Source organism: Hyla sarda, chromosome 1 (genome assembly GCF_029499605.1).
Source record: "Hyla sarda isolate aHylSar1 chromosome 1, aHylSar1.hap1, whole genome shotgun sequence".
Taxonomy (NCBI): Eukaryota; Metazoa; Chordata; class Amphibia; order Anura; family Hylidae; genus Hyla; species Hyla sarda.
This window is the reverse complement of record NC_079189.1, coordinates 46,825,083-46,897,171: the sequence shown is the minus strand read 5'-3', so window position 1 is coordinate 46,897,171 and position 72,089 is coordinate 46,825,083. Positions and strand designations below refer to the sequence as shown.

Here is a 72,089-nt window from a genome sequence, read left to right as displayed (position 1 = left end):
AGTACAGTATAAAGAAAACACTATTAAAAAAACCATGACATTGATCAGTTGTAGTGTCCTGGTAACACTACTACATCACTGTAACTTTTTTTGTGCATAAAATTACTGCAGTTTTTTTCATTTTGAATTACAATTTTTCTTTTAATGGACTGTGTATACTTGATCGGAATGCAATGCGCCATATTAGTAGATCTGGTAAAAAAAAAAAAACTGTTAGATAGTATCCAAAGAGGGGGGAAAAACTACAACAATAAATAAATCATAAATATAGAAATAATAAATCTGTGCCAGTTTTTTTGTTTTTGTTTCACATTTTTCACATTACAAATCTTGCAATACATAGATGATGTGATTCAAGGATTTCTCTTTAATCATACGATTTACAATACTATGTTTGCATGCTACATTTTGAAGAAGAAAAAAAAATGCCAAAATTTGTTTACAGTGCATTTTATATTTTAATTTTGACTTCCAAATAACATCGGCTTTCTAGGAAAATCGGGAGAGTGTTTGGCTGTAGTCATTATGGAAGGTTGGCTGTGTTTATACACTACAGTCGTGTTTTGTGATGATTGCGAAGCAGCATTTATACTATTGCTTTCTTTATTGACCACTCATATGTGTTTTTACGGGGGTCACTAAGTGGGTTTAGGTCAGGCTGCCACCTTTTTGCAGTATGACATCTCGATCTCTGCGCCTAACTTTTACTCCCAAGTTTTATTGCCCTTAAAAAACATTTTTTGTATAAAACACCATTATTTAAAAAAAATCTGTAGTGATACCAAACATATGTTTGCTTGTTTTTTTTGAAAAATTGGAAAAGCAGTGTGATTTTTATTTTTATTAGGGGAGGGGCTTTTTTATATTTTGAAAGAAAAAAATACTTTTTAATTTTTTACTTACACTTTTTAAGCCCCATAGGGGACTTGTATATGCAATACTAAATAATGCTGTGCTATTGCATAGCATTACTCAATGTTATCAGCTATAAACTCAGAGTCTGTCTAGGTAAGATTAAGCTTGCTATGGACATTTGCTAAGTCCTATAATCAAGCATGGATTTTGTAAGGGTGAAAGTGGGCATTTCATCCTGCTTCCTGAGCCATTCCAGATTTTTCAGACAAGCCCAGGGCAGCACAGAATGATATGGGCTCAATTGCCCACATGCCTCTTGACAAAGCCACTTAGGTGGTGAAACGTTGAGGGGGTTATTGTTCACTGGTTTTAAATTGCTGTGTGCTCTAACCTATTACAGTGGATCAGGAGCATAGTTACTAAGATGCTCCCCGCTATCTGACTATCTCTAATGGAGCCATCAGAGCCCATATCATTCTGAAATCAGAAGGTTAATTGCACACAGTGTTTTTAAATGTGTGTGTGTGTGTTTTTCATCTTTATTTTTGGACACTAAGTGCACCAGTTATTATTATTATTTCATTTGGACCAGATGATTAAAGTCCTGTAAATAATTTATTAATTGGTGGTTGAGACCTTCAGGGTATTATTGGACAACCTTTGGTGGTTTATTGTTATTTTTCTGTGTATTTACCCTCCAACCATTGGTCTCTCTAAAAAGGTTCCCAGTTAGATGCACGAGGGGAAAAAAGTAGGTTTTCCAGCTTCCATAAAAATAATAAGTTTATTTCAATCCATTAAAAAAAAGTGCAAAAAACGTAAATGTAGTGTGCAGATAAAAGCCCAATGAAACTCTGACGCGTTTCGGTTTATTAATAAACCTTATTCATAGGGTTAAGTATAGATTGCAACATATTCCTTCACATATACCTGTAAAAGAAGAGGTAACAGAATATGGAATCCACCCAAATGAGGTGTGGAAACACACGAGTACACACCTATAATGCAGACCAGGTATATATGTAAGAACAAAAGAAAAACATATAAGTAATATCATGGCAGCATATACTAGGTAATGTCAATATATATATATTTCAGATCATTTTTGTAATTCAATCCGTGGGGGAATCTGGTATCCAGACAGTGGATCCAAAATGCCTCCCGCCTGAATACCAGTTTACCCCAATCTCCGCCACTGTTAGTAGGTTTAACATTTTCAATGCCCTGTATGCTTAGGCTGGACATATCTCCTGCATGCTTCTCCATGAAGTGTTTTGTCAATCTAACATGGAACGTTGGATCCTATTCAGATCCTGCAGCATATGTAAATGTTCTGCAATTCTGATTTTTTGTTTACGAGTAGTGTTGAGCAGCATAGGCCATATTCGAATTTGCGAATATTCGTGAATATATGGACGAATATTCGTAATATATTCGCGAATATTCGCATATTCGTAATATCCTCGTTTTATTGTCGCATGCGCAAAAAAATCGCGTATGCGAAAATTTGCTTAGAAATTAGCATAAACGAAAATTTGCATATGCGAAAATTAGCATATGCTACAAAGGCTTCAAAGTTCAGCAGCAATTTTCCAATTTTTCACAAAATTTTCAAACTCACTATTTTTCAGGGACCAGTTCAGATTTGAAGAGGATTTGAAGGGTCTACATATTAGAAATACCCCATAAATGACCCCATTATAAAAACTGCACCCCCAAAGTATTCAAAATGACATTTAGTAAATGTTTTAACCCTTTAGGTGTTTCACAGGAAAAGCAGCAAAGTGAAGGAGAAAATTCAAAATCTTCATTTTTTTACACTAGCATGTTCTTGTAGACCCAATTTTTGAATTTTTACAAGGGGTAAAAGGAGAAAATGTATACTTGTATGTGTAGACCAATTTCTCTTGAATAAGCACATACCTCATATGTTTATGTAAAGTGTTCGGCGTGCGCAGTAGAGGGCTCAGAAGCGAAGGAGCGACAAGGGGATTTTGGAGAGTACGTTTTTCTGAAATGGTTTTGGGGGGGCATGTTGCATTTAGGAAGCCCCTATGGTGCCAGAACAGGAGAAAAAAAAAAAAAACACATGGCATACCATTTTGGAAACTACACCCCTTGAGGAACATAACAAGGAATAAAGTGAGCCTTAATACCCCACAGGTGTTTCACCACTTTTGCATTTGTAAAAAAAAAAATTTTTTCCACTAAAATGTTGGCTTTTTGAGAGCAAATTTTGCTCGGGGGGCATGTTGCATTTAGGAAGCCCCTATGGTGCCAGGACAGCAAAAAAAACACATGGCATACCATATTGGAAACTAGACCCTTTGAGGAACGTAACAAGGAATAAAGTGAGCCTTAATACCCCACAGGTGTTTCACGACTTTTGCATATGTAAAAAGAAATATATTTTTTTCACTAAAATGTGGGTTTCCCCCAAATTTCACATTTTTTCAAGGGTTAATAGCAAAAAAGACCCCCCAAAATTTGTAACCCCATCTCTTCTGAGTATGGAGGTACCCCATAAATGGACCTGAAGTGCACTGGGGGCGAACTACAATGCTCATAAGAGAAGGCGTCATATTTGGCTTTTTGAGAGCAAATTTTGCTCGGGGGCATGTCGCATTTAGGAAGCCCCTATGGTGCCAGGACAGCAAAAAAAAAAAAAAACACGTGGTATACCATTTTGGAAACTAGACCCCTCACAGAATGTAATGAGGGGTACAGTGAGCATTTACCCCACACTGGTGTCTGACAGATCTTTGGAACAGTGGGCTGTGCAAAATTTTTCATTTCACGGACCACTGTTCGAAAGATCCGTCAGACACCTGTGGGGTGTAAATTCTCACTGCACCCCTTATTACATTTCGTGAGGGGTGTATTTTCCAAAATGGGGTCACATGTGGGTGTTTTTTTTTTTGCGTTTGTCAGAACCGCTGTAACAATCAGCCACCCCTGTGCAAATCACCTCAAATGTACATGGCGCACTCTCCCTTCTGGGCCTTGTTGTGCGCCCCCAGAGCACTTTGCGCCCACATATGGGGTATCTCTGTACTCGGGAGAAATTGCGTTACAAATTTTGGGGGGCATTTTTCCCTTTTACCTCTTGTGAAAATGAAAAGTATAGGGCAACACCAGCATGTTAGTGTAAAAATGTTTATTTTTTTACACTAACATGCTGGTGTAGACCCCAACTGTTCCTTTTCATAAGGGGTAAAAGGAGAAAAAGCCCCCCAAAATTTGTTAGGCAATTTCTCCCGAGTACGGCGATACCACATATGTGGCCCTATTCTGTTGCCTTGAAATACAACGGGGCTCCAAAGTGAGAGCGCCATGCGCATTTGAGGCCTGAATTAGGGACTTGCATAGGGGTGGACATAGGGGTATTCTATGCCAGTGATTCCCAAACAGGGTGCCTCCAGCTGTTGTAAAACTCCCAGCATGCTTGGACAGTCAATTGCTGTCCAGAAATGCTGGGAGTTTTTGTTTTGCAACAGCTGGAGGCTCCATCTTAGAAACAATGCCGTACAATACGTTTTTCATTTTTATTGGGGAAGGGGGGTGGTAGGGGGGGCAGTGTACGTGTGTTTATGTAGTGTTTTACTCTTTATTATATGTTAGTGTAGTGTAGTGTTTTTAGGTTACATTCACACTGGAGGCAGATTACACTGAGTCTCCCGCTAGGAGTTTGAGCTGCGGTGGAAAATTTGCCGCAGCTCAAATTTGTAGCGGGGAACTCACTGTAATCTGCCGCCAGTTTGAATGTGAATATGACCTAACTCAGTATTTTCCAACCAGTGCGCCTCCAGCTGTTGCAAAACTACAACTCCCAGCATGCACTTATTGCGGAAGGGCATGCTGGGAGATGTAGTTATGCAATGGCTGGAGGCTCCCAGCATGCCAAAACAGCCTTATGCTGTTCCTGAATGCTGGGAGTTGTAGTTTTGCAAGATTTAGAGGGGTTCAGGTTTTGCAAGATTTAGAGGGGTTCAGGTTGTGTCCGGTGGTCTCAAAACTGTGGCCCTCCAGATGTTGCAAAACTACAACTCTCAGCATGCCCAGACAGCAAACTGCTGTCTGGGCATGCTGAGAGTTGTAGTTTTGCAACATCTGGAGGGCTACAGTTTGAGACCACTTAGTGATCTACAACCTGAACCCCTCTAAATATTGCAAAACTACAAGTCCCAGCATGCTCACACAGCAAACAGCTGTCTGGGCATGCTGGGAGTTGTAGTTTTGCAACATCTGGAGGGCAACGGTTTAGAGACCACTGTAAACTGTGGCCCTCCGGATGTTTCTAGGCAACAACTCACCTAGCAGGATCCGGATGTATTGCTGCCGCCGCCGCACGTGGGGGATCCCCGCATGGAGGATCGCGCTCCGGGATCCAGGTAAGGGACCTTCGGCACCGACCTTCCCTGGACACTTCACCCGTTTTGCCCGGACACCGATAGGTGGGCAAAGTGGGGGAACTGAACTTTAACCCCCTCTCCCCCGGTCTACTATCGGTCGGTCGCTCGGCAGACCAATAGCAGGGATAGGAGGGGTGGCACCCCTGCCACCAAACTCCTATCCCTTCAGGGGGATCGAGGGTGTCTCGGACACCCCCGATCCCTCTTATTTTCTGGGTCACCATGACCCGGAATCGCGCAGGTCGCAGGTCTGAATTGACCTGCGATTTGCGCCCATCGCGGTCATGGGGGGGGGTCTCAGGACCCCCTCGGCGATGTGCCGGGATGCCTGCTGTTAGATAACAGCAGTCATCCCGGCCCAACCACCGCTACCGGTGACGCGGCGCTCCCGGAACCCTGCGATGTACATGTACGTCGCCGCGCGCCAAGTGACACTTCGCGGCGCTGTACATGTACGTCGCTCGTCGTGAAGGGGTTAAAAAGATGAGAGAGGCCTGTCATTTTCATCATAGATATACCTCAACTATGAGAAACATAATGAGAAAAAAAATCCATATAATCACGTTGTCTGATTTTTTAAGAATTTATTTGCAAATGATGGTGGAAAATAAGTATTTGGTCAATAGCAAAACTTAATCTCAATACTTTGTTATATACCCTTTGTTGGCAATGACAGAGGTCAAACGTTTTCTGTAAGTCTTCATAAGGTTTTCAAACACTGTTCCTGGTATTTTGGCCCATTCCTCCATGCAGATCTCCTCTAGAGCAGTGATGTTTTGGGGCTGTCGCTGGGAAACTCAGACTTTCAACTCCTTCCAAAGGTTTTCTATGGGGTTGAAATCTGGAAACTGGCTAGGCCAGTTTCGGAACTTGAAATGCTTCTTATGGAGCCAGTCCTTCATTGCCCCGGCAGTGTGTTTGGGAACATTGTCATACTGAAAGACCCAGCCACGTTTCCTCTTCAATGACCTTGCTGATGGAAGGAGGTTTTCACTCAAAATCTCACGATACATGGCCCCATTCATTCTTTCCTTTACATGGATCAGTCGTCCTGGTCCCATGGCAGAAGGATAGCCCCAAAGCATGATGTTTCCACCCCCATGCTTCACAGCAGGTATGGTGTTCTTTGGATTCAACACCGCATACTTTCTCCTCCAAACACGACGAGTTGAGTTTTTACCAAAAAGTTCTACTTTGGTTTTATCTGACCATATGACATTCTCCCAATACTCTTCTGGATCATCCAAATGCTCTCTAGCAAACTTCAGATGGGCCCGGACATGTACTGGCTTAAGCAGGGGGACACATCTGGCACTGCATGATTTGAGTCCCTGGTGGTGTAATGTGTTACTGATGGTAGCCTTTGTTACTTTGGTCCCAGCTTTCTGGTCATTCACTAGCTCCCCCCCCATTTGGTTCTGGGATTTTTGCTCACCGTTCTTGTGATTGTTTTGACACCATGGGGTGATATCTTGCATGGAGCCCTAGATCAAGGGAGGTTATCAATGGTCTTGTATGTCTTCCATTTTCTAATAATTGCTCCCACAGTTGATTTCTTCACACCAAGTTGCTTGCCTATTGCAGATTGTCTTCCCAGTCTGGTGCAGGTCTACAATTTTGTATCTGGTGTCCTTCGACAGCTCTTTGGTCTTGGTCATAGTGGAGTATGGAGTGTGACTCTTTAAGGTTGTGGACAGGTGTCTTTTATACTGATAACAAGTTCAAACAGGTGACATTAATACAGGTAATGAGTGGGGGACAGAGGAGACTCTTAACCACTTAAGGACCAATGACGTTCTGGGACGTCATGGCACCCTGGGCCTTAAGGACCAATGACGTCCCAGGACGTCCTGGCGTTTTCCGGTCCCTGCCGCTCGCCGGGCAGAGATCGGAAGCGGATGCCTGCTGAAATGCTTCAGCAGGCATCCAGGGCAAACGCCGAGGGGGGCCATGTAGGCATTTTTGCATGATCCCGGTTGTCACAGACAGCCAGGACCATGCTAAAGTATAGGAGCGAGGTGACAAGCCTGCCACCTCCTCCTATCCGCTGCGATCCGTCGGTAAGCTAACCGACCAATCGCAGGGGGGGGCGGTTACTTCCTCCCGCTCTGCCCGGCCCCTGGAAGTCCGGAGAGGACGAGAGGAAGACCGGAGGACGCAGCAGGGGACGGAGGAGTGCTGGGGCCCGGCCCCGATACTTACCTCGTCCCTGAATACCCGGATCCCGGCGATGAAGACAGCAGCGGCTGCGACAGGTGAGTTCCTCTTCAGCCGCGGTCGGGCCCTTTACAGCAGTGCACGTCGCCGTAAAGCGACATTCATTGCTGTATTGGGACCCTGTATACTACAACTCCCAGCATGCCCAGACAGCCCTTGGCGTCTGGGCATGCTGGGAGTTGTAGTTTTTCAACATCTGGAGGTCCACAGTTTTGGGACCACTGTGCCCTTCCAGATGTTGCAAAACTACACATCCTCAGCATGCCCTTACTGTCCAGGCATGCTGGGAGTTGTAGTTCTGTAACATCTGGCCCTTCAGATGTTGCAGAACTACAACTCCCAGCATGCCTGGACAGTTTTGGCATACTGGGAGTTGTAGTTTTGCAACATCTGTAAGGGCACAGATTGGGAACCACTGTATTAGTGGTCTGCAAACTGTAGTTCTCCAGATGTTGAAAAACTACAACTCCAAGCATGCTGGGAGTTGTAGTTCGGAAACATCTGGCTCTAAAGATGTTGCCGAACTACTACTTCCAGCATGCCTGAGAATGTTTGGGAGTTGTGGTTTTGAAACAACTGGAGGCACACTGGTTGGGAAACATTGTCTGTTTCCTAACTCAGTGTTTCCCAACCCGTGTGCCTCCAGCTGTTGCAAAACTATAACTACCAGCATGCACTGATAGACTGTGCATGCTGGGAGTTGTAGTTTTGCAACAGCTGGAGATTCCCCCTCCTGTGAATGTACAGGGTACATTCACATGGGCAGAGGCTTTCAGTGAGTATCAGGCTGCAAGTTTGCAATGCAGCAAATTTTGCGCGGCAGCTCAAACTCGCAGCGGGAAACTCGCTGTAATCCCCCGCCCGTGTGACTGTACCCTAAAAACACTACACTACACTAACACTAATGCAAAATAAAATACAAAATGGAGCCTCCAGCTGTTGCAAAACAACAACTCCCAGTATTGCCAGACAGCCGTTGACTGTCCAGACATGCTGGGAGTTTTGCAACAGCTGGAGGCACCCTGTTTGGGAATCACTGGCGTAGAATACCCCTATGCAAATCCATAATTCAGGCCTCAAATGCGCATGGCGCTCTCACTTCGGAGCCCTGTCGTATTTCAAGGCAACAGTTTAGGGTCACATATGGGGTATCGCCGTACTCGGGAGAAATTGCCTAACAAATTTTGGGGGGCTTTATCTCCTTTCACCCCTTATGAAAAGGTGAAGTTGGGGTCTACACCAGCATGTTAGTGTAAAAAAAAAAAATTTTACACTAACATGCTGGTGTTGCCCTATACTTTTCATTTAGACATGAGGTAAAAGGGAAAAAAGCCCCCCAAAATTTGTAATGCAATTTCTCCCGACTACAGAGATACCCCATATGTGGGCGCAAAGTGCTCTGGGGGCGCACAACAAGGCCTAGAAGAGAGAGTGCACCATGTACATTTGAGGTGATTTGCATAGGGGTGGCTGATTGTTACAGCGGTTTTGACAAACGCAAAAAAAAAAAACCACATGTGACCCCATTTCGGAAACTACACCCCTCACGGAATGTAATGAGGGGTGCAGTGAGAATTTACCCCCCACTGGTGTCTGACAGATCTTTGGAACAGTGGGCTGTGCAAATTAAAAATTTTGTACAGCCCACTGTTCCAAAGTTCTGACAGACACCAGTGGGGGGTAAATGCTCACTGTACCCCTTGTTACGTTTCTCAAGGGGTCGTGAAACCCCTGTGGGGTATTAAGGCTCACTTTATTCCTTGTTACGTTCCTCAAGGGGTCTAGTTTCCAAAATGGTATGCCATGTGGGTATTTTTTGCTGTCCTGGCACCATAGAGGCTTCCTAAATGCGACATGCCCCCGAGCAAAATTTGCTCTCAAAAAGCCAAATATGACTCCTCTTCTGAGCATTGTAGTTCGCCCGAAGTGCACTTCAGGTCAACTTATGGGGTACCTCCATACTCAGAAGAGATGGGGTTACAAATTTTGGGGGGTATTTTCTGCTATTAACCCTTGCATAAATGTGAAATTTGGGGGGAAACACACATTTTAGTGACATTTTTTTTTAATTTTTTTACATATGCAAAAGTCGTGAAACACCTGTGGGGTATTAAGGCTCACTTTATTCCTTGTTACGTTCCTCAAGGGGTCTAGTTTCCAAAATGGTATGCCATGTGTTTTTTTCTGTTCAGGGACCATAGGGGCTTCCTAAATGCAACATGCCCCCCAAAAACCATTTCAGAAAAACGTACTCTCCAAAATCCCCTTGTCGCTCCTTCGCTTCTGAGCCCTCTACTGCGCCCACCGAACACTTTACATAGACATATGAGGTATGTGCTTACTCGAGAGAAATTGGGCTACAAATAGAAGTATACATTTTCTCCTTTTACCCCTTGTAAAAATTAAAAAATTGGGTCTACAAGAACATGCAAGTGTAAAAAATTAAGATTGTGAATTTTCTCCTTCACTTTCCTGCTATTCCTGTGAAACACCTAAAGGGTTAAAATGCTGAATGAATGTCATTTTGAATACTTTGGGGGGTGCAGTTTTTATAATGGGGTCATTTGTGGGGTATTTATAAGATGAAGACCCTTCAAATCCACTTCAAACCTGAACTGGTCCCTGAAAAATTGTGATTTTGGAAATTTTGTGAAAAATTGGAAAATTGCTGATGAACTTTGAAGCCCTCTGGTGTCTTTCAAAAGTAAAAACACGGCAATTTTATGATGCAAACATAAAGTAGACATATTGTATATGTGAAAAAAAAATATCAATTTTCCTTACAAGCAGAGAGCTTCAAAGTTAGAAAAATGCAAAATTTTCAATTTTTTCATCAAATTTTGGAATTTTTCACTAAGAAACGATGCAAGTATCGACAAAATTTTACCAATAACATAAAGTAGAATATGTCACGAAAAAACAATCTCGGAATCAGAATGATAGGTAAAAGCATTCCAGAGTTATTAATGCTTAAAGTGACGGTGGTCAGATGTTCAAAAAACGCTCTGGTCCTAAGGTGTAAAATGGCCTGGTCCTCAAGGGGTTAAAGAAGAAGTTACAGAAATCTTGCTTGTTTGTAGTTGACCAAATACTTATTTTCCACCATAATTTATGGATTTATTTTCTTATTATGTCTCTCATAATTGAGGTATACATATGATGAAAATTATAGGCCTCTCTTATCTTTTTAAGTGGGAGAACTTGCACAATGGGTGGCTGACTAGGTACTTTTTGTCCCACTGTATTAGTAGATAGTGATTAAAAGTGAGAGGAGACAACGTATTTGCAGATGTTTCAACAGGTATGGTTACATCTATAATTTCCCTTGTAATCCAGACAGTTTTTAATTTTTTTGGGTGTAGAGGAAAAGTAACTAGGGGATAATTGATTGTATAAGGATCTACCTAAGGTACATACATTACAGACAAAACATAACAGTAAAGTGATTGGGATTTTAATTTAGGGTGGGTAACCTACCAGCATTATCTTCCTGCTTTATCTACCTATCACCACTACCTATCTGCAGTACTGACACTATGGGGGAGACTTGTGCTGACAACACCTGTGCTGAGGAAAAGTTGCCCATAGCAACCAATCAGATTGCTTCTTTTGCTTTTAGAGGCCTTTTAAAAAATGATACAATCTGATTGGTTGCTATGGGCAACTGGTCCCTCTGCACAAGTTTTGATGAAGTTTTGAGGAAGTTGTGTAGTTCTTTCCAGTCTGACTACAATACTCTCTGCTGCCACCTCTGTTTGTCCAGAGCAGGAGCAAATGCCCATAGAGAACCTCTCCTGCACCTGACATAGACAGAGGTGTCAGCAGAGAGCACTGTGGTCAGACTGAAAAGAACTTCACAACTTCCTCTGGAGCATACAGCAGCTGATAAGCACCGGAAGATTTAGGCTATGTTCACACCTCGGAATTTCTGTGTGGAATTCTGGAATTTTGCACGGAAATTCCGCTGCAGCAGAGTCAGGTTGAATTCAACAGGTTTCTGCTGCACTGTGCACATGGCAGAATTTCCGTGTCAGATATTTCTGGCGCGAAAATTCTGAATTCCGTGTCTGCAGAAAGAGCTAACCTATTCATTCTTTCTGCGAACTCCTCACGGAATGCATTGCCGTCTATGAGACGGCGCATTCCCGTGCAGTCCTACCACCGCCATATTGTGCAAGCACCCGCACAGAAAAACATGCGAGCTGTGGCAAGAAGCTTTGCTGTGTCTGTTAGCGTAGTGTCCAGAGCATGGAGGCGCTACCAGGAGACAGGCCAGTACATCAGGAGACATGGAGGAGGCCGTAGGAGGGAAACAACCCAGCAGCAGGACCGCTATATCCGTCTTTGTGAAAGCAGGAGCAGGAGGAGCACTGCCAGAGCCCTGCAAAATGACCTCCACCAGGCCACAAATGTGCATATGTCCACTCAAACGGTCAGAAACAGACTCCATGAGGGTGGTATGAGGGCCCGACGTCCACAGGTGGGGGTTGTGCTTACAGCCCAACAACGTGCAGGACGTTTGCAATTTGCCATTGAACACCAAGATTGGCAAATTCGCCACTGGCGCCCTGTGCTCTTCACAGATGAAAGCAAGTTCACACTGAGCACATGTGACAGACATGACATAGTCTGGAGATGCCGTGGAGAACGTTCTGCTGCCTGCAACATCCTCCAGCATGACCGGTTTGGCGGTGGGTCAGTAATGGTGTGGGGTGGCATTTCTTTGGGGGGCCGCACAGCCCTCCATGTGCTTGCCAAAGGTAGCCTGACTGCCATTAGGTACCGAGATGAGATCCTCAGACCCCTTGTGAGACCATATGCTGGTGCGGTTGGTCCTGGGTTCCTTCTAATGCAAGACAATGCTAGACCTCATGTGGCTGGAGTGTGTCAGCAGTTCCTGCAAGAGGAAGGCATTGATGCTATGGACTGGCCGCCTGTTCCCCAGATCTGAATCTGATTGAGCGCATCTGGTACATCATGTCTCGCTCCATCCACCAACACCACATTGCACCACAGACTGTCCAGGCCACCTCATCAGGATCATGCCCAGGCATTGTAGGGAGGTCATACGGGCACGTGGAGGCTTCACACACTACTGATCCTCATTTTGACTTGTTTTAAGGACATTACATCAAAGTTGGATCAGCCTGTAGTGGGGTTTTCCACTTTGATTTTGAGTGTGACTCCATATCCAGACCTCCATGGATTGATAGATTTGATTTCCATTGATAATTTATGTGTGATTTTGTTGTCAGCACATTCAACTATGTAAAGACAAAAGTATTTTATACGATTAGTTCATTCATTCAGATCTAGGATGTGTTACAGTGGGGATTAAAAGTTTGGGCACCCCAAGTAAAAATTTGTATTAATGTGCATAAAGAAGCTGGGGAAAGATGGAAAAATCTCCAAAAGACATCAAATTACAGATTAGACATTCTTATAATATGTCAACAAAAGTTAGATTTTATTTCCATCATTTACACTTTCAAAATAACAGAAAACAAAAAAAATGGTGTCTGCAAAAGTTTGGGCACCCTACAGAATTTATAGCATGCACTGCCCCCTGTGCAAAGCTGAGACCTGCCAGTGTCATGGATTGTTCTCAATCACCATCCGGGAAGACCAGGTGATGTCAATCTCAAAGGTTTTTAATGCCCAGACTCCTCTGACCTTGCCCCAACAATCAGCACCATGGGTTCTTCTAAGCAGTTGTCTAGAAATCTGAAACTGAAAATAGTTGATGCTCACAAAGCTGGAGAAGGCTATAAGAAGATAGCAAAACGTTTTCAGATGTCAATATCCTCTGTTCAGAATGTAATTAAGAAATGGCAGTCATCAGGAACAGTGGAAGTTACAGTGGGGATCAAAAGTTTGGGCACCAGGGGTAAAAATTTGTATTAATGTGCATAAAGAAGCCAAGGAAAGATGGAAAAATCTCCAAAAGGTATCAAATTACAGATTAGACATTCTTATAATATGTCAACAAAAGTTAGATTTTATTTCAATCATTTACACTTTCAAAATAACAGAAAACAAAAAAATGGCGTCTGCAAATGTTTGGGCACCCTGTAGAGTTAATATCTTGGACTGCCCCCTTTGGCAAGTATCACAGCTTGTAAGTGCTTTTTGTAGCCAGCCAAGAGTCTTTCAATTCTTGTTTGAGGTATCTTTTCCCATTCTTCCTTAGAAAAGTCTTCCAGTTCTTTGAGATTTCTGGGCTGTCTGTCACGCACTGCTCTTTTAAGGTCTATCCATAGATTTTCAACTATGTTGAGGTCAGGAGATTGTGAAGGCTATGGCAAAACCTTCAGTTAATGCCTCTTGATGTAATTCCCCCATGGATTTTGAGGTATGTTTAGGATCATTATCCATTTGTAGAAGCCATCCTCTCTTTAACTTCAGCTTTTTCACAGATGGCATCAAGTTAGCATCCAAAATTTGCTGAAATTTTATTGAATCCAATTTTCCTTCTGCTTGTGAGATGTTCCCTGTGCCACTGGCTGCAATACAACCCCAAAGCATGATTGATCCACCCCCATGCTTAACAGTTGGACAGAGGTTCTTTTCATTAAATTCTGTTCCCCTTCTTCCCCAAACGTACCTTTGCTCATTCCTGCCAAAAAGTTTAATTTTAACCTCATTGGTCCACAGAACTTGTTTCCAAAATGCATCAGGCTTGTGTTTATGTTCATTTGCAAAGTTCAAATGCTGATTTTTGTGGCGAGGTGTAGAAGAGGTTTTCTTCTGATGACTCTTCCATGAAGACCATACATGTACAAGTATCTCTTTATAGTGGAATAGTGTACCACAACTCCAGTGTCTGCCAGATCTTTCTGGAGGGATTGTGCAGTCAAACGTGGGTTTTGAATTGTTTTTCTCACAATCCTGCGAGCTGTTCTGTCTGATATTTTTCTTGGTTTTCCAGATCTTGCTTTAACTTCCACTGTTCCTGATGACTGCTATTTCTTAATTACATTCCGAACAGAGGATATTGACATCTGAAAACGTTTTGCTATCTTCTTATAGCCTTTTCCAGCTTTGTGAGTGTCAACTATTTTCAGTTTCAGATTTCTAGACAACTGCTTAGAAGAACCCATGGTGCTGATTGTTGGGGCAAGGTCAGATGAGTCTGGGCATTTAAAACCTTTGAGATTGACATCACCTGGTCTTCCCGGATGATGATTGAGAAAAATCCATGACACTGGCAGGTCTCAGCTTTGCACAGGGGGCAGTGCATGCTATAAATTCTGCAGGGTGCCAAAACTTTTGCAGACACCATTTTTTTTGTTTTCTGTTATTTTGAAAGTGTAAATGATGGAAATAAAATCTAACTTTTGTTGACATATTATAAGAAGGTCTAATCTGTAATTTGATGCCTTTTGGAGATTTTTCCATCTTTCCTTGGCTTCTTTATGCACATGAATAATTTTTTTTTACCTGGGGTGCCCAAACTTTTGATCCCCACTGTACTCTGGCCGGCCAGTCACTCATTCTTATTTCCCTCAGAGAGCGGTGATTGGCTGCAACCATCCGGCCAATCACCACTCTGGGCGGAAAATATGAATGAGTGATGTTCTATTCACATCAGTGGCCGGAGTATAGTGCAGAGATGTGAGCGCTGTATAGAGCCGCTCCACATCTCTGCTATATTATGGACGATCGAATCAGGTGTTACGACTGACACCAGAGGCGATATGTCTATTAGTACAGGCACTACTACTCCCATCATGGAACAGTCTATTCCATGCTGGGAGTAGTAGTACTACCTAAAAAACAGAGAAAAAAAGTGAAACACACACACACTTTATTAAAACTTTATTAAAATTTTGTTATAAAAAATATTAATTTCTTTAAATACATATTTTTTCCACCACTACTGCATCCTTTTTTAATTTTTTGGCACCTAAAAAATTTTGGGTACCAAAAAAAAACTGCCAAGGTGCAATTTTCACACAAATGAAAAAACGGCAGAAAAAAACCTGTAGAAACCTAGCCTTACGGCTTTATGCCTTGTTCTTTAGTTAGTAATATTTGTTATTTCCTCAAATGTTTCTCTCTTCTACATATAGCAATTGTATGAGTTGCATTGGACAAAACATGTTAGCTAAGCAGACTGTGAGGCTGGTACGGCCAATTTATTATTTAGGATCATACATGTTTATTTTGTCCCACTGATAATGTTCTTGCACTGTTCAAGCATGCTGGGAGTTGTAGTTTTGCATTGAAACAGCTGGAGCAGCAGTGTTTATAAATCACTGTGTTAGAGCAGTGTTGCCTTTAGCTGTAGATGTAGCTGGAGTTGTAGTTAAATGGGCACTGTCACCAACCTTTTTTGAAATGTTGTAGTATTTATGTACTACAACATATCTCTAATATAGTTTAATTTTTTTATTTAATTTTTTTAATAACATTTGATAACCGGCCACTAGGGGTCTCCCTACTAGTGGCCGGCTGCAGCCTGCCGTGACATCACGACTGAATTAGGACCGATGCTGGCCGGGCAATCGGTCCTACTTCAGTCAGCCTGCTCTCGCTCCTTGCCTGTCAATCAGACAGGCGGGAGCGAGCGCTGAGAACACAAAGGATGCGCGCATTGCCTTGCACGCCAGCCCAGCCTCCCTGCATACATGCACCGCTGCTGCTAAGTCCTGCACTCCACTCCTGCACTTGGGAATGTCTTTTTTTTAGGGTGGGTAGCGGTTTGCACAGCTGGGTTCGGGGGAGCTGGGTTTGGGGTAGCGTGTTGCGCGGTCGTAAGAAAAGATATCGTTTTCAACACAGGGTACCTCCAGTTGTTTCACCACTACAACTCCCAGCATGCCCTGATAGCCAATAGATGTTAGGACAAGCTGGGAGTTGTAGTGGTGAAACAGCTGGAGGCACCCTGTATAGATAAGCTAAGGGCGGAAGTCGGCCCCCTGCAGGCAGTGACGTCGCACCTGCTGGGGAAGTCTGCCTGGTAAGTGAGCACACTACCAGGTAGACAAAAAGGTATTTCTAAGATAGTAAAAAAAAAAAAAAAAGGCAGGGAGGGGGTTAAGGATAGATGGGCAATAGGCAGGGACAGGAAAAAAAAAAAAAAGTAACATTAGAAGGCTGTAGTGGTGCAATGGTGATCTCCTATACTGGATACCAACCCACTTTACGGCCGGTATCCAGTATGCTGCAAAATACAGAGTAATCTATCTGCATGAAGACAAGACAGATGACCCCTAGTGGCGGCTATTTTCATTTTAGATTTTTTTTGTAAAAATTTTTTTTTTTTTTAAATAAATGTATAATGAAAAAAGTCATCTTAGTAGTACTATAAAATCTAAAAAGTTTTTCATAATGACAGTGCCTCTTTAAAGGGTTGAACCAAAAATCTAAATTCTGTGTGTGTGGGGGGGGGCGCTTTGGTACTGTTGGATAAGGGGTTAAACCAGTGATCTCGAAACTGTGGACCTCCAGATATTGTACAACTACTACTCCCAGCATGCCCGGACAGCCTTTGTAGTTTCGCATTAGCTGGAGGTCCACAGGAAACCAATGGGTTAAACAGCAAGCAGTGTTACGGTTGACGTCTTCAAGTGAAATGTAAAACGAAGCAGAAACATATTTGCTTTGCGAAATTAAGCATTTTGGTCCCAGATAGGATCCGTCCGAAAGCTGCAGCGGCGTCTCGCTAACATCCCTTTCCTTTTTAGGGAGGTGCTTGATGCTTATGTCGGCCATCTTTAATGAGGGCACGTCACCACGGTGCTACATCAGTTCCGTGTACTTCGTTATTAATCACGTCTTTCACGTTCTCCGGTTACTATGAGGCTTCTTCGCTTCAGTTCGGGCTTCCCGGGAGTTGTCTGTAGCGAGCACCGCTAGTTCTCGCGAGATCTGGCCCTCCGCGGTTTCGCTGCGATCCCGTTTTTTGTTAGCGCCAGAGGGGGCCTTTTTTGAGGTGTCTTCATAAAATGCCTGCTCGGGATGTTTTTTTTTTCTCAAGATGGCGTCGATGAGGGAGAGTGACACCGGCCTGTGGCTTCACAATAAGCTGGGCTCGGCGGACGAGCTGTGGGCTCCCCCCAGTATTGCCTCGCTGCTCACGGCCACCGTCATTGACAATGTCCGCCTGTGTTTCCACAACCTGTCGTCCGCTGTCAAGCTGAAGCTGCTGCTGGGGATCCTGCACCTCCCACGCCGCACCGTGGATGAGGTGAGTGCTCCTCCGCCCCCATCTCCCTCCCTCCTCTAGGCATGAGCACGACGGCTACAGGCTGCCCCGGGGAACTACAAGTGCCAGCCAGGAAGTCTCAGTCGCACATAGGCGCGATTTTGGCTGCGACTTTACATGCGATTTATTGAACTAAAAGCCCTAAAAAACTACTTAGTATTGTGAATGAAACATAAGCACTACAGCATACACCAGTGTTTCCCAGTCAGGGTGCCTCCAGCTGTTGCAAAACTACAACTCCCAACATGCCCGGACAGCCGAAGGCTGTCCGGGCATGCTGGGAGTTGTAGCTTTGCAACAGCTGGAGGCACCCTGGTTGGGAAACATTCGTGTATATGAAGGAAAGAAACTGTAGAAACGTTATTAGAATTGTAAATGGTTTTTGTTGCCTGTAGCAACCAATTGCATTGATAGTTTTAAAAACGGGCCACTGGTTGCTAGGGGCAACGGGAACTTTACTTTAATAAACATGCACTCTGGTTGCCATTGGCAGCAGTTGACTGTTAAGCATAATCTCTGGTTGCTATGGGCAACATGCTGTCTACTGTGCGTTTTGATAAACACTCACTGGTTGTTACTGGCAACAGTTTACTACTTTTTTTTTTAACAAACATGATCTCTGGTTGCTATTGGCAACAGACAGTTCACTGGGATTTTTTTATGGGTTGCTGTGGGCAACAGAGTTCACGGATTTGATCAACGTGAATTATGGTTGATATTGGCAACAGATAGTTTACTGTTTGTATTGAAAAACCTGACCTCTGGTTGCTATTGGCAACAATCTACGTTTTTATTAGGGATCGACCGATATTATTATTATTATTTTTTTTTTTTTTTAACTTATACCGGAATATAAGTATAAGTTACCGGCTAATTGCCGATACAGATAATGCCCAAAATCGTGATTATCAGCCAAACCGATAATCGGTCGATCCATAGTTTTTATGAACATGGGCTGTGATGGTTGCCGTGGGCGACAGTGTACTGTTCAGTTTGATAAACTTGTGCGGAATCGGTGGAATTTCTGTCTGTTTTTGGCTTTGAGAGAATAACAAATCTGATAATCGGACAACATGGCTACAAAGGTTTATGGTGAAACGTTTGTATCCGGTTAAGGATTTAAAAAGTGAAACAATATTGTAGTTTTGCAACATTTGTTGGTTCATAGTTCTGAGATTACTGGCATAGGAGCTCTTTAAACCTTTAACCCCATAAGCACACCACGTTTTTTTTTTTGTTTTTTTTTTGTTTTTTTTGTTTTTTTTAGCACAAAATTTACAGCAAATAATTATTTGTGGTGCTAAGTTGAAAATAAAAGCACACAATTTGGCAACATCTGGGAGACTCTCCTTGTGGTTTTAACATTTATATTTTACGTAGTAGTTTAGACATTTCCACTCACGGTGATGACAAGTGTTTTATTTAAATTTTTTGTTTGTTTTTTAAAATGGTTAAAGGGGATGATTTAAGCTTTTATTTTTTAGGGGAGGGGCTTATTCACCACTTTTTTTTAATAATTATTTAGATTTTTTTTTTATTTTTTTTTTTTTAGTTACGGGGGACTATTACCTGCAATCTTTTGATTGCAATCACTCTTCAATCCTGTAGTGTAGCTTTCATCATTGTTATTGGTGCTCTTCTTGTACAGCCTGGCTAAGGCAGCCTGTACAAGAGGATTACTTAGTGACATGAAGGTAAGCTTGAGACCTCCGGCCACCATCTTGGCTAATCGGCACCCTACGATTGCACTGCCGTGGTCCCCGATCAGACCCTTGAGCTAACCGTTTTATATGTATTTTACAATTAAGATGCTGTAGTCAACTTTGGTTTTGGGATCTAAAGGGTTAATGCCTGCTGTCAGTGTGATCGCCGATGTCCGGCATGAGTGGGGATTCCTGGCTGCTAATGGCAGCCATTACTGACTGGTTTTGAAGAAAGAGCAGCTCCACTGCATGCGTTAAAGTCCTGTAGCGGTGACATCAAATGTTTCCTTAGTAGCGGGTCTCATGCGATTGCACTGGGCATGGCAGTGCGGCCCACTACCCGGGCGCCCGTCAAATCCAGCCTTTTCACGTCATAGCCTTGACAGTTGGGGTGTGAAGTATGTGCTGGCGCACGCTTCACCCGGCTGTGATTCTCTAACAGTGCGTCTCAGAAGACCCGGTGCAATCCCAACATGTCAAATCTTTAATAAACATACTGACAATGATAGCTGGTGGTCTGTGGTGAATCTAGGGACAGTTTTCCTTATTCATATGTCTGTAGGCTGTCAGGACTTTAGTGTCCATGAGACTACATCCCTTGCATTACTGTGCATGTTGGTCATTCAGAACCCTAGAAAAGTAGAGTTGCTATGTGCCTACTAAGTCCTATACTTAAAGGGTACTCCGCCCTAGACATCTTATTGATGTAGATATATAGATGTCTGATCATGGGGGTCCCACAGCTGGGAACCCCTGTCATCTGGTACATGGAGTGAGCTTCGCTCCATGCCTGATGGCTGGCAATGCAGGGACCGGAGAATCGTGATGGCCCGCCCCCTCAATGCAAGTCTATGGGAGGGGCCATGGCAGCTCGCTCCATGCACCGGATGATGGGTGCTGCGGGGGTTCCCAGCAGCGGGACCCCGCGATCAGACATCCCTTGGATAGGGGATAAGATGTCTAGGGACAGAGTACACCTTTAAGGCTGGTAAAATGTTTGTGGGAGAAGCCGTTCTTATTTGCCCTTGGGCCACTAGTATTTGTGTTGGAAACTTGCTTAATGTTGTTGTCTTTGGCAGCTCCTGGGTGGATTGTCATGCGGTAGAACTCTGCTTGCAAACCTGGTACCCACTGTGTACTTACACCTGTCTGTACATGCGCTACATGGACAAAAGTATTGGGTACCTACAGCAGCTTTTAGGACATCCCATTCTACATCCATAGGCATTATTATGGAGTTGATCCTCCTCTTTGCAGTTATAACCACTTCTTCTGGGGAAGACTTTCTACAAAGTAGAGTGGAGTATGTCTGGAAAGAGTTTTTGTTATTTCTCCCAGGATTTGTTAGTCTTCATTCTAGTTAATTTCATGTCAGATGGGGTTGAGGTTAGAGCTCTGTGTAGCCAGTCAAGTTCTTCTGTACCCCTCCCCCACAAATCCATGTCTTTATGGCCTTTGCTGTATTCACTGAGGCACAGTCTTACTGGAGAAGAACGTTTGGAGCATACAGTTGTCCTTAAAGGAAAACTGTCAGATATTTTCTCCCGCACTATCCACAGTACTGGTGGATAGTGCGGGAGATGCTGATTAAAATGAGCCCTACCTTACCCAGATCTGCCCGCCAGTAATTGTGGTTTTTATTCTATGTTTATATCCTGCTGTAACTGGCACGGGCGGGGCTTCTACAGAGACGTCAGCGCCGCTTATGAATATTCATCCCCCCCCCCTCCCCTCCAGCTCTCGCTCTCTTCACCGCTCCTAACTGGAGGGAGGGGTATGAATATTCATAAGCGGCGCTGACGTCTCTGTAGAAGCCCCGCCCGTGCCAGTTACAGCAGGATATACACATAGAATAAAACCACAATTGCGGGCGAACGGCCAGGCCGATGCGGGTAAGGTAGGGCTCGTTTTAATCGGCGTCTCCCACACTATCCACCAGTACTGTGGATAGTGCGGGAGAAAATATCTGACAGTTTTCCTTTTAATGTTTTAGGTTGCTGAAGCATTAAAAGGGTTATTTAGTTATAGATATTATTTTATTTTCACTTCCATTCTGCCCAGGTTGCATCAGGGTACCATTAGGCCAAAAAAAGGCCAGTATTGTGAAAATAATGAGCTCCAACTTTCATGACTCTGTGCCTTTTAGATGTAACTGCTCGGAGCGACAATACGCAGCTACAAGCAGACACGCTGCGATGTACAAGTCGCTGCACGCATGCGCAGTATACTCGCACATCGCGGCTGCTCTCGGCCTAGCTCAGGGAGCAAGGGGAGCGGCAACTAGCACAAAAAAACACCACTTTGTATGACTTTCTCTGCAACTTTTCTGGGCAAAAAGTCATTTTAGTCAAAATCACTTAAGCAAAAAGTCTTTTTGCGCAAGTGTGACAAATCTGTGACCTATTTTACACCAAAAAGCAGTGTAACAAACTTGATGTCCCCCCAAAGCACCTCAGCACTTGGCGACGTTGCTCTCTTACTACATGGTCTCCACTTAATGACTTGGTGGCAGAGCTGACTTGTTGCAGCGGTGGCTCCTATTAGGATGGGTTCACACCACGTTTTTGCAATACAGTTCCCGTATCAGGTTTTAGATGAAAATTTTTTTCCTCAAGACTGGACTAAACTTTATCAAAACTTGTGTACAAATTTTAACCCGTATACGGTTTAAAAAATATGTCTGGTTGATGTCCCAAACCAAAAACCGTGGTAGGCTGGGTACGGAAAAAAAGACAACCATACAGGATGCAAACGGACACAACCTGATGCATATTTTGGCATACGGTTTTCAATGGAGAGTCAGTGCATACGGTTCCATACGGTTTTCAAATTGAAAACGTTTACGTGAATTGTATTGCAAAGACGTGGTGTGAACCCAGTCTTACAGGACCACACCGGTATTGGAGAACTCTGTAGAACAATCCAGTCTCGCAAATGTTTGTAAAGGCAATTGCATTGGTAGAGGCTTGGCGTTATACATGTGCTGCAATAGGACCGAATGAAACAACCATAGGATAAACGTTGGGAGACCAACCAATGGCAGAAATACAAAACCTAACAAAAACCAAAACATATACTCAAGTGATAATCGCCCCAAATATGCTCATAGCTGATGTTCTATCCACCTCACTGCACAACTACTATTCTTGTGTGTTAATTAGGCCATCGTGATATTGCACGTGTAGCAACAGAACATCTCTCCTAGCACCAATGTAATGTTTTGTCTACATTAAAACAGTGCTGGAGGATCCGCTTGGACATGTCATGTGCATGAGTGGCCTTCTGGGGTCCTAAGGTTTACAGAGGTTGAAGACTGTCTCTAATAATGGTAAATGACAGATGGTTGCATCATAGAAATAAATGTGATGTATGGGAAGCTTGTGGTACGGGTGGATTATGGCTTTCTTTATAGTATCTTTATTCATCTAGAGCCTCCTGGTTCAGGAATAGAATGCTAAAACTATATAATGACTTGTGATAAAGGTAGAGCAGTAGGAATTGGGGTTGGCATGAAAGGGGTACTCCGCCCCTAGACATCTTATCCCCTATCTAAAGGATATGGGATAAGATGTCTGATCACAGGGGACCCCCACAATCTAGGCTGCAGCACCCCAGACATCTGGTGCACTGAGCGAACTTCGCTCAGTGCCGGATGACTGGCGATGTGGGGCAGAGCCTCATGGCGTCACGTTCATGCCCCGCTCTTGATGTTACGGCCACGCCCCCTCAATGCAAGTCTATGGGAGCGGGTGTGACCGCGACGTCACGAGCCTCAGGCGCTGCACCTGATGCTCTAAACAAACACCGGGTGCAGCAAGAAGAACGCGGGGGTCCCCAGCAGCGGGACCCCCGCAATAAGACCTCTTATCCCCTATAATAAGATGTCTAGGGGCAGAGTACCCCTTTAATCTTGGCTTATGGGTTATGTACACCTTGTCACTCTTTAGCCCTCCCGCATGCTGCAGGTATCGGGTCTTACACTGGTCACTGTAGGGTTTGAGGAGTAAATTGGAACCCTGCTTTAAACCCCTCACTAAGCAGAAGTAAAAAACAATCGTCCTGTCGTGTTTTCTTATGTTTTCACGCTTGATGTAACCGCAGGAAGCGGTGCCATGCTAGAACAGGTGGCGCAGAGTTTCTATCTGTTAGGAACCTTTCTCTATGATCATGTCTGTAAGTCTACCGACCCGAATGGTGGAAACTGAAAGTCTACGTGTACCACAGCGATAATCCTATTGGTTTCAGTGTCGCAGTTACTACATAAGAATTGTAAAAACTGTAATGCGGCACTTTCCTATTTAAATGTAACTTTTCTTTTTCATCTTCATAAAAAACAGCTACTGGTCAAATAGGGAAAAAAAGAAACTGAGTGATGGCGGCTACAAGCCAGAGGAAGCGGGCAGACCGCGAAACGAGCTTGTAGCCGCCATCACCCTGAGTTTCCTACGTCCTTTTTGTGAGCAGTAGTGCCGTCCCCTCTCTTCTATATGCCTACACTGTTATAAGGCCGGGTTCACACCACGTTTTTGTCATACACTTCCCGTATACGTTCTCAATTTGTAAACCGTACGGAACCGTATTGAAAACCGTATGCATTGACTCTCCATTGGAAACCATATGCCAAAAGATGCATCAGCTGGTGTCCGTTTTGCATCCTGTACGGTTTTGTCAGGTTTTTTTTTTCCTGTACCCAAAACCGTAACCTACCACGTTTTTTTTTTTGAAACATATACTTTTTTTTTTTTTTTTGTAATGGAAACCGTATGTGCGTACGGTCCCATCCGGTTTTTGACTTTGCACAGTTTGCAATTTCAGTCAAACAAGTGAAACTTTATTCATAATGGAATGAAAAGTTAAAAACATACGTTTTTTTTTTTCTTAAAAAAAACTGATTCAACCGGACATCATTTTATTTATTTATTTATTTATTTATTTATTTTTTTCAAAAACGTGATGTGAACCCTAGAATGGTTTATTTTAGCTGCATGTTAAACAGCGCTGATGGTAGGCGACACAGAGAGTTAGTTGGTTATTTATCACTTCCCATCCATGATCATGTGACCCTTCAAAAAACAGTTTAAAAAAAATGATCAGAGCTGACCCTGCTCATACAGAGCTTCCTGGTTCCAATAAAATGCAAAAAAAATTACTGTAAGGTGAGAGAATGGGGAAACGGCAGTTTTGAAGTTTTGGTTTACAATATATCAAGCATGACGTGTTTAGTTTCACATGGAAAAAAAATATGATGGGTGGGGGGTGGGGACTCACTAAAACAGGTTGTCATCTGGCTTTCTTTAGCTTGTTTCTGATTGGAAATTTGTCTGTTGCGCACGACAGTTATCGCTTTATTTACACACATATGAAGGAGACGCAGGAGCTTCTCTGCCCCATCCATATATCTCTATGGGAGAGTCATAGATTGCCGAACAACATATTTTTTTTTTCCGGGGGTTGTGATGCACCGCTTTGGGGGGGGAGCTGGGGCTCGATACAGACACTTGCAGGTGCCTCAGCAGTCGGAGCCCCTTGATCTTAAACTTATCCCCTATTTTATGGATAAGGGGGTAAGGTTTTTTTATTTTTTGTGTTTTTTTTGTTTGGTGTTTTTTTTTTTTTTTGTTTTTTGGTTAGGTTTGTTGTTTGGGTTGGTGTTTTTTTTTTTTGGTTTGGGTTGGTGTTTTTTTTTTTTTTTGGGTTGGTTTTTTGTTTGGGTTGGTGTTTTTAGAAACGCTGAGCATGAGACTTCTCATCTAACTTTAGCTATTATAAATTTCTGCAGTCAGCACAGGCAGTTTTCGAAGTGTGGTTGCAGGTGGCGTGAGTTTGATGTCTAGAGGTAGGGCTGCTCGATATATGGCATTCGCATCATAATTTTTGCGCATTGCGATGTCAATATGGCCCCCCTGGGAAAATTTGCGATTACCTGTGGCCCGAAACCTTTATTACACAAGGTCAAAATTCTAATGCTAAGTAAAGTTTCCCAACCAAGGTGCCTCTAGCTGTTACAAAACTACAATTCCAAGCATGCCTGGACAGCCTTTGGCTGTCCAGACATGCTGGGAGTTGTAGTTTTTCAACAGCTGGAGGCACCCTAATTGGGAAACACTGTCCTAGGTAATAATAGCGACGCAGGTCAAACATAATAAACCTGATGCTCACCTAGCCCCGATCCCCCGTAGGTCTGCCGCGGACCCTGTTCTCCTCCGTGCGGTCCCTGTATATTCTCTATGCTCCTTACAGGCAGCTGGTTCCAGGACCTTTCCCGCTCAGTGGCCGTAGCAGTGTCATGTGTCAAGCCAGTGAATCGCTGAGCAGGAAGGTCCTAGAAGTCCCATAAGACCCTAGGCTGCATGGAGAATGGGATCTGCGGCGGACCTACAGGGAATCGGGGCTATGTAAGCATCAGGTTTTTATATTTCTTTCTCGCCTCGGTTCAACATTAATAGGGGTTGTTTGGGGGGGGGGGGGGGTGAGAAGGTGGGGCAATGTAAAATTGGGGGTTAGAAACAAAATTGTGGGGGAGGGGAAAGAACATGAAATTGTGGTTTCTCTCAATTTCTTGACTTTATCGGAATTACGATTTGGGAAAAATGCACAATTACGATTATAGAGGCAAATATCGTGTCCCTTAGAGGCCGGTTGCATCAACAAATTGCGGCTTTTTGAAAAGTCGCACATAATAAACGCAGAACCACTGCAAAATTCCTGTCCAAACACAACCATAAAGACAACAGCTTTAGATGTCTTCTACATGGTGTCGCACACTTTTGCCTAAGAAAGACTGCGTCCAAGCGTTGCAACAAAAATAGATGAAAAATCCCCTCCAAACATAATGATAGATTCCCTATGTCCCAGCATCTTCTCATTGTGACAGTGTGGATTAAATGGCAAAGGCTTGCAGCAGCTGGAGGCGCCCTGTTTGGGGAACCCTGGTTGATTGTCAACAAGCCTCCTGTTCTCTGTCTGGGTCAGGAATATTGCAGAAATAGGCGAACAAAGTAAAATCTTTCTTGACCAGCCTGATGTCTTCACTGTTGTGCTGCTCTTTAGTAGTGCTGGGCGGTAGAACGGTTCATACCGAATACCGGTGTGTTTTTTTTCTTTTCTTCACGATATGAATACCGCAATACCGTTTCCATAGCAACAAACTCCAATGCGTGATGCGTATAAAAACGCCTGGCCACACAGCGTCTCTGGGAAGTGTAGTCCGAGCCGCACTGAACTGAATGTGAGCCTGGGAGGGGATTAAAACTAACGGCGGACTTCCAGGCGGGTGCGGGAAACTCGAGCAGAACTGCAGAGATATGGAGGAGAGTTACCAGGCGGCCTGACAAAGACCCCCCCAGGTACCATGGTGAGGACTAGAGATGAGCGAGCAGAGGTCCTCACTAGAGATGAGCGAACGTACAGTAAATTCGATTCGTCACGAACTTCTCGGCTCGGCAGTTGATGATTTATCCTGTATAAATTAGTTCAGCTTTCAGGTGCTCCTGTGGGCTGGAAAAGGTGGATACAGTCCTAGGAAAGAGTCTCCTAGGACTGTATCCACTAGGGATGTAAGAAAAAATCGATTCCCGCGATTATCGCGATTTTTCACTTGCTGATACTGAATCGATTCAAAAATATTTTGAATCGATTCAGTATCGGCAAGTGAAAAATCGCTTTAGTGATGTGGAATTTGTATCTCCTGATGCACAGAAAGCATGTCCCGGGCATCAGGAGATACAAGTTCCACATTTTGTCAGCCAGATCTGACACGGCGGCGGCGCTCTGGATGTATGGAGCGGGCTCCGACTCGTGCCCGCTCCATACTCTGCGGCCCCCCGGCTGATTTCAGTATCCGGGGGCCGCTGATGCATCACCGCCGCTAATAGCCAGCATGCGGTGCTCTGCAGTCTGTATGGAGCGGGCTCCGGACTCGTGCCCGCTCCATACTCTGCAGCCCCCCGGCTGTTCTCAGTAGCCGGGGGCCGCCGCTAATAGCCAGCATGCGGCGATCGCCGCAGCTGGCTATTAACCCTTTAGATCGCCGCTGTCAAAGCTGACAGCGGCGTCTAAAGGGAGATGTGTAGGCTCTCCGTGGCTCTGTCATTGATAGAGCCTGGCTGGACCAGGCTCTATCAATGGATCGCAGATAAATGGAGTTCAATAGAACTCTATTCATCTGTCTGAGGAATCTAATGATTCCTAAAAGACTAATAAAGTGTACAAAAAAATAAATAAAATAAAGTTTTAATAAAAGCGTAAAAGACATTGTTTTTTAAACAGAATCGGGATATATCGCGATGTATCGTCACCTAGACGGTATCGGGATATATCGAATCGCCACACTGGTATCGCGAATCGAATCGCCAAATTCTTGGCGATTCACACCCCTAGTATCCACCTTTTTCAGCCCACGGGAGCACCTGAAAGCTGAACTAATTTATGCAGGAAAAGTCATCAACTGCTGAGCCGAGAAGTTCGTGACAAATCGAATTTACTGTAAGTTCGCTCATCTCTAGTGAGGACCTCTGACCACCTGACACTATACTGATTCTCCCAACCCCCCCCCCCCCCCCAGAAGAAAATACAGTGAAACCGCCATAATTTAGGAAAGTACCGTGATATACATTTTTGGTCATACCGCCCAGGACTAGTCTTTAGAGACTTAGGATGATTTACCATTGCACCAGCACATGATGAAATGAGGAGAAACCAAATACCATTTGTGACCCACATGGGGATTCCTCATATGATTTGTTGTTGTTATGAATGATTGTGGAATTTCCATTGTCAGTTCCACTAGTTCCCGTACCTTACCCACTTTGGTTGGCAGATGATGATTATGTAGGGGGGGGGGGGGGAGGGGAGGACGGAGGGAGACACGCAGGAGGAGAGAAGCGGGTGGCGGTCTCTGGCACTGCTAAAGCCCCATTGCCTCCCCCAATCCTGGTTTTATAATTACCTGATCCCGGGGTCCGCGCTACTTCTGCCTCTGGCGGCGTCCTGAGCGGTCACTGTGCGCACTGACGGTGATTTCGCGTTGAGGATCCCTGCTTTAAATCAATGATCTGCAGCGGTGTCGCCCAGGGGGGGGAGCTGATAATTTATACCGGAATATCTGTATGTTATCGGCCTTAACCTCCACAGATTATCAGTATCGGCCCTAACAAGAATCGACATAGGTCGATCTCTAGTACTTATCAACTGCTGTATCCTACAGAGGAAGTTGTGTAGTTCTTTCCAGTCTGACCACAGTGCTCTCTGCTGACACCTCTGTCCATGTCAGGAACTGTCCAGACAGAAAAGAACTGCACAACTTCCTCTGTAGTATACAGCTGATAAGTAATGGAAAGATTAAGATTTTTAAATAGAAGTAATTAACAAATCTGTTTAACTTTCTGTCACCAGTTGATATGTAAAAAATAGTTTTTCACTGGAGTACCCCTTTAAGCACCTGGCCAACTTTCGTTTTTACACTTTAGTTTTTCCTCCTTCCCTTCTAAAAATCATAACACATTCAATTTTGCACCTACAGATCCATATAAGGGCTTGTTTTTTGTGTCACAAATTGTACTTTGTGCAGCGAAACCCCAAAAAAGATTAGTGGGGTGAAATTGAAAGAAAAAAGAAACGCCATTTTGTAAAGTTTGGGGGCTTCAGTTTCTACATAATGCACTTTATCTGTAGTTTTTATCGGTACTATTTTTGTTTTGATGGGCCTTTTTTTATTTATTTTTTTTTAATCGGCGATGCCTGGCAATAACCGTGGGTCCTGGATGCTGATAGCTATCTGGAACCAACGGGTATGAAGTGTTCTCTACTTGTAAGCACACTTTAAACCCTGTTAACTGGACCAGGGCGTACAGGTATGCCCCTGGTCCTGAAGTACCAGGACGCAAGGGTGTACCTAAGTCCTTAAAGGGGTACTCCACTTCTCAGCATTTGGAACAAACTGTTCCGAATGCTAGAGCCGGCATCGGGAGCTTGTGACGTCATAGCCCCGTCCCTCATGTCACGTGACTGTCACGCCCCCTCCCATAGACTTGCATTGAAGGAGTGGGCATGATGTAATGAGGGGGCAGGGCTGTTACATCACGAGCTCCCGGCTCCCGTATTCGGAAAGGTTTGTTCTGAATGAAGGCGTATCCCTTTTGCACTTAGCCTAAAGAGGAAGTCAAATTACCATTTACCTCCATTTGCTCATTCTTTAAAAAATACGGGACTTGACTGGAGACATAAGAACTCCAGGTGGTGCAGGTTTTTTTTTTGTTTTTTGTTTTCTCCACACAACTCCTCTAAAATAATGGATACCAGATGGACCCTATTCAACTTGGCCATAGCTGAACCTGCAGATTTAACTTATCTAATGTTTGTGAGGGTCTCCTGATTTCCCACCCCCACCACTGCAAACTGTCGTGGAAATATTATGTTGTCACATTGCCTTCATATTGTGCGGCATGGCGTAGATTCATGTGTCACCATAGCTGCAGATGTGGTGGTTATTGATGGCACATGGAGGTGTCAAATCTTCTTTAGGCTGAATCATTACCTTGTAACCTAATGCTGACTATGGGCGTGGCTTTGTACTGTATGTGGGAGTGGCTTTGTAAACCCTCCCTTTTGTTAGGTATAAATAAACATAACCCACCCTAGCAAGGGGGGATTCTTCCTGAAGCTGGTGGAAGAACCATGTTGTTGGATCACAATATGTTTGTGCTGTCCGGATGTCGATGAAGACGAGGGTTAAAGGAGTAGTCCGGCGTGCACTTTTCTAATTTTATCCCGTCTGGGCTGCAAAATAAAAGAAAACAAACTTTCTCTTACCTGCCAACTAGCCCCTGGAGCTCCGGTACACTCCAGTACAGGTATTCGGTCCCCGGGCTGTATTCTTCTTACTTCCTGTTAGCCTGGCTCGTCACACGGAGCTTCAGCCTATCACCGGCCGCAGCGATGTCCTGCCTCGGCCAGTGATAGGCTGAAGCTCCGTGTGACGTGCCGGGCTAACAGGAAGTAAGAAGAATATAGCCCGGGGACCGAACACCTGTACCGGAGTGTACTGGTAAGAGTAAGTTTTTTTTTTTTTTTTTTTTTTTTTTGCAGCCCGGACGGGATAAAATGAGAAAAGTGTGCACCGGACTACTCGAAAATCAACAACATATTACAGTCTGTGATCGGGGAGGGGCGTGGGAACAATAGGGGTGGGGTGCGGATCACAGGGTCAAAATACTGGGTCAACGTATGGGGAGGTAGGGGAAGCAGAGGGGCGTTAAGCCCCTCTGCTTCCCCTACCTCCCATACGTTGACCCAGTATTTTGACCCTGTGATCCGCACCCCACCCCTATTGTTCCCACGCCCCTCCCCGATCAGACTGTAATATGTTGTTGATTTTCGACTTTGTTTTTCCGATATAGAGTGATGGAGCGGAGTGTTAGTGTAGCATGTGGTACGGTGTATGGCTTGGGGAACCTGTGCTGTATATTGTACTATCATGCTTTGTGCAATTGTAATTTATTGTATGCTTTGTAATGACAACTGAATGACAAATAAAGCTCTTTCAATATGTTGTTTGTGCTTCTTTAAACTATGGCGAATTCGCTATCCTGGCAGACCGCACTGAGCCTGAATTGTTAAGTCTGGATTCCTACAACAAGACATTAGGTAAAGAGGATCGGGCATGTGGCACTTCGATGAGTCTGGCAGCAGCTTATTTCCTCCTCCTTCCCACTGAAACTTGGTCATGCTCGTCAGTCTGCATATGTATGTATAGAAAGGGGAGGAATAGCTGTTGGCTGGCCTCTATATAAGGTCTATGTACACCTTTAAGAGAACGCCATCGATCTTGCGTCATGAAGTTAAATCCAATTTGATCACCATTGAGAATACAGGAAAGTTCCCTTTTGACCTTAAAGGGGTACTCCGGTGAAAAACTGTTTTTGTAAATCAACTGGTGCCAGAAAGTTCAACAGATTAGTAAATTACTTCTATTTAAAAATCTTAATCCTTCCAGTACTTATCAGCTGCTCTATGCTCCACAGGAAGTTCTTTTCCTAAAATGTCTTTTCTCACTGACCATAGTGCTCTCTGCTGACTCCTCTGTCCATGTCAGGAACTGTCCAGAGCAGGAGGTTTGCTATGGAAATTTGCGTCTACTCTTGATAGTCCCTAAAATGGACAGAGGTGTCAGCAGAGAGCACTGTGATCACTGGAAAGAACTACATAATTTCCTCTGAAGCATACAGCAGCTGATAAGTACTGGAAGGATTAAGATTTTTAAAAAGAAGTAATTTACAAATCTGTTTAATGTACTGGCACCAGTTTATTTAAAATAATTTTTTTTTTTTTTGCTGGAGTACCCCTTTAATCCATGAGATCTTTTGTGATGTCTATTCTGGTCATCCAGAACTTGATTTAGCCCAGTGCTGTACTCTGCAATCATCTAAATTTCCATAAAAAAGTCAGTGAAGCCGTGGCCAAGCGTTCACACTGCAGCTTCATTCACTTGGTGTATTGGAGTACAACTCTCCTTCATTCTCATCATGGGGGGGTAACTACCGGTAGCAGACCCACACCAATCATGTTAGGTAATCCCATTAGGTTAGGTTCCCACTATGGAATTTCTGCCTGCAATTCCACTTGGAAATTGCAGGCAGAAATTCTGCTTGCTAAAATGCATTATGCTAGTGAATGGAAAATCCGCTTTAAAAATTTCCACCTGAAGAATGGCGTTGCTAATTTTTCAGGCAGGAATACTCGCGGAACACATTGCCGTCTATTGGGGACTGCAATGTCCTCGTGGTCCTAGCGCTGGCTGCACGTGGAATCTCTGGGTGGGATAAATATTTTGGCTATGTTCTGTTGCGCCATTCATTCCCTGTAATCCATCTTTGGCAGTACCCGTAGAGGGAGATTTATCAAAACCTCTCTAGAGGAAAAGTTTCCCATAGCAACCAATCAGATCGCTTCTTTCATTTTTGAAAAGGCCTCTGAAAATGAAAGAAGCAATCTGATTGGTTGCTATGGGCAATTCAGCAGTGTTTCCTCTGGACAGGTAGGTTTTAATCTCCCCCATAGTGTTCAGGTATCTTTGTATAGAGAGGAGTACATGTATTCTTCCTCAGCATTATCTGAAGTCGCACAATCTTATAACCAGGAAAGAAAGCGGTCATTGTAAAACTTAGATATTTGGTATTATGGCCTCATCTCTGCTCAGAATTGTGCAAAAGTCCATTGTATTTCATTAAAGGGAACAAACTGTTCCGAACACTGGAATCGGCACCTGGAGCTTGTGACATCATAGCCCCGCCCCCTCATGACATCACACCCCACCCCCTCAATGAAAGTCTATGGGAGGGGGCGCAACAGCTGTCGCACCCCCTCCCATAGACTTTCATTGAGGGGGTGGGGCATCATGATGGGGCGGGGCTATGGCGTCACGAGCTCCAGCATTCGGAACAGTTTGTTCCAAATGCTGAGCAATGGAGTACTTCTTTAATGCATCTTAAAAGGAAAGGAAGCTTGAAGTGCTCCAAAATCTCAGTGTAGACGGAGGCGTTGACCCTGGACTTAATGAAGCACAGTGGACCAACACCAGCAGATGACATGGCTCCCCAAATCATATAATGGAGATTTTAGGTTTTCATGAGCTGTAACCATAATCATCACAATTATGACAAATCATGGCTTGAACTGTCTTGCTTTGCATGTAATGAGTCTCTCATATCAGTTTCACCTTTTTAAGTTACATTACTGAAGGAAATGAACTTTGCCCGATATTCTAATTTTTCGAGCTTCACCTGTATATGGTGCCTCCATGGTCACCCAGTGGAGATGCTGCAGGGATGGCAGTAAGTTTAGTTGGCTGAGCTGCATTGTGGTTTACTGGTAGAGATAAGGTACCCAATCGTCCCGGTTTACAATGTGGAACTCTGATGACACTTTTGACTTTTTGTCTTACAGATGAAGATGGCATTGACAGAAATAATTCAGCTGGCCACACTGGACTCCGACCCCTGGATTCTAATGGTGGCGGACATCTTGAAGTCCTTTCCAGACACTGGCTCACTAAACCTTGACCTGGAGGAACAGAACCCAAATGTGCAGGATATATTGGGAGAGCTCCGAGAAAAGGGTAGGGTGTTCTCTCTGGTTATGGTTTGTTGACTTTTGCTATCACTCTATAGTCTTTTACCTTTGACATCTTTCCTAAACCAGTGAGTGAGTGTGAGGCCTCCGCCATGCTGCCCCTGGAATGCCAGTATCTAAACAAGAATGCCCTTACCATGTTGGCTGGACCACTGACTCCTCCCGTAAAACATTTCCAGTTAAAGCGGAAGCCAAAAAGTGCCACGCTGCGGGCAGAGCTCTTACAGAAGTGTAAGTATGTAACGCTGCACTGGCAAAGAATAGAATAGCCTGAAATGTATTATTGTATTTAGTAGTAGTAGTTGTTTTCTAGTTATCACCAGTCCTGAAAATACGTCATGAATGTTGTGTCTGATTGCCCAGTGATCATGAGTATAAAAGTCCTGTGTACCCCCATTTAAATGGGGCATGCATGCTGAAACTCACTCTATGGGCCTGATGGAGATAGCCAAGCGTTTTACTTTGCAATTTCCGTCACTTCCATAGAGTTGAATGGTGCGACAGAATATGATTGCTGCTTCTTGAATCTTTTGATCAGTGGTGATCCCAGAGATGCTGCTCAACAAGGGGACCTCCAGCTGTTTTAAGACTACAGGGCATGCTGGGAGTTGTAGTTTTGCCAAACTTAGAAATTGTTGCAATATTGACCTGTCTAAAACCTAATTGAAAAGAGAAAAACACATCTATTAAAAATAAGCCCTTCCTACCCATTTTCTTTTGGCTATGTTCTGTTGTGACTCGACAAGGGTGTGAAGAAAAAATGCAAATTTTTTTTTGTGTGTTTTTCTCTTTATGGTGCGTAATGATTTTGTTGTTTAACTTCACAGCCACAGAAACTGCGCAGCAACTTAAGAAGACAGCTGGAGTGCCATTCCATGCCAAAGGGAGAGGCCTGGTTAAAAAACTGGATACTACAAGTGAGTCGAACATAAAAAAAAATTATAAATAAAAAAATTATTTAAAATAGCCAGCACAACTACCTCATACACGGGATGGGGGACACATTTTGCTCAAAAAGTGTGCTAACATACTGTTGGCCTACAAAATGAATGTTTTGTCACTCCAACTTTTGCCTAAAGAATTGAGATGTCAATTCTGTTAGTGAAATCCACTTGGAAATGCGTTGTAGTCTATGGAGACAGAGCGGCCGCTAATTGTAGAGTTTCCTCCCATGTTTTTCGGGTGGACATTCCACGAATGTTCTGCCTAAGGCTATAGGACTTTGCAGCCCTCTTTAGGACCTTGGTGCTGCATCCATCATGCCTAGCTGTTTAGAATGTGTTTACAGTAATACATACATGCACAATTGCCTCTGCATAGGCAGTCTATTTAGTTCAGGTGGCGTTGTGTAATGCTTTATTTGTCCTTTGGTGGCGCTGCATGAAATTGAACCCTTGGATCCCTCACAGATTACAGCTGATCACTTGGTGGTCCCAGCACCGGGACAAGCTGTAATTGGCTTATCAGGGAAAACCTTTTTTTAAAAAGATTACCCAAAATGTTTATAATGCTTTTAGGCTGGAGATGTTCTAATAAATGTTGTCTTTTCCTTACCAGCTCCTCTTAAAGGTATACCAAAGCAGGCACCTTTCAGAAGCCCAACAACTCCAAGCGTGTTTAGTCCAACAGCCAACAGGACACCCATTGCCCCCTCCAGGACACCGATCCGCAGAGAGAGAGGAGTGAAGGTATGTGTGGGGGTTATCTTTGACTAGAAAGTGTCAAGTCAATTTTGTTGCCTTTTCACTGTCATGGCCATGAATCCTTATTAATCTTCTTCCTCCTTTACTCAACTTCTTCTAAGCAATTTCTTATCAGTTTCTACCTTTTTACATTTTAAAGAGGCACTGTCATTGTGTAAAAAAAAAAAAAAAAAAAAAAAAAAAAATTTTTTTTGTAGTACTACTAAGATGACTTTTTTTAAATATACATTTATTTAAAAATTTTTTTTTAATTTTACTAAAAAATCTAAAATTAAAATAGCTGCCACTAGGGGTCATCTGTCTTTATGCAGACAGACTACTCTGTATTCTACAGCATACTGGATACCTGCCATAAAGTGTGTTGGCATCCAGTATAGGAGATTATCATTGCACCACTACAGCCTTCAGCTGTTCCTAAGCTACAACTCCTGTGATGGGAGTTGTAGTTTTGCAACAGCTGGGGATACAATCTTTGTGAAACTCTGTTTTAGAGCTGTGTATTCTCCAGCTGTGTGCCTCATGCTCTCTTTGCAAAACTACAGACAAAGGATGTGTGGGCATGTTGGAGTTGTAGTTTTGCAATAGCTAAAGGCAACACTATTCTAACACAGTCCTTTACAAACACTGCAGCTCCAGCTTTTGCAAAACTACAACTCCCAGCATGCTTGAACAGCCAAAGCTTTCTCTGACTCCTGAATGACAAAGCTGATCAGCCATTCAGGAGTCTGTAAAAGCTGAATGATTCACATAGTGAGAGCTCTGTTGATTAGCATCCAGCTTTACTAGGAACAGATAGAAAAAAAAATTTGCAGACTGCCAGGCTGCTCCCAGACTCAGAGCAGATGAGTCATCACAGTGAGGGAGAGAGATAGACACGCCCCCTCCATAAGGCAAGAAGACATAGCAAGTGAGCAGCATATAAATGCTATTTGCTAGGGCTATATAGGTCCTAGATGGGGCCGGATCATCATTGGCGTTTCTGGAGCGCCTGCTCCAGGCCCCGTGCCCGCAGGGGGCCCCTGTCACATTTGGGACATCCCTGTCTCCCGAAAAAACTTTTCAAGACACAAATGTCCCTGTTACCTCTCTGCAGCTGCCAGGAGGTAGCGCACGCAGAGACGTCCTGTGCGTGCGCCCATAGAAGAGCAGAGCAGTGAGGAGGAGGACGCGCGCATGGCAAGTCACCAGCAGCATGTCATCTTAAGTGTAACGACCACCGGGACCTACTGCTATGGTCTATAGGCCATAGCAGTAGATCATGACCTCAGACCGGTGGTCAGAATACTGAAGTGGGGCAGTACACGGGCATACAGCCTCCAGCTATACACTTTATATGGCTGAAGGCTGTATGTCTGTGGGGCAACTGTATTGGACCCCTAATGTTCGGGGAACTGTATTGGACCCCTAATGTGCTGGGAACTGTACTGCATCCCTAGGGACACACACAGAGACACTTTTTTTTATATATATATTTTTTATTTTTTCCCCCACTATGCCTTGAAGTGGTTGCCAGTAGAGCAGAAAAGGTATTGCCTGTTCTGCTCCCCAGCGCTCACTTCTGCCCCCTACATGACTCATTGGTATACCTTCTGAGATGAGGGGCAGATGCCAGTAGGAGCTGTTTCCAATGGCTGCACCTTGACATCCCTCTAGTCTATTATGGAGCAGAAGTGAGTGTCGGGAAGCAAACCGAAAAGACTCTTCTGCTGCACGGACAACCCCTTTCCGGGTTAATCCAAATAGGATTTAGTATTTTTTTTGCTGTACTTCACCCTAAATATATTTTTCATTTTCAGCTTTTGGATATAAAAGAGTTGGACATGGTGGGGGCAGGGAGAGAAGCCAAGAGGAGAAGAAAAACAGTCGGTGAGTACAGGGATATTATTAAAGCTTTGGAGTCTCCCTGGGTCAAGATTTGTTTATAGTATTTTATTGCTATGTTCTGGACCCTACATTGGGGTATGATTGAAACATCTTGCTAGACACTTTTTGATACTTCTTTGATTGTCCGCCGCAATCCCTACTGACTTCAATGGGGCTTGCGGCGTATTTTCCGCAGCGTAAATTCCTCTGTGGAAAATCTGCTGCGGACAGCCGAGAAGAGCCCGCCCCCTTTCAAATACGCAGCGGAAAACCCGCAAAAACAAATAGTGTGTGAACGTACCCTAAAACACACAATTGTGGTGCACTGCATATATATTTGTGTTTTTTTTGTATAGTTTGAGACTGATAAATCCAGTGCATCTGTAAGGTGTCTAAATTTACACTAAGTGGCGTTTGCTGTTGGATTACTGTCTTGTTTAAATTTAGACCAGTTATGTATTGGTTGGATTACTTTAAGCCAAAATATTGGTGCACAAAATTATATTTTACGCCCATACTAGATGTAAAGTGCTGTTTGCGAATCATTTGAATGCTCTTAACCCCTTAAGGACGCAGGACGTAAATGTACGTCCTGGTGCGGTGGTACTTAACGCACCAGGACGTACATTTACGTCCTAAGCATAACCGCGGGCATCGGAGCGATGCCCGTGTCATGCGCGGCTGATCCCGGCTGCTGATCGCAGCCAGGGACCCGCCGGCAATGGCCGACGCCTGCGATCTCGCGGGCGTCCGCCATTAACCCCTCAGGTGCCGGGATCAATACAGATCCCGGCATCTGCGGCAGTGCGCGATTTGAATGAATGATCGGATCGCCCGCAGCGCTGCTGCGGGGATCCGATCATTCATAACGCCGCACGGAGGTCCCCTCTCCTTCCTCCGTGCGGCTCCCGGCGTCTCCTGCTCTGGTCTGTGATCGAGCAGACCAGAGCAGGAGATGACCAATAATACTGATCTGTTCTATGTCCTATACATAGAACAGATCAGTATTAGCAATCATGGTATTGCTATGAATAGTCCCCTATGGGGACTATTCAAGTGTAAAAAAAAATGTAAAAAAATGTAAAAGTAAAAGTAAAAAAAAAAGTGAAAAATCCCCTCCCCCAATAAAAAAGTAAAACGTCCGTTTTTTCCTATTTTACCCCCAAAAAGCGTAAAATTTTTTTTTATAGACATATTTGGTATCGCCGCGTGCGTAAATGTCCGAACTATTAAAATAAAATGTTAATGATCCCGTACGGTTAACGGCGTGAACGAAAAAAATTAAAAAAGTCCAAAATTCCTACTTTTTTAATACATTTTATTACAAAAAAAATTATAAAAAATGTATTAAAAGTTTTTTATATGCAAATGTGGTATCAAAAAAAAGTACAGATCATGGCGCAAAAAATGAGCCCCCATACCGCCGCTTATATGAAAAAATAAAAAAGTTATAGGTCATCAAAATAAAGGGATAATAAACGTACTAATTTTGTTTAAAAGTTTGTGATTTTTTTTAAGCGCAACAATAATATAAAAGTATGTAATAATGGGTATCATTTTAATCGTATTGACCCTCAGAATAAAGAACACATGTCATTTTTACCATAAATTGTACGGCGTGAAAACGAAACCTTCCAAAATTAGCAAAATTGCGTTTTTCGTTTTAATTTTCCCACAAAAATAGTGTTTTTTGGTTGCGCCATACATTTTATGATATGAGTGATGTCATTACAAGGGACAACTGGTCGCGCAAAAAAAAAGCCCTCATACTAGTCTGTGGATGAAAAGATAAAAGAGTTATGATTTTTAGAAGGCAAGGAGGAAAAAATGAAAACGTAAAAATTAAATTGTCTGAGTCCTTAAGGCCAAAATGGGCTGAGTCCTTAAGGGGTTAAAGGGGTACTCCGCTGCTCAGCATTTGGAACAAACTGTTCCAAACGCTGGAGCCTGGAGCTTGTCATGCCCCGCCCCCTCAATGCAAGTCTATGGTAGGGGGTGTGACAGTCGTCACGCTCCCTCCCATAGACTTACATTAAGGGGGAGGGGCTATAACATCACGAGCTGCCGGCTCCAGTATTCGGAACAGTTTGTTCCAAACGCTGAGCAGCGGAGAGCCCCTTTAAGAGAAACTGTTTGGGAACATGAAATGGCAGTTGCCTATAGCGATAGCAATGGCTGCTTACTGTTCTGTAGGACAGAAATTGCATTGCTTTGGTGTTACGTAGGATGTGGATCTGAGCCCTTAGTCTGGGAGAAGCTAGAATTTTGCTGCCACCTTTTTAATCTGTATAAAAACTAATATATATAAGTGCATCCTATGGCTGTGTTTACGTGGCGGAATCTGGCAGAAAAATTAAGCTTGAGTATTTTGCACATGGCGGAATTTCTGTGGCGGAAACATCTGCCGCAGAAAATTCTGATTCCTGCCTCCGCATTTGGAGCATGAGGTTTCTATTATAATTTCAAAAATGGAAAACTACCACAAGAGGACATAGTTTTAAATTAGAGGGTCAAAGGTTTCTGCAGTAATATCAGGAAGTATTACTTTACTGAGAGTAGTGGATGCATGGAATAGCCTTCCTGCAGAAGTGGTCGCTGCAAATACAGTGAAGGAGTTTAAGCATGCATGGGATAAGCATAAGGCTATCCTTCATATAAGATAGAGATAGGTATAAGGCTATCCTTCATATAAGATAGAGATAGATATAAGGCTATCCTTCATATAAGATAGAGATAGGGATAAGGCTATCCTTCATATAAGATAGAGATAGGTATAAGGCTATCCTTCATATAAGATAGAGATAGGTATAAGGCTATCCTTCATATAAGATAGAGATAGGCATAAGGCTATCCTTCATATAAGATACAGATAGGCATAAGGCTATCCTTCGTATAAGATAAAGATAGGTATAAGGCTATCCTTCATATAAGAGAGATAGGCATAAGGCTATCCTTCATATAAGATAGAAATAGGCATAAGGCTATCCTTCATATAAGATAGAGATAGGCATAAGGCTATCCTTCATATAAGATAGAGATAGGTATAAGGCTATCCTTCATATAAGATAGAGATAGGTATAAGGCTATCCTTCATATAAGATAGAGATAGGTATAAGGCTATCCTTCATATAAGATAGAGATAGGTATAAGGCTATCCTTCATATAAGATAGAGATAGGTATAAGGCTATCCTTCATATAAGATAGAGATAGGTATAAGGCTATCCTTCATATAAGATAGAGATAGGTATAAGGCTATCCTTCATATAAGATAGAGATAGGTATAAGGCTATCCTTCATATAAGATAGAGATAGGTATAAGGCTATCCTTCATATAAGATAGAGATAGGTATAAGGCTATCCTTCATATAAGATAGAGATAGGTATAAGGCTATCCTTCATATAAGATAGAGATAGGTATAAGGCTATCCTTCATATAAGATAGAGATAGGCATAAGGCTATCCTTCATATAAGATAGAGATAGGCATAAGGCTATCCTTCATATAAGATAGAGATAGGCATAAGGCTATCCTTCATATAAGATAGAGATAGGCATAAGGCTATCCTTCATATAAGATAGAGATAGGCATAAGGCTATCCTTCATATAAGATAGAGATAGGCATAAGGCTATCCTTCATATGATAGAGATAGGCATAAGGCTATCCTTCATATAAGATAGATAGGTGTAGGGTTATCCTTTTATATAAGATAGGGATATAAGGCTATCCTTCATGTAAGATAGGGCCAGGGACTATTTATTATATTCAGAATATGGGGCCAAATGGTTCTTATCTGCCAATACTTTCTATGTTTCCTAGCACCGGCATGCTTTGCCACTGCCCGCTGTGTACTGAATGTCCGGCCAGAATTTTTCTGGTTGGACATTCGCCGTGTGAACATAGCCTAAGTGTGTTTCTTTTATTTCTTTAACTTTTTTTTCTGTTGTGTTTATTGCAGATTTTAATAATTTTTAATATTTTATTTACAGAAACGGATGTTGCAGAAAAACCCCCGAAAGAAGAAACAGTTGTGGAAAGTGCAACCCCTGATTATGCTGCTGGGCTCTTCTCTACACAGGTAAGTCACCCATCTTCTCCTCCCCCTTCCCTTTTATCACTGATGATAAATACAAGGGAGAGATTTTGAGAATTGAAGCAAATATGTAAATTCCTATGCAGCATATTGTGTCTATCTGCAGTTCACACACTTGTGTCTTTTGCAATGATTCTATATCGCGGTGTAAGAAGGATGCAGTTAAATGAGCAGTGTTTTCCAAAACGTGTGCCTCCAGCTGATGCTAAACTACAACTCCCAGCATGCCCGGACAGCCAGACTGTCTGGGCATGCTGGGAGTTGTAGTTTTGCAACAGCTGGATGCACACTGTTCGAAAAACGGTTTGTAGAGACATTGAGGGAGCGGGGCTATAACGTCACGAGCTCCCGACTCCAGTGTTCGGAACAGTTTGTTCCAAAACGCTGAGCAACGGAGTGCCCCTTAAGAGAAACTGTTTGGGAACATGAAATGGCAGGTGCCTATAGCGATAGCTGCTTACTGTTCTGTAGGACAGAAATTGCATTGCTTTGGTGTTACGTAGGTTGTGTATCTGAGCCCTTAGTCTGGGAGAAGCTAGAATTTTGTATAAATCTGTATAAAAACGAATATAAGTGCATCCTATGGCTGTGTTTACGCAGCGGAATCTGGCAGAAAAATTAAGCTTGGGTATTTCTCTATCGGCTCCATTGGGGGACACAGACCGTGGGTCTATACTGCTATCTCTAGGAGGTGTGACACTATGGTAATAGAAAGTCAGCTCCTCCCAGCAGGATATACCCACCTTCAGGCCCTGAGCTAGTCAGTTTAAGCTTAGTGTCTGAAGGTTGTGGAGCGGTCTGGGTTGCCCAGACCAGGTCTTCTGTTTTTTATTTTCCTAGTATAGGGACGTGTTATATTTTTTTATTCCCTTTACTTTCTGTTTTCAGGTGGGGACTCAGGAACTGAGGTTCACTGTTTCCCCATTGCAAGTAAGGGGGCACAAACATTGCGTATATGCGCTGTTAACCCCCTCTCGCCAACGGTCAGCGCCTGGGTGGTACCTCATGGGTCCGGGTCCCCCTATGTCTCTGCTCGCCTGGCTCGCGCATAGCAGCCAGGCGTAATGCAGGGACCATAAGCTGGCTGAAGACTTCACTGAAGACTCCATTAGGTAAATTCTTCTGACTGAGGTAAGTACTTTTTCCACAGGTACTCCCTCGCAACCTCTGGAGACCCCCTGTTTTGGCCCACCCTCATTTTTTGGGGCTTGTTTTACAGGGGCTGCATTATACTGGGGGAGCAATTACACTAAGGGGCATGTTTTTATAAAGCATGTGTTATAAAATCCTTTAGTGTGTGTGTGTTTTGGCCACTACTCAGCGCCTTATATCTCACTAGATCTGAGTGAGAAAGTGCCTGTCTTCTCTTTTTTGTACCCCCTTATGTCCGTACCCAGGGCTGTTCATCCCTCTAAACAAAAACTTGGGAATTCAGTGACTTACTATACCTGTAAGCACTGCAATACCAAGATGCCTGGCTCTGCTGAGCCCGCTTGCTCTGCCTGCTCATCTGCTCCCCCAGACCCTCTAGTGCCCCCTGATGCCCCTTAGGTCCTTTTGGGTTCAGCCACTCCTCCAGCCTGGGTTTCTTCCCTGACCCAGTATATGGCTGACTTGACCCAAGTCTCCCGTTCGGTGGCTGAGGCCTCCCGCGAAATGGTGTCCGCTTTGGAGGGGTCATCCCTGCGCAGGACCTCTGAGAGGGCCTGCTCTTCGTCTCCTCATACTTCATGCTTTCACAAGCGTGATAGGGGTGCCTCGTCTGACTCTTCCATTGAGTCTTCGGAAAGACATAGGCGTTTCCCTCATGGGTCCCCCCCCCCCCCCCCCTGTCATCTGGGCACAAACGTCACTCCTCCAGAGGACGTTCTCGGAGTCGCCGCTCTGCCACGCGTACCCGGTCTGGATCGCCCGCCTCTGGCAGGTACCGCTGCCTTCAAGGATCCTGTGGACAGAAAGGTAGAATCTTTAGCGAAGTTCGCTACTGAAGCTGCTGGCTCTTCTCTTCTTCCCATGTTCGCCTCAACATGGGTGTCCAAGGCCCTGTTGGAGTGGTGTCGACAGCTCCATCTCCATCTCCATCTCCATCTCCCTCTCCCTCTCCCTCTCCCTCTCCCCGTTGCACTAAGGCTGGGGACTTTCTGTGCGCAGCTTCCATGCAGGTAGCCCCTTGTTCTGCCTTTGCTGTGGGTCACCTAGCAGCCCTCCGCCGCTCTGTGGCTTAAAGCTTGGAATGCGGATGCCGCTTCCAAAAGGTCTCTCACTGAGCTTCCCTTTATGGGTGGCTGTCTTTTTGGCAAACGCCTTGTTGAGATCATTTCTGAGGCAACGGGAGGTAAGAGTTCCTTGTTACCTCAAAATAAGGCTCGTCCTACTTCCCAAAGGAATTCTTCTTCCTTTTGGGCCTCCGGCTGCAACAAAGGGGTCAGGGCAGGCTCCCTCGTTCCGGGCTCGCCCGTTTTGGAAGTCGGGCCATTTTGCGCCCACTTCTGGATGAAGTAAGGCCTCCACCCGCGGTTTCTTTGCGGGTGGGAGGTCGTCTTTTGTGTTTCCGAGACATCTGGACCTCACACATTCAGGACTCTTGGGTCAGAGACGTGGTGTCCAATGGTTACCGAATCGAATTTGCCTTCCTCCCGAGGGATCGCTTTTTTCGATCCCGGGCCCCCCGGTCTCCTCCCTTGGCGAAGCAATTTTGTGATGCTCCTCCAGTCCCTGCTTCTCCAGGGGGTTATTGTTCCTGTCCTAGAGGAACGGTTTCGGGTTTCTATTCAAATCTCTTTGTGGTCCCCAAGGACAGACGGTTCTGTACGACCAATCCTACACCTCAAGCGTCTCAACCGTCATCTTCTCATTCGCCGCTTCCGGATGGAATCTCTCCGCTCGGTGGTGGCGTCCCTGGAACAGGGGGAGTTCCTCTTCTCAGTGGACATCAAGAATGCCTACCTCAATGTGCCAATATTTCCGGGCCATCATCGGTACCTCCGCTTTGCGGTTCCGGAGGGCACTTTCAATTTGTAGCTCTCCCCTTCGGTCTAGCCACGGCTCCTCGGGTCTTTACGAAGGTCCTTGCGCCAGTGATGGGCCTGTTACGGTCGAGAGGCTTCTCGGTGATGCCCTATCTGGACGACCTTCTCATCAAGGCTCCAACCAGAGCCCAGACTCTGGAGAATCTGGTCATCACTCTCCACGCTCTGACTCGTTTCGGCTAGCTGGTCAATCAGGACAAGTCAGTCCTCCTGCCTACCCAGTCTCTAACCTTTCTGGGGTTTCGATTCGACACGGCCTCTGCCCAAATTTATCTTCCACCGGACAAATGTCTGGCGCTCCGGGAGGGGGTCCGCTCCCTGCGGACTCAGATATCAGTCTCCATCCGCACTTGTATGGAAGTCCTGGGTCGGATGGAGGCTGTGCCCTTTGCTCAGTTCCATTACCGCCCTCTCCAACTGGCGATTCTCTCTCGATGGAACAGGTCACCCCTGTCCCTCGATCGTCAGATTATTCTACCTCTCAGGGTCCGTCAGTCTCTGCTCTGGTGGCTCCGCTCGCCTCTTCTTATCCAGGGGCGGTCCTTCCTTCCCCTTCATTGGCAAGTGATTACTACGGATACCAGCCTGTCAGGCTGGGGCGGCGTGTTCAGGGATTGGACGGTTCAGGGTCTCTGGTCTGCCCAGGAGACCCTTCTTCTGATAAACATATTGGAATTACGGGCGATTCTTCTTTGTCGTCTTCATTGGGAGCCCCGTCTTCAGTCCCGTCCTGTCCGCATTCTGTCAGACAAAGCCACGGCCGTGGCGTACATAAATCGACAGGGCGGCACCCGCAGCTCGGCAGCCATGGCCAAGGTGACCAAAATTCTTTCCTGGGCGGAGAGCCAGGTTCCATCCATCTCTGCGATCCACATTCTGGGAGTGCTCAACTGGGAAGCGGACTTCCTCAGTTGGTCCTCTCCCGACCCCGGCGAGTGGTCTCTTTATCCGCAGGTCTTCACGCAGCTCTGCGACCTCTGGGGCGTTCCGGACGTGGACCTATTCGCGTCCGGCACAATCGGAAAATTCTTCCAAGTCCCGGGACCCTCAGGCCTTAGCCGTGGACGCCCTATTGATTCCTTGGATGGGGTTTGCCCTGCCTTATCTGTTCCCTCCTCTTCTGCTTCTTCCTAGGGTGCTGAGGAAGCTCAAGGCAGAGGTCGTTACCGCCATTCTGGTAGCTCCAGATTGGCCCCGAAGGTCGTGGTACGCCGACGTAGTCGGGCTCCTGGACGACGTTCCTCTTCACCTTCCGCTCCGCCCAGATCAACTCTCTCAGGGTCCTCTTGCCACCCCAATTTATAGTCGCTGTATTTTACGGCGTGGCGGTTGAGACTGCGGTTTTGAGGGCCCGCGGGTTCTCCCCTCTCCTCACAAGCCATTCACACCATGCTCAATGCTCGTAAGCCCTCCACCACAAGAATTTACCACCGTACTTGGCGGTCTTATTTTAGTTGGTGTGAAGCTCAGGACTTCTCTCCAGTGACCTTCTCAGTTCCCCGTCTTCTCTCCTTTTTACAGTCGGGGCTGGAACTGGGATTGTCTCCGTTTCCCTTAACCTGTTGGGGACAAAGGGCGTATGCATACGCCCTTGCGTCCTGGTACTTAAGGACGAAGGGCGTATCCATACGCCCGTGGGAATTTCGGTCCCGCCGCGTGCCGGGCGGGGACCGGACCGGGGTGACTGCTGATATCAGCAGGCACCCCATGCAAATGCTCAGGGGGCTCATTAGACCCCCACAATCCCCCTAAAGCGATAGAAGTGAGGTGGCACGGGTGCCACCCCTCCTATCCCTGCTATTGGTGGTCTAGACGCGACCACCAATAGCAGATCGGGGGCGGGGGGGGGGGTTTACTTTCGTTTTCCCCGTCCTGCCCACCCACAATAGGCGGGCCAGAACGGGGAAAACTAAGAGGAACAGCGCCGAAGATCACTTACCCCTCCGGAGGCAGCGGAGCGACGGCGATCTGCGGGCGGCGTCAGCAGAAGAGGACGGCTCCCTGGATGCGACGGAAGCCGGTGAGTTGCCTAGCAACATCTAGAGGGCTACAGTCTGAGACCACTATAGTGGTCTCTAGACTGTAGCCCTCCAGATGTTGCAAAACTACAATTCCCAGCATGCCCAGACAGCTGTTTGCTATGTGGGCATGCTGGAATTTGTAGTTTTGCAACAGCTGGAGGTCTACAGTTTAGAGACCACTGCACAGTGATCTCTATACTGCCCTCTAGATCTTGCAAAACTACAACTCCTAGCATGCCCACACAGCTGTTTGCATGCTGGGAGTTGTAGTTTTGCAACATCTGGAGGTCCACAGTTTGGAGATCACTGTTCAGTGGTCTCTAAATTGTAGCACTCCAGATGTTGCAAAACTACAAATTCAAGCAAGCATGCCCACACAGCAAACAGCTGTCTCGGCATGCTGGAAGTTGTAGTTGCGTACCTCCAGCTGTTGCATAACTACATCTCCCAGCATGCCCTTCTGTGATCAGTACATGCGGGGAGTTGTAGTTTTGAAACAGCTGGAGGTTTGTCTCTTCCCCCCCCCCCTCCCCATGTGAATGTACAGGGTACAGTAAGTATCCTGCTTCAATTTGCAGCGCAAATTCCTAGCGGGAAACTCGCCGTAACCCGCTAGTGCGAATGTCCCCTAAAAACACTACACTAACACATAATTAAGAGTAAAACACTACATATACACCCCCTTACACTGTCTTCACCCCCCCCCCCCCCCCCAATAAAAATGAAAAACGGATTGTACGGCAGGGTTTCCAAAACGGAGCCTCCAGCTGTTGCAAAACAACTCCTCCCAGCATTTCCGGACAGCCACTGACTGTCCAGGCATGCTGGGAGTTTAGCAACAGCTGGAGGCACCCTGTTAGGGGTATTCTACGCCAGTGATTCCCAATGTCCACCCCTATGCAATCCCCAATTTAGACCTCAAATGTGCATGGCGCCCTGTCGTATTTCAAGGAAACAGTTTAGGGCCACATATGGGGTATTTCCGTACTCGAGAGAAATTACACTACAAATTTTGGAGGGCTTTTTCTCCTTTGCCGTTTACTTTTTATTTTCACAAGAGGTAAAAGGAAAAAAGACCCCCAAAATTTGTAACGCAATTTCTGCTGAGTACGGAAATACCCCATATGTGGGCGTAAAATGCTCTGCGGGCGCACAACAAGGCTCAGGAGTGAGAGCGCACTATATACATTTGAGGCCTAAATTGGTGATTTGCACAGGGGTGGCTAATTTTACAGCGGTTCTGACATAAAACCCAAAAAAAAATACCCACATGTGACCCCATTTTGGAAACTACACCCCTCACGGAATGTAACAAGGGGTACAGTGAGCATTTACGCCCCAAAGGTGTCTGACAGATTTTTGGAAAAGTGGTCAGCGTAAATGAAAAATGAATTTTTTTTTTTGTTTGCACAGCCCACTGTTCCAAAGATCTATCAAACGCCTGTAGGGTGTAAATGCTCACTGTACCCCTTATTACATTCCGTGAGGTGTGTATTTTCCAAAATGGGGTCACATGTGGGGGGGTCCACTGTTCTGGCACCACGGGGGGCTTTGTAAATGCACATGGCCCCCGACTTCCATTCCAAACAAATTATCTCTCTAAAAGCTCAATGGCGCTCCTTCTCTTCTGAGCATTGTAGTTCGCTCGCAGTGCACTTGACGTCCAAACATGGGGTATTTCCATACTCAGAAGAAATTTTCTCCTATTACCCCTTGTAAAAAGTAAAATTTGGGGAAAAAACAGCATTTTAGTGAAGAAATTTATTTTTTTTTTTTCTCATTTACACATCTGACTTTAACAAAGTTGTCAACCACCTGTGGGATGTTAAGGCTCACCGTACCCCTTGTTACGTTCCTTGAGGGGTGTAGTTTCCATAATAGTGTGCAATGTGGGGGGGTTTTGCTGTCCTGGCACCATAGGGGCTTCCTAAATGGGACATGCCCCCCAAAAACCATTTCAGAAAAACTCTCTCTCCTAAATCCCATTGTTGCTCCTTCGCTTCTGAGCCCTCTAGTGCACCCGCCGAACACTTGACATCCACATTTGAGGTATTTTCTTACTCAAGAGAAATTGGGTTACAAATTTTTGAGGATTTTTTTCCTTTTACCCCTTGTAAAAATTCAAAAACTGGGTCTACAAGAACATGCCAGTGTAAAAAATGAAGATTTTGAATTTTCTCCTTCACTTTGCTGCTCTTCCTGTGAAACACCTAAAGGGTTAACACACTTACTGAATGTCATTTTGAATACTTTGAGGGGTGCAGTTTTTATAATGGGGTATTTCTAACCAGAAGATACTTCAAATCCATTTCAAACCTGAACTGGTCCCTGAAAAATTCAGATTTTGAAAATTTTGCGAAAGATTGGAAAATTGCTGTTGAACTTTGAAGCCCTCTGGTGTCTTCCAAAAGTAAAAACATGTCAACTTTATGATGGAAACATAAGTAGACATATTGTGTATGTGAATCAATTATATAATTTATTTGGAATATCCATATTCCTTATAAGCAGAGAGCTTCAAAGTTAGAAAAATGCAAAATTTTCAGATTTTTCATGAATTTTTCACCAAGAAATGATGCAAGTATCGACGAAAATTTACCACTAACATAAAGTAGAATATGTCACGAAAAAACTATCTCTGAATCAAATTTATAAGTAAAAGCATCCCAGGGTTATTAATGCTTAAAGTGACAGTGGTCAGATTTGCAAAAAATGCTCCCGTCCTTAGGGTCATAATGGGCTCCGTCCCCAAGGGGTTAAAGGTCAGGTTTCGGCCCTTACGGTTCTTTTCCAGCGGCCCCTGGCTTCTAATTCTCATGTCCGGAATTTCCTGCAAGGAGTGGCGCACGCTGTTCCTCCTTATCGGTCTCCTTCTCCCCCTTGGGACTTAAATTTGGTTCTGAGTGCCCTCCAGGGTGCACCCTTTGAACCACTTAGAGAGGTGTCTCTCCGCCTCCTTTCTCGTAAAGTGTTGTTTCTTGTGGCTATCACCTCCATTCGGAGAGTGTCTGAATTGGCAGCTATTTCCTGCCATTCTCCGTTTCTGGTGATCCATCAGGACAAGGTCGTTTTCCGGCCAGATCCTTCCTTTTTGCCCAAGGTGGTCTCGGCCTTTCATCTCAATGAGGACATTGTCCTCCCATCCTTTTTTCCTGCTCCTTCTCATCCTAGGGAGCGCTTACTACACAAACCTCCGCATTTGGAGCATGAGGTTTCTATTATAATTTTAAAAAATGGAAAACCACCACAAGAGGACATCGTTTTAAATTAGAGGGTCAAAGGTTTCTGCAGTAATATCAGGAAGTATTACTTTACTGAGAGAGTAGTGGATGCATGGAATAACCTTCCTGCAGAAGTGGTCGCTGCAAATACAGTGAAGGAGTTTAAGCATGCATGGGATAAGCATAAGGCTATCCTTCATATAAGATAGAGATAGGGATAAGGCTATCCTTCATATAAGATAGAGATAAGCATAAGGTTATCCTTCATATAAGATAGAGATAGGTATAAGGCTATCCTTCATATAAGATAGGGCTAGGTATAAGGCTATCCTTCATATAAGATATATGAAGGATAGCCTTATGCCTATCTCTATCTTATATGAAGGATAGCCTTATACCTATCCCTATCTTATATGAAGGATAGCCTTATACCTATCCCTATCTTATATGAAGGATAGCCTTATGCCTATCTCTATCTTATATGAAGGAGAGCCTTATGCCTATCTCTATCTTATATGAAGGATAGCCTTATGCCTATCCCTATCTTATATGAAGGATAGCCTTATGCCTATCTCTATCTTATATGAAGGAGAGCCTTATGCCTATCTCTATCTTATATGAAGGATAGCCTTATGCCTATCTCTATCTTATATGAAGGATAGCCTTATGCCTATCTCTAAGATAGAGATAGGCATAAGGCTCTCCTTCATATAAGATAGAGATAGGCATAAGGCTATCCTTCATATAAGATAGGGATAGGTATAAGGCTATCCTTCATATAAGATAGAGATAGATATAAGGCTATCCTTCATATAAGATAGAGATCGGCATAAGGCTATCCTTCATATAAGATAGAGATAGATATAAGGCTATCCTTCATATAAGATAGAGATAGGTATAAGGCTATTCTTCATATAAGATAGAGATAGGGATAAGGCTATCCTTCATATAAGATAGAGATAGGCATAAGGCTATCCTTCATATAAGATAGAGATAGGCATAAGGCTATCCTTCATATAAGATAGGGATAGGGATAAGGCTATCCTTCATATAAGATAGAGATCGGCATAAGGCTATCCTTCATATAAGATAGAGATAGATATAAGGCTATCCTTCATATAAGATAGAGATAGGGATAAGGCTATCCTTCATATAAGATAGAGATAGGCATAAGGCTATCCTTCATATAAGATAGAGATAGGTATAAGGCTATCCTTCATATAAGATAGAGATAGGTATAAGGCTATTCTTCATATAAGATAGAGATAGGGATAAGGCTATCCTTCATATAAGATAGAGATTGGCATATAATAGGGGATAGGTTCTAGATTGTGGAGGCCCCTTTCACGCTGCCATTGTGCCCAGTCAGATAAGGTCCGTTAGCCACTTTTTTGGCTTTATTTATTTTTTGTCACTTTAATATCCGTTATTCAGACAGGGCACAACAGGCAACAACGGGTCCTGACAGATCCTATTTACTATTATGGGGTCTGACGGACGCCTTTAGTTATTTATTTATTTTTTTACGGGAATGGCGGGAGAAAATGATGATGCATGATGTATATTTTCTCCCCATGTTCCCTGACGTCTGTCTCACAACTTTTTTTTGTTTTTTTTGTTTTGCCTCGCGACTTTCTCACTTGCTGCTAAATCATAATGTCTAAGTACTGAGTTCTTAGGAACAGCTTTTACCATATTTATGAGAATTTACTATGCTAGGGCACTAATGTACCGTATCTTATCCTGATTGTAAAATTATTTCTTAGAAACTCGGTACCCTTAACAATGAGGGCGCCCTTCCATCTACAAGCTACTTGCCAGCAACTCCCAGTGTGGTGCCATCCTCCTCCTACATCCCCGCGTCTGAGACTCAGCAAGGTACGTCCTGTCACTATAAAGCAAACGAATGCTGCACCGACACACAATACAGAAGCCAGAAGATGTAACATTGTATAGCGTGTTCTCCATTCCTCTGGTATACTGCACTTTCGGGAATTATTTTTATTTTCTCCAGGAATCCTGACCCATTTTTTTTTTCCAGTAATGATAAAGCAAAAAAAAAAAGGTCTGCATAAAGGTATGAAGCCGCCAGTAGGTCAAACACGGGAGATCAGATTTAATTTTGGTTTATACTAGGGCTGCAAAATATATCGCAATCGCATCACGATTTTTGCAAATTGCAATATGTCTATATGGCCCCTCGGGAAAGTTTGCGATTACCTGCGGCGCTGAAATTCAAATGCTAAGTCAGTGTTTCCCAATCATGAGGCTCCTGCTGTTGCAAAACTACAACTCCCAGAATGCCCGGACAGCCGAAGGCTGTCCGGGCATGCTGGGAGTTGTAGTTTTGCAACAGCAGGAGACACCCTGGTTGGGGAACACTGTCCTAAGTAATAATAGGCAAGCAGGGGAAACACACAGAACCTGATGCTTTCCTAGCCCTGGTCCCCATAGGTCTTCCACAGATCCTGCTTTCCTCCGTGCAGTCCCGGTACCTTCTCTGTGCTCCCGACAATCAGCTGGTTTCAAGACCTTTCCCACTCCCATCAGTGTCACGTGTCAGGCCAGTGATTGGCTTAGCAGGTAGGGCCTGTAAGTCCCATAAGACACCGGACTGCTTGGAGGAAAAACGGGACCTATGGGGACTAGGCCTATGTAAGCATCAGGTTTTTATTTTTGTTTCCCTCACTCCCCAGCACAGCATTAAAGGGGTACTCTGGTGAAAAACAATTTTTCATATCAACTGGCTCCAGAAAGTTAAACAGATTTGAAAATTGCTTCTGTTTAAAAAAATAAAAAAAAATATTTTAAAAATCTTAATCCTACCAGTACTTATCAGCTGCTTAAGTTGAGTTGTTCTTTTCTGTCTGATAAGTGGTCTGTGCTGACACCTCTGTCTGTCAGGAACTGTCCAGATTAGGAGCAAATCCCCATAGCATACCTCTCCTGCTCTTGACAGTTCCTGAGACAGACAGACAGGTGTCAGCAGAGAGCACTATTGTCAGACATAAAAGAACTACACAACTTCAGCAGCTGATAAGTACTGGAAGGATTAAGATTTTTTTTTTAGTAGAAGTAATTTACAAATCTTTCTGGAGCCACTTGATATGAAGAAAACAATTTCACCACAATACCACTAATGGGGGAGAGGGGAATTTCACACTTTGTCACAATTCCATATTGAAATTTCAATATTTACCTTTCGCAATCGCTCTTTTTCCCCAAATCACGCAGCCCTAGTTAATTGCGGGCACAGATGTCTGTATAATCACCTATGATGTTTTAGTTTTTTGTGGCTACTCTAATAGGTTTTTGTTCATGTATTTATTTTATGTAAATTAATCCTAATTAGAGATGAGTGAAGTTACAGTAATTCGATTCATCACAAACTTCTCGGCTCGGCAGTTGATGGCTTTTCCTGCATAAATTAGTTCAGCTTTCAGGTGCTCCGGTGGGCTGGAAAAGGTGGATACTGTCCTAGGAGAGAGTCTCCAGACCACCGGAGCACCTGAAAGCTGAACTAATATCTGCAAACTAAAGTCAGCAACTGCTGAGCTGAGAAGTTCCAGACGAATCGAGTTTCTGTAACGTCGCTCATCTCTAATCCTAATGAATTGCATTCTGCCTCACCACATGTTGTACATAACCTTTTGCTTTTTCTATTTTCACTTTTGTGTAGCTGGGTCTGTCCGGGAAGCTTTACAGACGACGAGGAAAACGGAGGAACCCACAGCTCCCAATAATGCACTTCCTACTCAGTTCAAACAGCGGACACCAATGTATCATAGCAATCCCAATGCGCCTGCTACCACTCCCACGCCTGCAGCCACTCCTACCTCTCCGCTGACACCTACTACGCCTCAGGTGGCCACTCCTGCGGCTCAGGCTCCTCAGATTACTACTCAGACGCAACCTCAGCCCAAGAAGAATCTGTCACTTACAGTAAGTACAAGCAGAGTTGGGATACATTCACATGGAAACATAGAACCCAATGAATATTTCCATATAAGATTAACTCAATAAATAAAAACACCATACAATAATTGTGGATGAACAAGGCTGCGATATTTATTGAACAAAATAAGAAATAAGTAATTCTTTATATATATATGTATATGTGTATGTATATGTGTATGTATATGTGTGTGTGTGTGTATGTGTGTGTATGTATGTATGTATGTGTGTGTGTATGTATGTATGTGTGTATGTGTATATATGTGTGTATGTGTATATATATGTGTATGTAAGAAGTAATAAACATAAGTAAAATAAGAAAATACAAATAATTAAATAAGTAGAAATAAAAACATGTCCACTTGAGAATCGAGCGACTAACCCCAATATAAACATCGTGACTAGCAAATACCTAAAAAGGAAAAAAGATAAAATGGGGGGGAGGGAGGGGCAGATTGAAAACCGCCGTCTGGAGCGCAAGACGCCGTGATGGAATAAATAACCTCAAAAGGTACCTCGAGAGGCAGCTAGCCAATCAGGTAAAAGATAACTGTCAATGCACGAGCATAAACAGATAGATATATATAGAAATATATTAGGGATCGACCGATGATCGGTATGGCTGATATTATCGGCCGATAATCACGATTTTGGGCATTATCAGTATAGGCAATTACCTTGCCGATAATGCACCGCCCCGACCCGCCGCACCGCGTCGCACTGCCCCGGCCCCATTGCCTCCCCCATCCCCGGTTTTATAATTACCTGTTCCCGGGGCCCATGCTACTTCTTGCTCCTGCTGCGTCCTGCGTTACGCTATGACGAGTGACGTGTGCGACGTGACGTCACAGTCAGTGCACACAGTGACAGTTCAGGAGGACGCCACCGGAGCCAGATGTGGAGTGGACCCCGGGAACAGGTAATTATAAAACCGGGGATGGGGGAGGCAATGGGGCCGGTGCGGGGGGAGCGGTGGCGGTGATAGGTCTCAGGACCCCCGGACAGGCAGGGGGAGAGAAGCGGGTGGCGGCGGCGGCCGCCTATGGCACCGCAAAAGCCACTGCAGTGCATTGATTTAAAGTGCCCGCTTTGCCCGATCTGCAGCGGTGTCGCGGGGGGATAAATAGCCGATAACTTATACCGGAATATCTGTATAAGTTATCGGCTATCGGCCCTAACCTCCACCGATTATTGGTATCGGCCCTAAAAAAAAAACTATCGGTCGATCCCTAATATATATATATTATATTAATAATATTATAATTTTTATTCATTGGGGTCCTACAATCCAACAGATTACCATTCACCTGTTCGTACATTATTTGTAGTCGTTCATCTTTGGAAGCAGATGCTAATGGGGTTTCCCAAGATGCAAACTTATCACCTATCCACAGGATAGGTGAAGACTTACTCGGTGGTGGTCCAATCATTTGACCTGGCCATAATGAGACCAGAGATCCCATGAGTGTGTGAAGGTGCAGGACAAATACTCAACCACTACTTCGTTCAATCGATAGACCACTACAGTTCTCGGCTATCTTTGTAAGTTTCTATAGCTAGTGAGTAGGAGTGGTGGGGATTCCTGCTGCCAGACCCCACTGATCAGATATTTATCACCCACCCTGTGCATAGGTGAGAAGAAATAATCTTAAAAGATATTTCTGCATGACAAAGGTTTTTAGAAATGATAGGTTAAAAGTTTTGATTAGTCAGGGTGGCAGTGCTGAGACCCTTACTGGTCTCTAGATATAACCAGGAGAAGCGCATCGCAGCACACTTCACTCCCCGGTTTGGTGCTTATTCCAAGACTGTAATGGAGCTAGTCTCCTGCATTGAATCCGAGCAAGCGCCTAGCCAGGGAGTGAATTGTGCTGCTTCTGGCTATATCTAGAGATCTGTGGGGCACAGAGACCCCGACTGATCAAAGCATTTGACGTGTCTGCTTTTTAAGCATCATTAGCAAATTTTCTTGACCGCTTCATTGGGGGACACAGGATCATGGGTATATGCTGCTTGCCGCTTGCGGCAAGCAGCATATACCCATGGTCCTGTGTCCCCCCAATAGAAGCCCCTAGAGAGATTTTACATTAAGTCCAAAATCTACTTTTCATGTGCATTGGGTTTGCTCGGCCCTTTGCATGGGAACGTGTGCCTGGTTTGCTTCAGCAGTGTATTTAATGAATGAATGTTTCCTCTCCGTTTCAGAGTGAACAGATGTCTGTTGCACAAGAAATGTTCAAGACGGCAAACAAGGTTACAAGACCAGAGAAGGCTCTAATTTTGGGCTTTATGGCAGGTTCAAGAGGTAAGTCCCCGGCGTCAATGTAGAATTATGCTCTAAATGTTGTTGAGTTTTACAGAACACCAGCTGACTTGGATGCAATAGCGCCATTAACAGATATGCGCTTTTTTTTTATATAAAACTCATGTGAAAACACCTGCAGTTCAAAGCGTTATGTTTTGGCGTTTTTAGCTAAAGGAATTTTTCTCGGTTGCCTCATTGGGGAACACAGAGACCATGGGTATTATGCTGCTGTCCACTAGGAGGCTGACACTAGGCAAAAAGAAGTCTGCTCCTCCCAGCAGGATATACCCACCCACAGGCACAGAGCGAATCAGTTTTAGCTTAGTGTCAGTAGGAGGCAGAAACAGGTCTGGAGTTCTCAAGTTCTGGAGTTCTTTTTTTAATTACTTTCTAGTAAGGGCCTGTATTTAGTTTTTTTTTCCTCCCTTTCTTTTCTTGTTTTTAGGTGGGGCGACAGGAGCTTGGTGCTACCTGATCGCCCCTATATGCGACTAAGGGGCACGGAGCATAAGAGCAGGGGCAGTCAACCCCTTCTCGCCAGTTCCTGGCGAGAGTATGCTGGGTCTGGGTCCGGGTCCCCCGCTTGCCCTTGCCCACGTTGCTATGGCAGCTTGGCGTGATGCAGTGTGGCTATAAGCTGGCTGAAGACTTCAGGGTGAGTATAAGAAGATTGAGCCCCCCCCCCCCCCCCCCTTGACCGGACGTCATGGCCTCCGGGCTTCTGCTATAGGATGCTCTGGCGGTGCTATGCTGCAGTGGACAGTACTCAATATAGTTATTGATTTAAAAAAAAAAAAAAAACTACTCCCTCTAGTGGCTGAATATAAAATTACTGTACAACTCAATTTGATACGGAGTCCCCCCTCTAGTGGCCAAAAGTAGTTTCTACTGCATAGTTTGTTTATTTTTTTTATTGGAGTTTTCCCCTTCATGACAATTTAATTGCTCAGGAGTTCGCTCCGGCAGCATATATATACTAAAACTAAATAACTTAATACCATACAAATATGTATAAATGAATATTGGAGCGATACAGAGGATATTAGCATGGCGCCTGAGCGAGGATGACAAGCAAAAAATGTTATGCGTTTCATATGAATTTCCCCTCTCTGACCATATAATAAATGGATTTTTGAGTTCGGGGGTCGATTTTAGAAGCTTTCTTCAATCGCCCTGTGCTTTTTCCCTTATAGCAATATCTTCGGGTACAGTGCTCCCATTTGTCTCAACTCTCAGCCTTCAGAATGAGTGTCTTGCCGTAGGAGGTTGTATTGGACAGATGTGATTGCCCCTGTCTGTTGCCTTCCAATTTTTGAAGTGTTTGGCCTTGGGTCCGGGTGTCTGTGACACATACATTTCCGTGCTGTACCAATTTGCGTTCATAACCACGGACCTGCTTGGGCTTTGGTCAGTTTCCCCGTAGCAACTTGTTGGTCGACTTCTTGGGGGTATGGGGTTTTACAGTGGTAGAGACCTAGGGGTACTCATCCAGCGTGGCTCACCACACTGCCCTTCCAGTCCCTTGGGGAACACCTGGTAACCTGGCGGCAGCTTGCCCTTTTCCATTGGTCACCCATACAGAGTTTGCTGCGTTGCGGCACTACCTGTGCAGGGTGATTGCTAGGGGTGCCCCGGCATGTGCAATGGATTTGTGGCAACTTCCATGGGGGTAACTTAAGATGGACCCTCTGTTGGGCTGGGCGGTATACAGGTTCATACCGAATACTGCCATTTTTGTGCTGCACGATATTAATTTTTTCCCATACCGCAATACCGGTTTGGCCCCTCCCCCTCGGGAATGAATGAGTTATCAACCCAGCGCTGCGCTGTCCCCACATCGGGGAACTAATCGCATATCACCCGCAAGCGCTGCCCTCCTCGTCCTCCTGTTTGTTGCGGGCCGCCGGCGCTGACACACTATGCTGTACGCTGTATCCCTATGCCCGGGCTGCAAAAGGAAAGCATAATGAACTTTAAATCACCTTCCCCATCGGACCGTCTTCTGCGGACGGGAACGTCGGAGAGCCGTCAGCCTATCACCGGCCACAGTGATGTTCTACCTTGGCCGGTGATAGGTTGAGCCCACTGTCATGTAAGAAGCCGGCTTCTTACATGACAGTGGGCTCAGCCTATCACCAGCCGAGGCGGAACATTGCTGCAGCTGGTCATAGGCGGACGGCTCTCCGATGTTCCTGTCCCCAGAAAGAGCGTAAGGCCGACGTAGGAACGTGCATTAAAGTTTATTTTGTTTACCTTGTGCAGCCCAGGCACCTCGGATGACCTCTCTGCCTAGGAGAACGTCACCTGAGGTGTTTCGCTCCGCTTGGGTTGCTGACGTCTGATGGTGTAAGCCTTATGTCAGTGTCTGGGAACCTCTGGTGGCGGCTGCTCTGTATGCAGGACATCTCTGGCCTCCTCATCAGCCGGCTTAGGTCCCTTCGCATCCCTCTGTCTGTGCGGACATGTGGCTGAGGGCCTTCTGGTCATTCTGGTTACCTTCGTTTGGCCAGTACGCGTTTCCTTGCCAGGCATAGTCCCCGCCTTCTGGCATACGCTTTTGTGTGTTCTTTCACCCGGTTCTCGTGGGGTGGCTTTGGGTCTTTGTATTGTACCTGAGTACAGTTCCTTCTGGGCCTTGTCCATGATCCTGGCCACATGGATATTCTCTCTGGACTGACCTTCTTTTTTTCTGGTGGATGTTTTTCCCACCCCAGGGACTGCTTTGGGACATCCCATGGTCTCCCATGAGTTCCACAATTTTTTTTTTTTTTTGTACTCACCCTGAAATCTTTCTCGTAGCCTTCATTGGGGAACACAGCACCCCCCATTTACGGCTCCTGGTCAGGTTGGTTGTTACCTGTGTTTGTTACTTTCTGGTGTCCTTCAGACAGGTCTCCTTTGTTGTTTTGGCTTCTCCTACTGCTTTGTGACACATCTGATTCGCTCTGTGCCTGTGGGTGGGTTTATCCTGCTGGGAGGAGCAGACTTCTTTTTTTCACTAGTGTCAGCAGCATAATTCCCATGGTCTCCTGTGTCCCCCAATGAAGGCTCCAAAAGAGATTTTACGGTGAGTACAAAAACTTTTCCTTATCGGAGCTCTGCCAGTCTTGGACTGGTAGTTTGTGACATCCTTAAACTGCATAGCAAAACCGTGCCTGAATTGCAATGGTTTTCTGATGCAGTTTTTAAGGCAATGTTCAAAGATAAAATGCCTGTTTTTAAAACAAAGTTAATTTGCAGTTGAACTCGCGTGCTTTTTGACTGTATAGTGCAATACCTCAATTCCTAAGACAGTGTTTTCCAACCAGGGTGCATCCAGCTGTTGCAAAACTACAACTCCCAGCATGCCCGGACAGCCTTTGGCTGTCCAAGCATGCTGGGAGTTGTAGTTTTGCAACAGCTGGAGGCACCCTGGTTGGAAAACACTGTCTTAGGAACCCAGATCCACATTATGGCTTTATAGCAGTATGTACTGCTTATTAAAGCGGTTTCTGGTTCTGTAAAAAATGATGGCCTAGCATGGCTTCTAGTTATAATAAAAAAATTCAGCACTGTTTTACTGATAATGGGGTCCGTCAGGTTCTGTCATGGTTTCTGCAGAGACGGTTAACACAGCCTCTGATGGTAGCGTTAATTAGAGATGAGCGAACTTACAGTAAATTCGATTCGTCACGAACTTCTCGGCTCGGCAGTTGATGAATTTTCCTGCGTAAATTAGTTCAGCCTTCAGGTACTCCGGTGGGCTGGAAAAGGTGGATACAGTCCTAGGAAAGAGTCTCCTAGGACTGTATCCACCTTTTCCAGCCCACCGGAGCACCGGAAAGCTGAACTAATTTATGCAGGAAAAGTCATCAACTGCCGAGCCGAGAAGTTTGTGACGAATCGAATTTACTGTAAGTTCGCTCATCTCTAGCGTTAATGTTAAAGGGGAACTCCTGTACTGAAGTTCTTATCCCCTATCCACATGATAGGGGATAAGTGTGGCGATCGTGGGAGGGTCCGACTGCTGGGACACCTGGAATCTCCTTCCCGGTGCCCCAGCTTTCCTCATGCACAGAGCAATCGCCTCTCCGTATAGTGAGCGGTGATGCATCTCTATGGGAGAGCTAGACATACAGAGCTAGTATACTCCAGCAATCCCATAAAGATGCATTGAGGGGGGACCTGTCGGTCAGTGCATAAGACAGTCGGGGCACCGGGCAGGTCAAATTTTTACCAAACCAGACTATGTGGCAGAACCATTGGCTGTATATCGGGGGAGGAGCTTAGAACAGCATGACTGCCGATCCTTTTGTGTTTAAACAAGGGTGTCTTGCAGCAGCTTTCATGCTCGGTCTAGCGGAGTGTGCATGGAAATGAATTTGACCCTTTCCTGTGTTCACCACTTGAGTTGTATACTTTTACCTTCTAATACCTTAATGTTTTTGTCTTTTTGTTTGCAGAGAACCCTTGCCCAGAACAGGGTGATGTTATCCAGATAAAACTCAGCGAGTACACAGAGGTCATACAGAAAGGCGACGGTACAGGCAGCACCACAATGATCGTCGACACGGTTTTCGAAATGAATTATTCCACCGGCAAGTGGACCAAGCTAAAAAAATACAAGCCCCTGACCAACATCTCGTAGGGGCAGATTCCAGGCAGGACACTATGGACCAAAACAAATGAGACTTGTAAATAGGGTTCTTGTTATAACAATCACCATCCAGAGGCGATTGTTCCCTGGATGATCCTTTCGAGCGGAGAGCAGTCAATGGTTACATCCTCACTGGAACCAGAGACAATCGATCTGTTCCTGCAAATACAACACTTTGAGAACGAGAGAAACTAATGGCCAGTTTTGTATGATTAAAACTTATTTTAAAATGAGTCCTACAATCACAATGCAGAGCCTCCTGGGTGAAATGGATTTTTTTTGTTTTTCTTTTATACAGTACTCTGTAAATCCTGTGGATCACCTTGATTTTTCTAGGCAGAAATGGTGACCTGTACCATTGAGTATTGGGAGTGGGGAAGGGGTGCCTTTTTATTTTTATTTTTTTCTCCATTTTTATCTGCAGTATTTCAAAAAGATAAAGTGCAAGTATTTGGACATGACAAGGTCTTGGTGAAGCTTACTGTAACCTCGCTCTTCAGATTTTATTTTTTAAGTCTTCGAGTGTGTGAGCGTCTCAGTGCTGGACATTGGGCGTCCACACCACTGCTGTTTGCTTCCTTCTGCTTTGCAAGATTTTGTTTCCCTAGTTTAGTACAATCATGGGGGACAGAGGGTGGAGGAAGGGGGGGGGTGTTGTCTAGTTCTGTTGGGAAGTCTGGTATAATAGATGTTGAGTCCAAGATGCATAAATAAAGTGGAGGCATTATTGTCGTCTGTTTTGCGAGAAGAGTAAGACTGCAATGTTCTGTATTGTGAACTGCAGTTTGGGTTTTCTGTAATTTTACTTTCTTATATAGCCCTTTTTTTATGAAGATTAAGACTTTGCGAAAGGATTTAAAAGATGTTTCTCACTTTTTTGCTGAACTTCAGTAGTGCTCAAGATTATACATTTACATGATAAATATACAGTATTTGGGATCTACTGAACACACGTTTATTGCCCATAAAAAGGATTCCCTTACTGCAGCAGAGAAAGACTAGGTACAGTGGTCTCAAGTTAAATGGGCGCTGTCAGATACAAAAACTTTGTTGTAACCAATAGGTTTTGCAATTGCTTTCATTAGAAAATGTTCAATATTTCATACCGATAAATCCAGTCAAACAACTGCCCCCCAGGCCTGCTTGGACATATACTAGTCCTGTTGTGTCCATGCATCATCACCTATGTCATGGACACACTTCCTTGATTGACAGCTGTGAGCGCAGGGCTCAGAGCTGGAGGAAAAATCCTCCCACTGTCAGCTTGTGTCCCGCTACTGTCAGTGAGGACAAGCTGGGAGTTGTAGTTTTGCTAATGCTAGGGAAGATGTGAGCAGACAGCATACTGAGGGAGGGGGTGGAGACCTGCACAGTGAGGCCACGCCCCCTCCCTTTGAGAGGAATTCAGACTAGTGAGCTAAATTAAAAGTGTAATAAAAAAAAAATAAAGGTGCTAGACACATAAAAATTAGATGTACATGGTCAGGATTAGGTACTGAGTTTTTTATTTTTTATTTTTTATTTTTTTTTTGATCTGACAGGTACGCTTTAAGTGTCTGATCGCGGGGGGTCCAACCACTGGAACGTGCACGGAGCTGTGGCCAAAACACCCCTCCATGTATCTCTATGGGAGAGCTGGAGAGATGCCAACGCTGTGTCGGCCACTGCTTTGTGCTGTGGTTGACCGTTCATGCACATAGCGACCTCGGCTCCATGCAGATTACTGAGTCTGGGTGCCGGGAAGGAGATCACGAGGGTCCCAGCGGTCGGACCCTCTGCAATCAGACACTTATCCCCTATCCTGTGGATAGAGAATAAGATGTACGGCACCAGAGTACCCCTTTAATTAGTTCCAGGACGACCATCATAAGCTGAAACTATTTTGTATGTTGAGACCATAACTCTGTGGAAACCTGGTAAATGCTTCGGAAGCCCCAAAATGTTATCAAAATAGGTCAAAAAAGTAATAATTGAAGCAAAATAAGTAGATAACTAATACATATATAAAGGTAAGAAAGAGCTGTCGGAAGCTGTAAATCACTGTCTGTCAGTGTTTCCCAACCAGGGTGCCTCCAGCTGTTGCAAAACTACAACTCTCAGAATGCCTGGACAGCCAAAGGCTGTCCAGGCATTCTGGGAGTTGTAGTTTTGCAACACCTGGAGGCACCCTGGTTGGGAAACACTGGTCTATGTTGAGGACAGGTAATGGTACAGAACATGTAATACCTCTCTGTAGTGTAGGGAGGCGCTGACAGCCAGCCAGTCAGTCAGTACATGTACTTCACTACCAGTGAAATGCCCATTCTGATTGGTCGGTTCTTCCAGCCATTGACATGTTTCGCAGATCTGGTCTGTTTGTAGCATTGTATGTTGAGTCTGCTTTCAAGTTACAATAGTCCAGAAAAGAGCATTTTATGATTGAAATATTGTAACCTGAGACCATTGTAAGTTAAGGGACCACTGTACTGGTGTCCTAGGTGAACCGGAGGTGTTCATATATGGACTGTGGACACCAACCACTGAAATGTCAGCTTTCTGTGCAGCAAAACTTGCTTGTGAACAGACAACCCATTTCTAGAGCTGCACGGTCAGTTTGGCGCATTTTTAGAAAAGGGTCAACAAGCTTGTTAGACGCTCTTTACAGTATATAGTGGAGTTGTCTGTATGGGAGTCATACTTCAAATTTATGGCTGAAATTTCTGATCGGTCATTTGGGAGTATGACACAATAATGCAGGTAAGCAGTTAGTTTTGTTACTTCATATTATTTTTTTTATCTACATCACATTATACTCTGCTGGGGGTTGTAGTTTAGCAACAGCTGGAGGCACCCTGGTTAGGAAACGCTGCTCTTCAAAATGGGATATAAAGCTGGTTTAAAGGGGTACTCCGGCTCTTAGACATCTTATAACCTATCCAAAGGATAGGGGATAAGATGCCTGATCGCGGGGGTCCCGCTGCTGGGGACACCTGTGATCTTGCATGCGGCACCCCGTTTATAATCAGTCCCCGGAGCGTGTCTGCTCCGGGTCTGATTACTGGCGACCCATAGGCTTGCATTGAGGGGCAGAGCGTGAAGTCACACACCGCCGGCCATGTGGTCGCCGGTAATCTGACATGGAGTGAACACGCTCCGGGCACTTATTACAAACGGGGTGCCACGTGCAAGATCACAGGGGTCCCCAGCGGCGGGACCCCCCCCTGCGATCAGGCATCTTATCCCCTATCCTTGGATAGGGGATAAGATGTCTAAGCACCGGAGAACCCCTTTAAAGTCCTGCTTTTATGTTTCTGCTTCAAAGCCCAGAGCTATATACACATTTCTTGTATTTTCAAACCTTAAAGGGTTAAAGGGAATCGCTCTTACGTTTTAATGCTGCCTGAACCACAAGTCTTTTGCGCGGTCCCTGGCGGCTTTTCCCCACCTCATGCACCTTGACTGATAGATCTCTCCTTATACCCAATCAAGGCTAGTGGAGCAGGCAGCATGAAATCTGGTTCCCTTAACCCCTTCCTGACCCAGGACGTACCGGTATGTCCTGGGTCCTCTCCCTTTCTATAACGCAGGGCTGCGTCATAATATGTCCGGCACCTAGCAACGGCTGAGACCCTTGGCTAATAGCGCATGGCACTGATCGCTGTGCCGCACGCTATTAACCCTTTAGACGCGGCGTTCTAAGTTGATCGCCTTGTCTAAAGTGAAAGCTAATCAGTGCTGGTTAGCTCAGTGGGCTGTTCGGGATCTCCGCAACAAAATCGCGGCATCCCGGACAGCTGGAGCATACAAGGATAAGCGTACAATGCCTCCAGTGCATCTGATCGCCGAATGACTGCTCCGTGCCTGAGATCCAGGCATGAGCAGTCTAGTGGCAGAATCATCGATCAATGTTATCCTATAGGATAACAATGATCAATGTAAAAGATCAGTGTGTGCAGTGTTATAGCCCCCTATGGAAGCTATAACATTGCAAAAATTTAAATAAATAAAAAAAGTTAATAAAGATCATTTAACCTAGGGCTGGGCGGTATGAGGAAAAACGTGCATCACGGTATTTTTTTAAGTTATGGTGGTTTCACAGTATTTAACGGTATTTCCACCCCACCCCCCCACCCCATGTGACCTGGGCGCTGCTTCTCTCCCAACACCCCCCTCCTCACAATTAATTATCAGCTGCGCTGTCCCCACATCATGTCACCCGCATATGCTCCTCTGCTCATCCTCCTATGAGTTGCGGGACGCAGCGCTAGAAATCTGTACTACAAATAACATTTCCCAGGCTGCAAAAATAAACTTTAACGGGTACCTCTAATCAAAAAAACTTTTGATATATTATAGATTAATGTATGCAGAATAACTTTACAATTGCATGTTATTAACAAATATGCTTCTTTCTATTTCATTTTCCACTTTGAAGAAATGACCACTAGGGGCCCAACCGGTATTGCGGTATGGGCAAAATTCATATCTTGAGGGGGGGAAAAAAAAATCTGTATTCGGTATGAACCGGTATACCGCCCAGCCCTAATTTAACCCCTTCCCTAATAAAAGAATTGCCCCCCTTTTCCCATAAAAAAAACCTGTAAATTAAAAATAAACGTGGTATTGCCTCGTGCAGAAATGTCCGAATTATAATAATATATTGTTGAACTATACGCTCAATGGTGTACAGCAAAAAAAATTCCAAAGTCCAAAATAGCGTATTTTTGGTCACTTTTTATATAATCAAAAATGAATAAAAAGCGATCAAAAGGTCCAATACAAAAATGGTCCCGCTAAAAACTTCAGATCACCGCGCACAAAATGAGCCCTCATACCGCCCTGTACGTGGAAAAAAAAATAAAAATAAAGTTATAGGGGTCAGAAGATCAGAATTTTAAACATATAAATTTTCCTGCATGTAATTTATTTTTTCCAGAAGTACGACAAAATCAAACCTATATAAGTAGGGGATCATCTTAATTGTATGGACCTGCAGAAAATAGATAAGGTTTCATTTTTACCGAAAAATTTACTGCGTAGAAACGGAAGCCCCCAAAATTACAAAATGGTGTGTTTTTGTTCAATTTTGTCACAAAATTATAATTTTTTTTTTTCTGTTTCGCTGTAGATTTTTGGGTAAAATGACTGATGTCATAAAGTATAATTGGCGCAAAAAAAAAAGCAATCACATGGATTTTTAGGTGCAATGATTTTTTTTTTTTTTTAAAGGTAAGGAGGAAAAAACAAAAGTGGAAAAAACCCTAGGTCATGAAGGTGTTAAAGGGGTATTGGGGTGGAAGATTTTATTTTATTTTTTTTTTAAATCAACTGGTGCCAGAAAGTTAAACAGATTTGTAAATTACTTTCTATTAAAAAAAATATATCTTAATCCTTCCAGTACTTATTGGCTGCTGAATACTACAGAGGAAATTATTTTCTTTTTGGAACACAGAGCTCTCTGCTGACATCACGAGCACAGTGCTCTCTGCTGACATTTTAGGAACTGTCCAGAGCAGCATATGTTTGCTATGGGGATTTTCTCCTACTCTGGACAATTCCTAAAATGGACAGAGATGTCAGCAGAGAGCACGGCGTTCCAAAAAGAAAAGAATTTCCTCTGTAGTATTCAGCAGCTAGTAAGTACTGGAAGAATTAAGATTTTAATAGAAATAATTTACAAATCTGTTTAACTTTCTGGCACTAGTTTATTTAAAAAAATTCCACCAGGGTACCCCTTTAAGTGTTAATGTTATTTGTTCAGTCAAAAGTTTAGCTTACTCCAGCTCTCAGCCATCTGACCCACTGAATCAGGAGGTATAGCAAGGCACATGGTAACTTATAGGTAAGTCTCTACGATTAAATTTCCAAGCAGAATCAGTCGGAGGAGAATTCATGGACAGTTCCGTTGCAGCAGAGTGCCATTGTTTTCTGTGGGATTCTGCTGCACCGTGCACACTGCAGAATTGCTGCAGAAGATAAATTCATATTCCGATGTTTGCTGAAAGAATGAACACTAGAGATGAGTGAACTTACAGTAAATTCGATTCGTCACAAACTTCTCGGCTCGGCAGTTGATGACTTTTCCTGTGTAAATTAGTTCAGCTTTCCGGTGCTCCGGTGGGCTGGAAAAGGCGGATACATTCCTAGGAAAGAGTCTCCTAGGACTGTATCCACCGGAGCACCTGAAAGCTGAACTAATTTCTGCAGGAAAAGTCATCAACTGCCGAGCTGAGAAGTTCGTGACGAATCGAATTTACTGTAAGTTCGCTCATCTCTAATGAACACGTTTACTCTTCCGTCTAAGTCGATGGCACATTTCCATGCTGTTCTATTGTCAGCTGGAACATGCTATTTGCAAAAATGTCTGCTCATGTTTTCTGGGCAGACATTCTGCAAATTTTCTGCAATGTGAACTGGCCTTATCCGACTGATGTGCTCCATAAACTATATTGGAGCACATCATTTGGATCGGATACCTGGCCCGGAGTGCCACCCTTCACCCAGCTTAGAACCCATCAGCTCTGAGGACTGAGACCAGTGCTCTAAAATTGACATGTGATGTGGTTGTTAGATGTTTGTGCAAATTACATTAACTCTTTACTTGGTACTCTGGCCCCAAACATCTTATCTCCTATTCAAAGGATAGGGGATAAGATGTCTGATCTAGAGATGAGCGAACTTACAGTAAATTCGATTTGTCAGGAACTTCTCGGCTCGGCAGTTGATGACTTTTCCTGCATAAATTAGTTCAGCTTTCCGGTGGGCTGGAAAAGGTGGATACAGTCCTAGGAAAGTCTCCTAGGACTGTATCCACCTTTTCCAGCCTATGGGAGCACCTGAAAGCTGAACTAATTTATGCAGGAAAAGTCATCAACGGCCGAGCTGAGACGTTCGTGACGAATCGAATTTACTGTGAGTTCGCTCATCTCTAGATGTAACCGTCTGAACATACCCTAAGGGTGTGTTCATACGCTATTACTAGCAGTGGGTTACGCTACCATTGATTTGAATGGGTCGATAGATAGTCCGCAAATCTGACACTATTGCAGACTATCAATGGTAGCGTAACTCGCAGCGGGAAACTCGCTACTAGCCTGTGAATGCACCTTTAAAGGTACATTCATGAGTACGTAATCAGCTGCAGGAACTTCCCTAACAGATTTTGTTGCCATTCATTGACTTTAATGGGTCTCTAGCACATCCTCCACTCTTATTTCTGACCTATTAAAGAGAACGTGTCACCAAAAAACGTCCTATTATTTAAAGCAAGTTTTCGTTGAGCATGTTTTTCACCTTCCATATTACAGTTTGACGATCTCTAGACTTTATAGATTTTTTATTTATTGTAGCCACTAGGCCTAAAACTAAGTGGAGACTGCCTGTGCTGCACAGATCACTTCCCAGTAATGCCTTTGATCTCAGGAGTATATTGAAAGGTGATACTGTTTAGGATGGCTTGAGGTGAGGCTTTCAAATGGAACTGACTGTGCTGCTATATACTGCTGATTGTGTCGACACAAGAAATATTCACCAGACAAGATGTTGGTAGAACTTTCTCAGCAGGAAACTCAGCTGTTCCCAGAAGGAGTTCTCATTGAGAGTTTTCCAGAGTGAGTTATATTTAAATCCAGGAAGTACATTTAGTTTTTACATTTCAGAAAGAGGAGGGTTAGTTATGATGTTAAAATCAGCATGTTACATTTATTGGTTGTTTGATTATTGCGTCTGTATATGTTAGCATATCTAGCGTCCATTAATTTCTTGGCAGAAGTTCCTCTACTGGGAAATTCCAGAGTTCTCTGTCAGATATTTTGTCTTTTACTCCTTATCTCAGATGTGCTGGTGTCAGCGCAAGGCCTCCATCTTCGTTACGAGTAGATTGCAAGCTGATGTATATGGGTTAAGGAGTAGGTAACAAATAGATTTTTCCAGTATCAGCAATGGCATATTAATATATTGATCAGTCATCAGAAACATAAGGGTCATCCCTATCACTATTATTTAAAGAAAAGGTAACACTGGCTTCACCACCATTCACAGCTGAGATCAACCCCACCCCTCCTTACTGTAGAATAATCTCTGCAAAGGTCACAGGGCATGCCCAGAAACTTCTGCACTGCGTCTGCTTGGGACAGTTCCTGTCCATTGTTGTTTATGTCCATGCCTGGTATAAAGCATATCTCTAAAAAATTTACAAGAAAATAAACATTTTTAAATTACAATCAAAAAATAGAAACAGATGAGGAAAAATAAAACATTTTCAATATCTGGCTATAATAAAAAAAAAATTCTAGATGATACATCTGTAGCAAATACACATGAGTGTTCTGTATTAATCTTTCGTGGTCTCCTGCAGGTTGACGTATTGGGCCAGCTTGGCTCTCTATACACCATTAACCTTACCGTGACTGATGTATTTGTTTATTAACCCCTTCATGATGCATAACAGTGTATGGGGGTGTAACTGTCCCCGAAATAGACAGGGCAAACTGCTCTAGCTGAACCATAGATTTGCCCCGGGGTGAAGGAAAGTTCATGTTAATTTGTCACATAGTGGCCGACGTAAGAACCAGAGTTGTAGTGAAGTGATGCATTATGGGTGGAGTTCCCCTTTAAGTGTAAAGAACAATCACATTGCTGCAGCCAGTCCTGTGATCCGAATTATTATTCGATGAATGCCGTTCTGTGTCAGCTTCTCTGCAGTGTCGGCCGTGTAAATGTGACTTGCAGCAAGAGGGATATTATGTTCATAAAAGGAGATGTCACTCAGCTGACCGGTCTACAATGGTCATTTTTAGGCTTATCATGGGATATAAATAACCGGAACAATGAATGTTCATATGTATTGGTGTAAAACGGCTAAAGAAAAGATTCCCAATGATGGATTATATGTAGAATCTTGCAGTATTGCTCTTCAGTATGTGGCCATAGTGACAGCCGGCCACTCCTGGCAGACTTAAAAGGGGTACTCCGCTGCTCAGCGTTTGGAACAAACTATTTCAAATGCTGGAGCTGGCGCCGGGATTTCGTGACGTCATGGCCCTGCCCCTTCATGACATGTCACCCTGCCCCCTCAATGCAAGTCTATGGGAGGGGGCGTGATGGATGTCACGCCCCCTCCCATAGACTTGCATTGAGGGGGCAGGGTGTGATGTCATGAGGGGGCGGAGCTATGATATCAAGAGCTGCCGGCTCCAGCGTTCGGAACAGTTTGTTCCAAACGCTGAGCGGTGGAGTACCCCTTTTAAGTCTGCCAGTCTGCTGACCCTTCATAAGACACAATCGATCATGTGGCCTGTTCACGCAGCCCTTTAAATTCATCATCGTTCATCACATGTTTACGCACTTCTATTTGCGGCCTATATCAATAATTTAAAGGCTGCACAAAAGATCCAATCAGCTGACAAGTTTTTTTTTTTTTTCTTTTTTACATGGGTCAGTTATCGGGAACAACTTTCTGGGACCATTCATTTACTCAATAGTCGGCCTTCCTGGGGTATTCTGGCCTTTGGGGAAAAAATTACGTTGCTGAGGCCCATAAAAAATAGTTTAATAACCTAACTCATCCCTGGACCCCTATAACTCGTGCTGTTCTCCTTCTGATGATCCCCTGATGCTTCTGTCTTCTTCCTGCTTCTAAAATGAGCGCTCAGTGCAGGACCTGCCTCCTCAGCCAATCACTGGGCACAATGGAAAACCAGAAGGAGACGAATGGTTGCCGCAGGGAACCTGGCGGTAGGTAAGTTGTTGTTGTGTGTTTTTTTTTTATTTATTTATTTTTTTTTATTTTTTTTTACTGGCACCAGCAAAACATATTTGTATGAATTTATAGCCACTACACTTCGATGAGATTCCGCTGTCCCATTCACACAGCAGAATTTCCGCTGCAGGAATTCCAATGAAGTGAATGGGAATTTAATTTCTGCAGAATTTACTGCAGAAATTCTGCCGTGTAAGCATAGCCTTACCACACGTTTAGGTGCATTCACACTACGGAATTCTCGCGGAATTCCGCAGGTGTGAACTTAACATTAGTGTGAAGGGGTCTCTGTGAGACCCGTTCACACTGCGGAATTTCCGCGGCGGACAATTCCGCCGCTGAAATTGTTCCGCGCAAAGAAAGAACATGTTCATTCTTTGCGCGGATTCCTCGAGCACTGCATAGCCATCAATGGTGACGGCTAAGTCCCCCGCGGCCCTAGCGCAGAAGCACCTTCGGCGGCGGCCGCCAGGCACAACCTCGCTCGCGGAATTCAGCCGTGAGAATTCCGTAGTGTGAACGGGGCCCTAGGCTCCCCCGCGATCTCAAACGGTTTCCAAGTGTGGCCAGTGCTGAATGAATCAGTCGGTGCTAGGACTATGTGGACATTCCAGTCCCCAATAGACTTCAATGTGTTCCGTGAGTAGATCCGGCTGAAGAATGAGCAACGCCATTCTTCAGCCGGATTTTTTTAAAGCTGATTTTTCAGTTCACAAATTCTGCTTCAGAAATGTAAGTAAAAGTGTAAATTGGTGAACGGAAAACCCATTCACTATACAGTACATTTTAGTAAGCAGAATTTCTGCCTGCAATTCTGTAGTGTGAACCTATCCTTAGACTGTTTACATGGCAGAATTTTCATGCAGAATTCCGCAGTGAGCTTCCGCGACAGCAGGGTCCCATTGTCTTCAATAGGATTCTGCTGGGCTGTGCACACGGCGGACATTCACACATGAGTGTCTTAAATAGCCTCATATACCCCTCCCCATGGAGATTGATGAAGGGAAGCTGTTCCCAAAGCTACAGAGTCCCCAGCGGGAAGTCACCCAACATGCCAGTGTCACGTGACAGACCAGTGCCAGCCTGTTTTATTAAGCCCAAACAACAATAATAATAAAATGTACCTGCCAGTTCCATCTTTACTACCTGCAATTATAGACGTGTAAAAAGTCTCAATCAAACACGTCTCCCATAGTTCTAGTTGCTGTCTGGGTTTTAATTTTGCAAAAGCTGGAGGCACCCTGGTTGGGAAACACTGTGCTAGAGTCCAACCTTAGTTAGATCTTGGTTGAATCATGGTGATCACAGCACTGTGTTGTGTTCAGGAGGTTTACTTAAAGGGGTATTCCAGGAAAAAACGTTTTATATATATATATATATATATCAACTGGCTCCAGAAAGTTAACCAGATTTGTAAATTACTTCTATTAAAAAATCTTAATCCTTTCAATACTTATGAGCTTATGAAGTTGAGTTGTTCTTTTCTGTCTAAGTGCTCTCTGATGACACGTGTCCCGGGAACCACCCAGTTTAGAAGCAAATCCCCATAGCTAACCTCTTCTGCTCTCTGCAGTTCCCGAGACAAGCAGAGATGTCAGCAGAGAGCACTGTTGCCAGACAGAAAAAAACAACTCAACTACAGCAGCTGATAATTATTGAAAGTATTAAGATTTTTTAATAGAAGTAATTTACAAATCTGGTTAACTTTCTGGAGCCAGTGGATTATATATAAAAAAAAAAAGTTTTTCCCAGAATACCCCTTTTGAGACTGTCTCCAGTCTACGGTGAGTGGCCAATCATCTCCAAAATCCCGTTCCTATTCCGAGAGAGAAAATTGTCTAATCAGAAGAAGGAATAGCTGAGCAATGACTTTTCTGCAAACAATTAACTCTTTGTGGGCCTCCAGCCAGCGTTAGTGCTGCGTTGCTTGTTTTTAGTGTACTGCCTGTGATAGGGTATCGTGCAGCACTTAACTGTGAACCAGCCTGTGTAGGCCCTGCTA

General features: G+C 44.3%; 1 protein-coding gene and 1 pseudogene across 1 annotated transcript; both read left to right on the top strand.

Annotated features, from left to right (window-relative positions):
• The first annotated feature begins 16,965 nt into the window (after positions 1–16,965).
• Positions 16,966–61,378, top strand: NELFA (negative elongation factor complex member A). The gene is made up of 11 exons (XM_056554939.1): positions 16,966–17,676; positions 33,339–33,510; positions 33,594–33,755; positions 34,352–34,441; positions 35,082–35,212; positions 37,024–37,093; positions 41,079–41,167; positions 51,220–51,331; positions 53,133–53,395; positions 55,613–55,712; positions 60,155–61,378. Exons 1-11 carry the CDS (start codon positions 17,467–17,469, stop codon positions 60,337–60,339), a joined length of 1,584 nt encoding a protein of 527 aa, XP_056410914.1. The 5' UTR covers positions 16,966–17,466; the 3' UTR covers positions 60,340–61,378.
• On the top strand, positions 56,712–56,812 carry LOC130345389 (U6 spliceosomal RNA; annotated as a pseudogene).
• Positions 61,379–72,089: the final 10,711 nt, after the last annotated feature.

Bases quoted from the DNA above. Each gene is read 5' to 3' on its own strand.
- NELFA (XM_056554939.1), top strand. From the start codon at position 17,467: ATGGCGTCGATGAGGGAGAGTGACACCGGCCTGTGGCTTCACAATAAG. The intron at 34,442-35,081 runs GTGAGTCGAACA...TTTCCTTACCAG, and splicing joins TAAAAAACTGGATACTACAA to CTCCTCTTAAAGGTATACCA. The intron at 41,168-51,219 runs GTAAGTCACCCA...ATTATTTCTTAG, and splicing joins CTGGGCTCTTCTCTACACAG to AAACTCGGTACCCTTAACAA.